We start from the raw sequence: 69,762 nt of genomic DNA, 5'->3' as shown, positions 1-69,762 counted from the left end.
AGCGTGGCCGTCCTGTTGGAGTGAAGATAGGCCAAGGCTCCGAGGACGCCCTCGAAGAACTGGGTCAGCTTGGTGTTGACGGTCCCGCTGCGCTCGGGGGCGTACCTCACGTTTGGCAACCCCATGGTGGCCAATTGCGAGGTAACCCTGCCGGCGACGACCTCCAGATGGCTGATCCACCTATTCTCACCCGCAACATATTCCTAGCGGGAGGCGGCTTCGTTCGCCCACAGCTGCTTCTCCTCCTCGAGGCTCCTGGTCAAGGTCTCCTCGAGCCCTACTCTCCGACAACATCTTCTCGAGATCCTCCAGCTTCAGCTTGAGGTCTCTGATGGAGTTCTGCGCGTCGGAGAGCTCCCCAGTCCTACTGATGACTGCTCCTTGCGCCTCCACCAAGGCGCGGTTGAGCGTGCTCTTCTCGCCGGACAGCTTGAAGGCCTGCTCCTTCAGCTCGTCCCGCTCTGCTTCTAGCTCCTCCACCTTGCCGTCATGGGCCAGAGCTTGGACATTGAGTGCCTCTTTGTGCCTCTGCTCCAGCTCGCGAGTCCGCTACGCGACAAGGGCCTTGAGCTCCTCATCCTTGCCGCGAAGCGTTGCGGCAAGCTTCGCTTCACGCGCAGAGAGGTCCTCTTCCTGGAAATCCAAGGTGGCTTGATGCTGGTTCCGGGCGGCCTCGGCCGCGGCAGCCAAGTTCGCCGCCTTTTCCTGGGCCTTCTCGATGTTGGCCATCTTCATGGTGAGCTCCACATCGCGCTCGGCCAATTTCTCCTGAAAGGCCCTCTGCTCCTCGCGAGTCTGGTGGAACCAGGTCTGCGTCTCGGCAACGCGCGCCTTGAAGTCCTCCGCGTTGTCCACCGTTGCCATCATGGACTTGACCTTGTCCAGGCGAGAATGGTAGAGCACTTGGAGCTTTCGGAAATTGGCCCCCATGGCACGAAAAAGCTGCTCTTCTGGAGAACCGTCGCCACCAACGCCCGGCTCATCAACCACCTCGAGCCCGGTGGCGGCAAGCACCTCGCCGTCAAAAACTTCCCCTTCGGCGGGCGCCTGGCTTGACGCCCCTGGGAGGTGGACGAAGAGATCGTCGCCCACCTTCAGATATCTGTCGGGGCCCGAGGTTGAGGAGGAGGGAGGCTGGTCACCCACCACCTCTTCCTCAGCGAAGGCCTTGCCGGCCTCAACGGCAGGTCCACCGCTGGCGCCCTCGGCAAAAGCCTCGCCGGTCGCCTTGGCGGCCCCCGCAGCGGCGGCCCCGGCGGCACCCTTGGCGGCTTCGTCGGCGGCGGCCTCGTCAGCGTCTTTGGCGGCCTCCTCGGCGGCAATCCTGCTGGCCTCCGCCACGGCCTCCTCAGCAATATCCCCAACAACAGTGTCCACGTCCTCCATGTCTGTTGAAGGAGGGCCTGGGCAGCAACGGGAAGCAACCCCACGCATGCCGCCCACGTCACACACGCCTCCCCACGCCGCGCCACGCGCGGGAAGCATGGGAAGCGCAACGCGCGAAGAGACTTACCGCGGTAAAAACCGCCCCGCCTGCCCGCGCACCGTTTTTGGGCCTAGCCCAACGACGCGATTGCGCTTACGTGTGGCCCAGGCCTGGGGGTTCCTGCCGGTGTACAAAAAGAGGGGTACGCTTTTTGTACCCCTATAACTGTGCACGGGCAGTCTGAGCCACGGGCACCACCACACTGAGCAAGGCAAGGGAGGTGAGCCAAGGTAAGGCCGAAGCTCAGGAGAAGCAGAACGACGCCAAGACCAAGACCACAAAGAGCAAAGGGGACGAAGCGGACCCCCCCGGCAAGGATCCTTGCCGTGGCAGCTTGCCCCACACCTACGGAGTGAGTCACCCTTGAGTCCACTGCCCCCATGGGGCAAGGATTCGGGAGACATCCCTGTGGTGGCATGCAGATCTTTGTGAAGACATTCAAGATCAGATACACCCTTTAGAAGATGATGATCCTTGTCGGGATCCCAGCCAAGGAGGACCACAAGGCCCCCGGCAAGAGCCTTGCCGGGGATGACAGCAGGCGCCACGGCAAGACCCTTGCCGGGGCCCCGGCAAGGCCCTTGCCAAGAACACCCGTAGGGCCACCATCAGGCCCACGCTAGTCAAACCTCCACCGCCGTTCGCATGCAGCTGCCGACCCAACCAGCTGGGCAGGCACCTGCGTGGCGGCATGCGGATATTCGTGGAGACCCACCACTGCGCCACCTCAGCTGCCTGCCTGCCTACATGGCACCGCGGGCACCGCTGGCCAGGGCACGTGTCGACACGAGAGGAAGCGGCGACGGACGAGACAGGGCTCTCCCCCGTCCCCGATAAAGCAAGGACACTTGGGCAAGACGCATTAAATGCGCCTTGTCATGTAATGCGAGGGATAACTTCACATCACTGTACCCTTTCCACCTCTTGTGTGCCACTGTGGCAACCCCTTTCCTATAAAAGGAGGCCCGAGGCGACCAGGAGGGGGATTCGGCTTTTTGGAGCTCCTCACGCCCCATAGCTAACTCAAGAACACAGATATACAATCCACTAAAGCAGGAGTAGGGTTTTACGCATCCTCGCGACCCGAACCTGAATAAACGAACCGTGTGCTATCTGTTTGATCCGCTCTTCTCACGACCCCGCGCCCCGCAACCGTAGTAGGGATTCTTGTGGTCCCGTAGGTGTCGTTCCCACTGACACGTGTTCTACTTCTCCTCGATGATGGTGGCGGACGCGGAGGCACCACCATCGACTCGTCGCTCTTCGCGCACCCGACTTCTGTCTCTGCCTGCATGGCGCGGTCACAGGCGCGGGCGGGGCGGTATGGCGTGACGTTGTCGAAGGCAGCGATGACGCCTGCGCTGCCGTCCTCCCCGCCATGTCAGCATGGAGCAATTCGCCACTACTAATCGTGTGGGTCTGGAGCGACGAGTTGCTGAACCACGCGTCGGCTTGGAGGGCCGACTTGCTCCGGCGGGTCGGGCATGGGAGGTGGAGCAGCGAGCTGCCTCGCACATATCCGGCCGGCTCGGCGGGCCACCCAGCCGACTTGTATGCTGGAGAACTACTCTTCGGAATCCATTAGAAGAGTGGTGAAGGAGGAGATGGGGGGAGCGGCGAAGGGGTGTGGTTTTTGCCCGACGTCTGGCCTCGTTTAAATAGAGGGCGAGCGAGAGGAGCTCGGCCGATGTTGCGTTTAATGTCGGCCCGCTTATGAACGGACATGTGGACAGAGTAGGTTTCTCGGCTTCCACGCGGGGTTAATGGAGGTGTATGAATCCGGCGAGGAGGCCTCTTCAGCCAGACATGCAGCGGGCGGCGCCCTTGACCGGTGAGCCGCTTCGATGGCGGAGGCAGTGAGACGTCGCGTCCGCCCTGAGCTGCCTTCAGTGCGGAGCGGCGCGCTCTATAGCAGCATGAATGCGGGCAGCTGGCAGCCTGGCACTGGGCGGGATGCGCGCATGGGAGGTGGAGGTGTTTTTGGTGGGCTAGGACGGTCAGAAACGGGCTTGGGATCGGTCCGGACTCCCGTAAACTTTCCCCACTTTTGTCTCAGGTTTGCGAGAAAAATCACGTCCGGACCACTGCGCCGACCGATACAGGTCGGTGTTGGATGGCTTCCATGGTACAGACAGCGCGGTCTAGACCGTTGCGAGAGGTTTACGGGTTGGCGTCGTAGATGCCCTTAGCTTGCATAGCAGTTAGCTATAAATATGCAATACTTGTTAATACATGACTCATGTTAGTATCTCGGGCGTAAATCACATACAAATTCATAAATTGAAGTATTGTTTAAAATAGACTTTTCGAATAAATTAAAGAGGTTCAACAATGTAGTACGTACGTACATGCTTGCATGCATGACACAGATATGGTACACATGGTACAAGCCTAACCACGCTTCCTCACTCGGTCACTCTAGCTTCCATTGACTCTCCTGCAGTTCCTCCGAACCTCCCCCTGCCCACCCGTGAGCGGCTTGATATTCCCCATGTTGATCATGGCCGCGGCAAAGCTCCTGAAGAAAGCCTTCTCGTCGCTCGCGAACTGGCCGACGATCGCCGCCGTTGTCGCGCCGGGCGCCGCGAGCAGCTCCTGGTCGGACTGGAGGAACCCGCGGTTGCCCTGGAGGTTGGTGAAGTAGTTCTTGTCGAAGGCGTCGGGCGTGGTCGGGTCGAGGTCGTTGAGCGCCGACCTGTTCCCGTGCCGCCGCGGGCAGCTCCCGGCGAGCAGCGCCCGGTAGCCCCCGTCCAGCGTCGGGTCCGGCATGCCCGTCTTGCTGAAGTTGTAGAGCCGGTCCGTCACGAACTGGCACTGCGCGCGCCCGAACGTGTGCGCGCCTGCAATCCACGACCCAAGAAGATCGTCAGAATCAATCACGGCGCCATGGAGAGCAGATGATGAGTCTGGGTGTTTGACTACGTACCTGAGAGGGCGACGAGGTCGGTGTCGCCGAGGCCGACGGCGGCGAACTTGCGCTGGAGCATGGTGAGGTTGTTGCGGGGGCTCGGGAGGAGGCTGTTGGCGGCGGTGAGGTTGGCCGTGGTGCCGTCGCGCCGGCCGAGCGGGACGCGCCACCGGGGGCCTCCGGACTGCATGCATGCGCATGGGAACAAACGCTCGTGAGCAACGAGGGGAACGTTCGTCGTGCATGTGACCATGCTTGTTGGATTAAAGAGAGGCACGAAGTGAAGGGCTGGTGTGATCGATCGACAGCCGGTGCGACGTGGACTTTGCTGTATCCCCACCTCGTACTAGCTAGGCTCTGTCTTTTACGGGTTTTGATTGACATGGAACCACGTGCCAGCCCGCTTTACAACTAGCAGCATACTTCAGGCAATGATGCTGTCGATCTCTCCAGTCTACGTAACCCATCGTTTGCATGCAGCTCAATTATTTTGCACCGACGGTTTCTGAATTATTGCCACAGGCTCGGGCATATATGAGCTAGGCTACACCTACTGCACCTTTTAGCCAGTACCTTCACATTGCCACATTGGCAGCTCCTGGCCCGTGAACCACGATGTTGCCTTTTTTCAATGATGAAGCTGATGAATGTGAGCAGTGAAAAGAACACATGCATGCACACGTACATCGCCGGCAGATTAGCACATGTATTCACGTACCAGTTCGACGGAGACCTCGGCGGCGATGGTGAGGAGGTCGGCGCAGGAGACGACGCCGGGGCAGGCCTTCTCGAGCGCCGCCTTGACGTCGTCCACCACCGTGAACCCGCGCACCGAGTTGTTGTTCGGCTTGGCGTACTTCTCCGACACGATGCTCGTGCTGTTGTCCAGCAGAATCGACCCGTCGCACCCCTGAAAACACGCGCGCGCGGCAAGACGTACGTGTCAAAACTCAAAACCTTGGACGGGGCACGACCCAGACGAACGCCGAAAGGTTTGCATGGAGCATGCAGCTGGTGGCGTACCTGGACGAAGCAGTCGTGAAAGTGAAGGCGCGTGAGGCTGGCGTAGATGCGGACGTCGGCCTTGTGCGCCTCCCTCAGGACCCGCCGCACGATCTTGTGCACGCCGGGGCACGACCGATCGTAGAACTTGTCGTCCAGCTGCGCCGCGCCGCCGCGGGCGCCGAGGCCGAGCGCGACGGCGGCGGCCAGGAGGACGGCGCACGCGCCGCCGTAATGGACGCCACGGACCATCTTTGCCTGCCTTGGTAGACTCTGTCTGCGAGCACGTCGTACGTGTTTGCTCTTTGCAGGTGCAGTGCAGGGGCTCACTTTGTGTGCAAGTGCCGACTAGGTGGTTCACGGCCGGTCTGAGGAGTCCCACGAGCTGAAGAGCACGGGCTTTATAGCCAGGCCTGGTGCTCGCGGACACGGAGAGGCCCTTTGCTTGGATCCGAAGGATGGCTCAACTCAATCATTTGCTGTTCATGGGAGTCCGTCAGGGCGTCGTTTTCAGAGGCCAACAAAAGCACTTTGCATGCATGCATGCATGCAGCAAGCCCGGTTTACTATCGACGCGCCTGAATTTTAACCGGCCAATGATACGGTGCCAGCAAAGGGAATGGCTACTGAATTTGGTTTTTGGGTCAGTCAAATTGATCCCATCCGTTGGATGAAAAAGTGTAACGGTGAGATCTCCTTCTTCTACTTCCCTCCCGAAGAAAACTGTTCATCATCTTCCTCCCCATGATGTGAACATATTCCTCCTTTGGCCGCCCTCCACCCCAGGCCGAACCGCCTGCCTCCTCCGCCTGCGGCCGGCGGCGGTCCCGCGATCGTCTCGCCGCCCCGTCCTCCCCACGAGCTCCCTCAACCAGGCTTGCGGTCGCCCGGGGCCATCCCTCTAAAGCCGACAAACTACCCGATTTCTCCGGCGAACCTACACCCCATGCATCCTAAGATAGACCAACTTTGCTACAGCTACTGGCAGTTTTCACGGAAAGTTGTTACGGAGATGAGGTGGAGACTTAGGATTTACCACGATTTGGGTCCCACAGCTTAATTCACGGGTTGAGCATCAATGAGATTACGACACCCCATCCCGTAACTACCATCCGTAGGCTGGTTTCCATAAGTCTAGCATTTTTGTAAGACAGACAAGGAGCCTTCTTGTTCCCTTGTGCCGTAAGATAGACCAGATCAATCCTGCTGCCAGCGTCCGGCTTTGGTGCTCTACAATTGCTGCTTCCTTTTCAACCGAATCGACTGATCCAAATTGTAAATTCAGGCGACTTACGTCCAGCAAAACTAGCCAACAAACTTGCCGGCCTTTGCACTTTTGAATAATACGGTGCCAACAAACCGGGCCCTGGATATAGTTTGTGGTAGGTGAATCTACAGTGCATGTGCGGACAAATAGGGAAAATCCTGGAGAAATGCTACACTTCACGGGTCGTCGCTAGCACAGCAAAGACAGTACGCAAACAAATAATTCAACGCCTACTCATCATCTCGTACGGCGTTCTTGTCAGTTACTCCTACAAGTTTAGTACTACTCTCTCCACCGGTGGTAACCACCAAAGTGACGAAGATACCGCTTTTCAATAAACACATTAGCTAAATGCCAGTCGACTGACTTCGCTTTGGGTCCGTCGATTTTGAGAGTTCACCTGTGGGAGTCCGGAACGAACGAAGGAGAAAGAAGGAGCTCATCAGAGGGCTACCCTATTATCTATCTTAGGATGGGGGATGGGGGCAGAAGAACGGCGGTGGTGGGGGCAGTGGTGGCGCGGTGGTGCAACTTCGCCACAGAAAATCTTGGCCGGCGCCGGGGCTAGAGGGATGGCCGGGGGCAGCGGCAAGACCGGCGTTGGGGGGCGGTTCCAGAGAGGACGGAGCGGCGAGGCTGTGTGGGAGCACCAGCAGCCGTGGGTGGTGGTCGCAGGCAGTTAGGCCGGCGGCAGCGGGGTGGTTCAACATGGAGAAGGGAGAAGGAAGCGGGAGGTCGAAGAAGAAAGCGGGGTCGTCGATTTCGCATCGTGCGGTTGAGAAAATCAACTAACCCCAATTTTTTTAGACGACTGGCATGTAGCCACGCCCTTGAATGAACACCGGACAACCTGAACTCTGAAGTACTCCACCTTGGCATCTGCCCGTCAAATTCAGCAGCAAGATGTTAACCGCCGCACGTACGGTCTTTTGCTCCCCAATCAGAGCGCCAGATCGCGTTCGGCACAGTACGGCAACGCTAATTGCCGCATCATGAGCCACGCGTAACCGGAAAGTTCGTTACAGTTGACGCAAGACCTGAAAGTCCTTGAAACTTAAGGAGCCGTTGGGCATTTAACTGAACTTGCTTGCTCAAGACTTCAAGTGCACATCATTCAGGGAGGTAGGGCACGATGCAGACTTCGTGCGGCTAGCTACAGATTCCATTATTCATTTTGCGCGCTACTATCACGCAGCCCTGATAGGTACTACCACTCACCCGTCAACCGACACACTGGCTGTCCCACTGCGATGCAACTGCAGGGTTCAGAGGACGAGCCAGCTTATTACTCCTAGCTGGAGAATCCTAGCTAGCTTGAACCCGAAGAAAGAAACGGTAGACAAGACGAGAGGACAACTTTCACACGAACGCACACGTACACATCCTGACCATGGTACACGTGCAAAGCACGACATGACTCTTCACCGGCTAGCTGGATGCGGTGGTGCGTGCCGGCTCAGTTGACGGCGCTGCATTTCTTGCGGATCTGGCCGGCGGAGCCGGTGAGGGGGGCGATGTTGCCCATCCGGACCATGGCGTCGCCGAAGTCGCAGAGGAAGCGCTGGCTGTTGTAGCTGTAGGCCTGCACGAGGGCCCTGGTGGCGGCGGCGCCGTCGGGGCTGGAGACGAGGCCCTGGTCGGAGGAGAGGAGGCCCTTCTTGGCCAGCAGGTTCTTGAAGTAGTGGTTGTCGAAGGCGTCGGCGGAGCCGGCGTCCAGCGCGGCCGTCTGGTTGCCGTCGCCGCCCCGGCACAGCTGCTGCAGGCTGGACGCCAGCGCCGGGTCCATGGTCGGGTCCACCGAGTTGGCCGCCGAGAAGTTGGCCAGCCGGCCGCTGAAGAGCACGCACCGCGACCGCCCGATCGTGTGGGCTCCTGCATGCGGTTCATGCATGGTTGGATTTGCTGGCTTTCGTTGCGTACAATACAACGTGTACTATAGACAGTAGTGCTCAGTCTAGTAGAGTACAGTACCTGATAAGATGACCACGTCTGTTGTGTTAAGGCCGACGTCCTTGAACCTCTGTATGATCACGGTGATGTTGTCGAACGGGCTTGGCAGATTGTTGTTGGCCAAGGTCTGGTTCGCCACCAGCCCGTCCCTTCTTCCCAGAAGAACATCGTAGTCAGGCCCTCCGCTCTGAACATGCCAACAAAATCAGTACGCGTACTACACTCGGTAAAGCAGTACTGGTAGTACGGTTCTCAAACAGTTCTTTCGGGTGCACGTTCAACTGAATTATTTGGTAGGTACTGTAGTTGGTTAGCTATGTTGGAGTGGTTGTGAATTCGATCGAGGGAAGGAAGGAAGGAACGTACGAGGAGTACGCCGTATTTGGCGGCGAGCGCGACGACGTCGGCGCAGGAGACGAGCCCCGGGCAGGCCTTCTCGAGGTCGGCCTTGATGGCGTCGATGACCTCGTACCCCCTCACCGAGTTGAGGTTCGGCGCCGCCAGCTTCTCGCTCTCCGCCCCGTCCAGCAGGATCGACCCGTCACACCCCTGCATGCATGCATGCCACAAGTACGTCCACGACGATGTTCACTTCAGAGCCTAAGAAAGCATGCGGTAATAACGATGCGTGTTACGGAGACGGACGTACGTTGACGAAGCAGTCGTGGAAGTGGAGCCGGAGCAGGGAGGCGCCCATCCGTAGCTCGGCCTTCATCGCGGCGGCCACGCGCGCCTGGACGATGCTCTCCAGCTTCGGGCAGCTGTCGTCGTAGAAGTCGTCGCTCAGCTGGCCACAAGCCGCGCCGCCCAGGCACAGCAGCACCATGATCATCATCGGCAAGCAGCTCGCGCCATGATCTCTGAGAGGCTCCATTTCTGATACGTTGATGGTACAAAATATCCCAGCACTGCCGCCGGATCAATGTCCGCACTCTGTACTACGTACGTGCCCGTTTGATCGATCTCTCCGTGCTTACCGCAAGGTTATATAGACAGCTTAAAGTGGTGAGTGATACTAGCTAGCAACAAGTTGGACTCGTATAAATATTCATATCGTTTGACTGTTCGTCGAGCAAATGGCAACGTGCCAATGTGTCGTCAGCATGCATAGTGCGTCGCCCATACAGTGGGAGTATTAGTTTACCGATGGATTACTGCGATTGTGCGTTTTTTACTGCACGCATGGCTCAACTGGCTGACTAAACGTGCACTGGCCGCACTTGCCGCTGCTAATTTTCTGTTCTGAAACCCAAGTGGTGCGTGCATAATGGAGCACCAACCAAATTAATTAGGCGCGGCCGCTGTATACGTTGCACGTTTCGGCGATGCAAGTCTACGATTAACGTGCGGTGCATGCATCTTGCTAGCTAGGTGCGGCAGCCGTACGGTGGAGCGTGACAGAGATGCGGCGTGCACGCGAGCACTGGTGTTGGTGTGTTAGGCAGAGAGGTGCACTAGTAAGTGAGTCAATTATGGGGCCTCAGCAAGATTGACATGAATGGGATCGGATTACGTTTGAGATGAGAGTTGGGGCCTGACCATCCCATTGTTAGAGTCTGAAGCAACATGAAGCCTTCTCAGGGCGTCATGATTTTGGGTCGTTGGATTGGCTGTCCAGACGTATCCTAGTCGTCAGATCTTAAGATGGAATGATCCTAGCCGTCGGATCTTCAGTGATGTGAAAACCAACGAATAGTGTCTGCCACCCCCCCCCCCCCCCGCCCCCCCCCCCCCCCCCCGGTCCACCACCCTCATACACATTGATAGGCGGGGCCCAGGCGAGGTGGGGCGAGGTCGTCAGCGACCGCGGGGGTAAGCTGCGCACAGTGCTGGTTCTTGTGTGCACGATGGGCGTGCCACCGCCTGTGATTTTCGGTGGCCGGCGAGGGCACTTTTGGTATTTCACGTGCTTGCCCTTGCAAGGCGCTCGCCTATGGCTGGCTTTTGGGGGTAAAAGCGAGGAGCCCGGTTGACTGAGCAAGAACCCTAGCCTTCCTCTTCGTTTCGCAATTATCCCCTTCCTCTCTTGCATTCGGGCGCCGTCATCTCGATGCCTCTCCCGCCGTCGATCCTCGGGTCTGGTCCACGTCTCCGCCTGTCATCTCTTGGTTAAGACGTGTGTGCCTGTCTTCTGATGCAGTGGTGTTGTTTGCAGCTTCAACTAACAACTAGGGTTGGATTTCTGTTGTGGACGATGCCTCTCGGTTCCTCACCCGGTTGATTGTCATGGATGAGGTAATTTGTCACGTTGTGCTCTGATTTACGCTCGATTCATAATATCATGTTGATTGCTTGAATTTGATTCCGACCGATGCGCAGGATTGGGGTTAGGTTTTGCTGAAATTTGACCCTTGGTCTTGGGTTGTCGTGTCGTTCTCGTCTTTGGCTTCCAAGGGATTGGATCTGGTGTGGGTGTTTGATATGTCTCCAACGTATCTATAATTTTTGATTGCTCCATGCTATATTATCTACTGTTTTGGACATTATTGTGCTTTATTATCCACTTTTATATTATTTTTGGGACTAACCTATTAACCGGAGGCCCAGCTCAGAATTGTTGTTTTTTTGCTTGTTTTAGGGTTTCGAAGAAAAGGAATATCAAACGGAGTCCAAACGGAATGAAACCTTCGGGAACGTGATTTTCTCAACGAACAAGACCCAGGAGACTTGGACCCTACGTCAAGACACAAAAGAGGAGGCCACGAGGTAGGGGGCGCGCCTACCCTCCCCCCCCCAGGCGCGCTCTCCACCCTCGTGGGGCCCCTGTTGCTCCACCGACGTACTCCTTCCTCCTATATATACCTACGTACCCCCAAACGATCAGATACGGAGCCAAAAACCTCATTCCACCGCCGCAACTTTTTGTATCCACGAGATCCCATCTTGGAGCCTGTTCCGGAGCTCCGACGGAGGGGGCATCGATCACGGAGGGCTTCTACATCAACACCATAGCCCCTCCGATGAAGTGTGAGTAGTTTACCTCAGACCTACGGGTCCATAGTTATTAGCTAGATGGCTTCTTCTCTCTTTTTGGATCTCAATACAATGTTCTTCCCCTCTTTTGTGGAGAACTATTCGATGTAATCTTCTTTTTGCGGTGTGTTTGTTGAGACCGATGAATTGTGGGTTTATAATCAAGTCTATCTATGAACAATATTTGAATCTTCTCTGAATTCTTTTATGTATGATTGGTTATCTTTGCAAGTCTCTTCGAAATATCAGTTTGGTTTGGCCTACTAGATTGATCTTTCTTGCAATGGGAGAAGTGCTTAGCTTTGGGTTCAATCTTGCGGTGTCCTTTCTCAATGACAGTAGGGGCAGCAAGGCACGTATTGTATTGTTGCCATCGAGGATAACAAGATGGGGTTTTCATCATATTGCATGAGTCTATCCCTCTACATCATGTCATCTTGCTTAAGGCGTTACTCTGTTTTTAACTTAATACTCTAGATACATGCTGGATAGCGGTCGATGAGTGGAGTAATAGTAGTAGATGCAGGTATGAGTCGGTCTACTTGTCTCGGACGTGATGCCTATATACATGATCATACCTAGATATTCTCATAGCTATGCTCAATTCTGTCAATTGCTCAACAGTAATTTGTTCACCCACCGTAGAATACTTATGCTCTCGAGAGAAGCCATTAGTGAAACCTATGGCCCCGGGTCTACCTTTATCATATTAATCTCCTACTACTTAGTTATTTTCTTTGCTTTTTTTACTTTGCCTTTATTTTTACTTTGCATCTTTATCACAAAAATACCAAAAATATTATCTTATCATATCTATCAGATCTCACTCTCGCAAGTGGCCGTGTAGGGATTGACAACCCCTATTCGCGTTGGTTAAGAGGATTTATTTGTTTTGTGCATATACGAGGGACTCGCGCGTAGCCTCCTACTGGATTGATACCTTGGTTCTCAAAAACTGAGGGAAATACTTATGCTACTTTGCTGCATCATCCCTTCCTCTTTGGGGAAAACCAACACAGTGCTCAAGAGGTAGCAAGAAGGATTTGTGGCGCCGTTGCCAGGGAGGTCTACGCAAAAGTCAACATACCAAGTACCCATCACATACCCTTATCTCCTGCATTACATTATTTGCCATTTGCCTCTCGTTTTCCTCTCCCCTACTTCACCCTTGTCGTTTTATTCGCCCTCTGTCTCTCTCTATCCTCCCTCTCTTTCTCTTTTTGCCTCTTTTTGCCCGCTTGCTTTTTTTTTTGCTTGTGTGTTAGTTCGTTTGCTTGTCGTTATGGCTAGTCCCTTATAGGTTCTCCGTTATCTCCCGAGAGTGAAATTCTAAATTTTAAGCAAAGGGAGGGAGAAAATCTAAAAGATGCTTGGTATAGAATTTGCAATGCTCAAAATAGATCTACCAGGAAGCAATCTACTTCTGTTCTTCTTCGCAATTTTTATGTAGGCATAACTCCCTGGCACAAATATATCCTTGATACTATTACCGGAGGGAACTTCTTGGGTAGCCATACTTTTGATTCTTATAATGCTATGATAGATTTGTTTGGCTCACCCCCTCTTTTGGTTAATGAAACTGTATTAACTTTGGAGCATGTAATGCAAAGGCTTGAAATTATTGAAAATAAGGTTGCCACCGTAGAGTTAATTGAAAATTTGGATAAAAAGATTCACATCCGAATCTCTCAATATGGATCTAAAGTAGGAGTCACTTTGAAAAAAATTAAAGAGAAGGAACCCATAGTTAATGAGAAAATAAATCACGATTCCACTAGAATTGATAAACTTGAGGACATTATTACCAACTTGGGAACCGCTTTTTCTTCCGTAAAGAACACTCCAAGTCCTCCCGCTAAAATTGCCAAGCTTATGTATGTTCCTAAGAATAAGGGTGAATCCTCTAGTAAGGAAACTGCGGATCTCAAATCTATAAGTGTTCATCCCAATCTTTTTGCTATCATTAAGGAACCATTTATTACAAATGATTTTTTTGATCTTGTGTCTAAAAATTTGATAATCAATAAAAAGGAAGAAATTCCTAAAGATGGTAGATGCCTCATTGAAGGATTGCCTACCAAAGATGGCAATACCTAGATCTATCCTTGCTTGTTATGCCTAGCTAGGGGCGTTAAACGATAGCGTTTTTTGGGAGGCAACCCAATTTTATTTTTATTCCTTGCTTTTTGATCCTGTTTAGTAATAAATAATTTATCTATCCTATGTTTTGGTTGTGTTTTTTGTGTTTAATTAGTGTTTGTGCCAAGTAGAACCGTTGGGAAGACTTGGGGAAAGTCTTGTTACACTTGCTGTAAAAAACAGAAACTTTAGAGCTCACGAGAACTGCTGTCATTTTTATTTGGAAAGTGATATTTAGTTAATTATTTTTGAAGATGACTAATAGATAAATTCCTCACGTCCAGCAATTTATTTTAGAATTTTTGGGGTTCCAGATCTTGCGCTAGCTACAGATTACTACAGACTGTTCTATTTTTGACAGTTTTTGTTTTTCGTGTGTTGTTTGCTTATTTTGATGAATCTATGGCTAGTAAAATAGTTTATAAACCATAAAAAAGTTGGAATACAGTAGGTATAACACCAATATAAATAAATAATGAGTTCATTACAGTACCTTGAAGTGGTCTTTTATTTTCTTTCGCTAACGGAGCTCACGAGATTTTCTACTTTAAGTTTTGTGTTGTGAAGTTTTCAAGTTTTGGGTAAAGATTTGATGGATTATGGAACAAGGAGTGGCAAGAGCCTAAGATTGGGGATGCCCATGGCACCCCCAAGATAATCTAAGGACACCTAAAAGCCAAAGCTTGAGGATGCGCCAGAAGGCATCCCCTCTTTCGTCTACTTCTATCGGTAACTTTACTTGGAGCTATATTTTTATTCGCCACATGATATGTGTTTTGCTTGGAGCGTCTTGTATGATTTGAGTCTTTCATTTTTAGTTTACCACAATCATCCTTGCTGTACACACCTTTTGAGAGAGCCATACATGATTTGGAATTTGTTAGAATACTCTATGTGCTTCGCTTATATCTTTTGAGTTATATAGTTTTGCTCTAGTACTCCACTTATATCTTTTAAAGCACGGTGGTTGATTTGTTTTATAGAAACTATTGATCTCTCATGCTTCACTTAGATTATTTTGAGAGTCTTAAGTAGAATGGTAATTGACTTAAAATCCTAATATGCTTGGTATACAAGATTAATAATAAAATTTTCTCATGAGTGTTTTGAATACTAAAAGAAGTTTGATGCTTGATGATTGTTTTGAGATATGGAAGTAATAATATCAAAGTTGTGCTAGTTGAGTAGTTGTGAAATTGAGAAATACTTGTGTTGAAGTTTGCAAGTCCCGTAGCATGCACGTATGGTAAACGTTATGTAACAAATTTGAAACATAAGGTGTTATTTGATTGTCTTCCTTATGAGTGGCGGTCGAGGATGAGCGATGGTCTTTTCCTACCAATCTATCCCCCTATGAGCATGCGCGTAGTGCCGAGGTTTTTGATGACTTGTAGATTTTTGCAATAAGTATGTGAGTTCTTTATGACTAATGTTGAGTACATGGATTATACGCACTATCACCCTTCCATCCTTGCTAGCCTCTTCGGTACCGTGCATTGCCCTTTCTCACATCGAGAGTTGACGCAAACTTCGCTGGTGCATCCAAATCCCGTGATATAATACGCTCTTTCACACATAAACCTCCTTATATCTTCCTTAAAACAGCCACCATACCTACCTATTATGGCATTTCCATAGCCATTCTGAGATATATTGCCATGCAACTTTCCACCATTCCGTTTATCATGACACATTCATCATTGTCATATTGCTTAGCATGATCATGTAGTTGACATAGTATTTGTGGCAAAGCCACCGTTCATAATTCTCTCATACATGTCACTCTTGGTCCATTGCATATCCCGGTACACCGCCGGAGGCATTCATATAGAGTCATCTTTTGTTCTAGTATCTAGTTGTAATCATTGAGTTGTAAATAAAATAGAAGTGTGATGATCATCATTTTTTAGAGCATTGTCCCAAGTGAGGAATATAAAAAAAAGGCCATTGTAACGCCCTCGATGTGGCTATATCTCCCACGTGTCGAAGCACGACTTAGAGGCATAACCGCATTGAAAGCAATGTCGCAAGTGAGGTAATCTTCACATAACCCATGTAATATATAAGGGAAGAGATCATAGTTAGCTTACAATCGCCACTTCACACAAATACATGAATAAAGCATTACATCACCTAGATACACTCAAGGTCCGAGTACGGAACCAAAATAAAAGAAGACTACCCCAAATGCTACACAGATCCCCGATCGTCCCAACTGGGCTCCACTACTGATCAACTGGAAACGGAACAACAAAATGAACACGAACTCCAACTGATCCCCGGCAAGCTGTCGCATTATGATAAGATGGATAAACTTCAGGGATCTATCAACTGTTTTGCTCGGGGCCTCAGAATTACTCCACATGTGCTCAAAGAGAGTCTCATCCTCCCTGAGTTCCTTCGGAGGCAGCAGAATTACGGTACCTGCCAATGGTTCCCCGATCTTGAGTTTCCCTGATGGTTCCAGTTCGGATACTGCAATCTCTGCTGATGAAACTCAAACTGGTTAGCCTTTTCATGATTTGCTCAGCGGCGACAGAGGTTCACAGATATTGATTCCTTCTTTCTCTTTGAATACGACAGCAGGTGTTCCTTTTAGTCTGTGCACTTATCCCCTGTTATGTTTTAGTAAGTACACTGTATGTTGGAAATTTCCATTACATGAATTGTGAACGAAATGCATGTGTTCGGAACATGATTTCGAATGGTTTGGGCATCATATCGGACGATATGCCTGCAAGTCATGATGGTTGTTATTGAACTTGTTTGTGATACGGATACCACTGCTATGTACTGTTTTCATTGTTGGATTTAGGGTATCATCATTATGCTCTGAAGTATTTTTTTAGTGGTTGCAGTTTGGTTGTAGATTTTGATCTGGAGCTGATGCTACTATGTTGTTTTTGTCCCATTGTCGAGGTGATTGTTCTATAAGCTGCTCCTAATTTTTGTCTACTGTTACTGTTACATTCAGAGAAAAGCAGAAATGCATATTCTTGATTACATGTTTGGTGATCCATCTTCTATATTTCTGAATTTATGTCTGCTGGGTTATCTTGCTGATGCTTGCATGAAAATTGTCTTGTATCAAAAGATTTTAGGCTTGTTTCCTACAATATGTAAATGAACATAATTATGGTAATATTTACTTACAGCTGAGAAGTGAGAACATAGTTTTATAGCATGTTCAATGACAGTAGCTTAGTGCTGGATTTGGAGAAAGGGCGCTATACATTTGGAAGAGATGCCCAACTATTGAACTTAAATTGTCGCTTACAAATACCATGCATCTTCACACCATTGATGAAGTTACTAGTTACTGTGGAGTGAAACTATGGCAGTGTTACTTACCATGACTAGTATTCATGCGCTGGAATATGGACTAGTATTCTGTGTTGTAGTGTTGTTAACTGTTGATTATTATTTTTGTCTTTAAATTCCCCCTCATGGATCAGTCGATCGATGAAAAAATATTTCTCAAGTGGATTTGAACCTTTTTAATGTGCTTTTCCCTCGATGAAAGATTTTAGGCATGTTGTCTGCAATAGGTAAAAAACATTAGTAGTAGTATTTACTTACAGCTGAGAACATAGTATTATATTATGTTCAATGATCAGTAGCTTAGTGCTGGATTTGGAGAAAGGTCGCTATACGCCTATACATTTGGAAGTGATGCCCGACTGTTGAACTTAAATTTGCTTACATAATGCCATGCATCTTCAGACCATTTATGTAGTTACTAGTTACAGTGGAGTGAAACTGTGGCAGTGTTACTTACCATGACTAGTATTCATACACCAGAAATATGAAGTTGTTATCTTAAACTATAACTCCTTGGACTCAAATCTGAACACATTTTTGGGAAATGATGATGATGACTTTTAGTATATTGCGCTTGTTTGTGATACCTGCAGGTTATGATGGTTGTTATTGAACTTGTTTGTGATACGGATACCATTGCTATGTACTGTTTTCACTGCTGGAATTTAGGGTATCATAATTATGCTCTGAAGTATTTTTTTAGTGGTTGCAGTTGTAGATTGTGATCTGGAGCCGATGCTACTATGTTGTTTTTGTACCATTGTTGAGGTGATTGTTCTATAAGCTGCTCCTAATTTTGTCTACTGTTAGAGTTACATTCAGAGAAAAGCAGATATGCATCTTCGTGATTACATGCTGGTGATTCATCTTCTATATTTCTGAATTTTTGTCTGGTGAGTTATCTTGCTGATGTTTGCACCAGATTCATTCATGCTTTGTTGGCATCGTAGGCGTTGTTGAAAACTGAACACTGTCATGCATGAAAATTGTGTTGTATGAAAAGATTTTAGGCATGTTGACTGCAATAGACAAAAGAACATTAGTTATGGTAGTATTTACTTACAGCTGAGAACATAGGAGTATTATATTGTGTTCAGTGATCAGCAACTTAGTGCTGGATTTCGAGAAAGATCGCTATACATTTGGAAGTGATGCCCAACTGTTGAACTTAAACTGTTGCTTACATAATGCCATGCATCTTCGCACCATTGATGTAGTTACTAGTTACAGTGGAGTGGAACTGTGGCAGTGTTACATAGTTAGTACAGTATAAAGTTGGGTCATCTATTTTGGAACGGAGGGAGTAGTACCATGAGTCCATGACTAGTATTCATGGACTGGAATATGGAGTTGTTATCTAAAACTATAACTCCTTGCACTCAAATCTGAACATGTTTTGGAAAATGATGATGGAGACTTTTAGTATAGTGTGCGTGTTTTAGAGTCGTTGAGTCGAAATACGGATTTGGCATGATTTAGAGTCGTTGAGTCGAAATATGGATTTGGCATGATTTAGAGTCGTTGAGTCGAAATACGGATTTGGCATGAGGGAAGCTAGAGGCCAACTCTGCCAGCACAGTGCCTGGATGATGTCGAGCTTGGGATTTTGATCTCATGGCTGTGAAGGAAAGCACGGTTGAATTTATATTCTTTTCAGGGGATTTGTGTCTTCAATGTGAGTTCGATTTGATGATTTGATCACATGCGGTCGCACGTCTGTGCTGCTAGTGTTTTTAACTCCTGATTATTTCTTTTGCCTTCATGTTCCCCCTCATGAATCAGTTGATCAATAATAAATATTTGTTCAATGGAGTTGAACCTTTTTACTGTGCTTTTCCCTCACAAAAAACCTTTTACTTCATGAGAATGGTGCTTTCACTTAAGAAATGAATATTCTTTTGATGATATGTATTGATAAATGGTTCTCAGGACCCATCTGTTAAAAGGATCAAATGGATGCCAATGTTAAGGTATATGTATGAAGAACTAGCGGCTGAAATTTGTTGATGGCAGATGCTAAGGTACAAGGAGATCTAGCTTACACGATGACGTAAGTCGAAACAGTGGTATATTCTCCTTCATGTGAGGTTAAGGGTTTATTTTGACCAAGGAATTTTATTCTCTTGTTTACATCCCCTTTGCCACATATGCCATGTGGTTGGAATTTCTTATCTAATTCGTGAACATGTGTGCTGGAATAGACTAGCCAACAAGGATGTGTTTCGTTCTAATAAAATATCGAGGATATATCTTTAGTTGTGACAACACGATTGAAAATGTTTTCTTGATAAATCCCTCTAGAGATCTTCTATTGTCCTGTAGTAACACATATGAAAGCATGTATTCAATTATGATATGTGACGCTGCATTAAAGTTTCACCAGTCGGAATAGAGTTTTTTGCTAGCCTTCATGCAAAGTTTTTGACCTTTGTTTCATAAATTTTGCCATTGTTTCTGAACCGCTGTTGTGTCCGACATGCTTCCACAATGCTCCAACAGGCATTCCTCTTCCGTTTCGTATCAACCAAACGACGGTAGGATGACCTAAACGAAAAAATGCCTGACCGCTCATAGTACCATGCCCACCCCAATCGCTAGATGTCATGGTACTGAGCGAAATATTCATAACAACGTCCACATCAATGGGATTCATATGCTGATAAACGGCAGCCTGGCTCCACTGTTTAGATGTATTGTCGATCTATTTCGTGACAAGAACAGGGGAGTTGTCCGAATTCCTTATTTTGATTCCAAACGTGTGTTGGTTCCCCATCTAGAGGGCCTGCATGAACAGTCCCCGTTTCAAAACTTCTAGGCCTGCATGAACAACTCACCACACTTGAGATGGTTGGGATCCAAGCTCCGATTCCAGCAAGTCAGAAGATGGGAAGTACTTTGCTTTGAGAATCCACGCACTCAACGATCTCGACTCATGAAGGATCCTCCAACCTTGCTTTTCGAACATGACAAGGTTCAAAATATCCGTATCCCGGAACCACAAACCCCCATGTGTACTTAGGCATGGTCAGATCATTCCAAGACACCCACGTCGTCTTTCTCTTTCCACCTTTACAGCCCCCAAATTTTTTCTTCCAAACCATGGTATTTAGTTGATTGCATAGCCCACGAGGTAGCAAACAACATGACATACAATAAGTCAGGATTGCCGGTGCAATAGACTCTCCTTCCAAGAAGAGGCGATACATCTTTCAATCCAACACTGAACTTTTGGCCAAAGCCTATCCAAATATCCGTTATTTACTCTTCTTCATATTTGACGGCAAGCCAATGTATCGTTTATTCAAGGATTTACTGGGGACAGTAAGAACAAATTTGATAGAATTCCTTCACGACTCCGAGCAGCCCTTATAAAAAAATTACAGAACTTTGACGGGTTAATTTTCTAGTCATAAGCATCACAACACTTTTGCACTGTGTCTCTAATGATTGTACCAGCTTCCTCATCTGCTTTGAACATAAGTAAAGCTATCATCCACAAACAAAGATATGATTAACCGGAAGTGCTGACGGAAAAAAATTGTTTTAGGATACTCTCATCGGTGTTTTTTTTTGTGACATGGATACTCTCATTGTTTTTTTAAGAGTACCCAATGGATGCTCTCATTGGGTGGAATCTGACCGTTGGTTGTAGTAGCTTTGACATGCTCTCGATCCAATTTGCAAAGTGGTCGTGGCCAGGCCCAGATGAAAAGGCCCAGAGAAAAAGAGAAAAAACCCAGAAGAGCAGGAACCCTCTAGAATCCCCAATCCGGCAATTCCCGCACGGCAGCGTTTCCATCCCCCCTTTCTTCTTCTTCCAACGGCCGAAAGGGTCGTTTCGCAAGTTCTTGAGCCGAGCGGGTCGAGTCCGCGGCCAGAGAGACCAACGGAAATCAAAGAACAGGTGAGTCCGCTCGCACCCGCCATTCCCGACTCGATTGCGGCTTCACGTACTGGGGTTCCAAGTTCCAACTATCCCTCGCTTGCTCATCCGGATCTGGGGAATTTTTGCAGGTTCGCGAACCCCTCCGACATCGCCCCCTCCCGTCCCGTCCCATGGCGACGGGGGAGACCGAGCGAGGCTCCTCCGACGGCCTCCCCGAGGACATGATCCCGGAGATCCTCGCCCGCCTGCCGCCCAAGCACCTCCTCCGCTCCCGCGCCGCCTGCAAGGCCTGGCGCGACCTCGCCACCGACCCCGCCTTCATCCGCAGGCACCACTCCTTCCAGCCACGGCAGGCCCTCGTCTTCACCTACGGCGTCGGCGGCTGCCTCCAGGCCGTCGACCTCGCCACCAACAAGCGCCGGACGGTCCTGCGGGTCATCCAGAGGGTGCCCCCGCCCCGCCCCTTCGCCGACGGCGCACTCATGGTCCACGGCTCGTGCGACGGCCTGCTCCTCCTCAGCTTCCACAGGTCCTTCTTCGTCTGCAACCCTGCCACGCGCCAAGGCGCCCGCCTGCCGCTGCTGCTTCAGGATGGCCGAGATGTCCTGGGGTTCTACCAGCACGCCGCTTCCGGGGAGTACCGGGTGCTGTACCACGAGGCTGGGGGCCTGGGCCTCCAGATGTCGCACACCTACTACGTCCTCACGGTGGGATCCCCGCAGGCCAGGAGCATCGACCTTCGCACGTCGTCGGCTGAAGTGGGCGCCGGGCTGATGGGAGGGCTGGAGCGCTCTTGCACATCGCCGCCCGTCCTTCTCCATGGCAGCCTGCACTGGTCGCCGCAACTGAGCCAAGGGGGCCACATACTGGTGTTCGACCAGGCTGCTGAGTCATTCAGGCGGATCTCTCCTCCCGCGCAGGCGATGCTGACCAAGGACGACCACACGCAGCTGTTTGAGATGGAGGGCAAGCTTGTCATGTTCTGCTCGCCCCAATTCGCAAAGAACTTGGCGGTTTGGTTCATGGATGACTACAAGGAGATGCGCTGGGTCTGGAAGTACTGGGTTAAGCTGTCCTTCAAGCTTGCTTATCAACCTATACCGTTGCCACCTTGTCCGATTGTCCTGTACCAGGAGGGGGATATGCTGGTGCCGGAGGAAGTCTCTGACAAGGTGTTGCATTGTGATAAGACGGGTAAATCGCTGGGGCCTGTTGACTGCTCTGCTGGGGGCACCAGAGTTACTCCACATATGCTCAAAGAAAGCCTTGTCCTCCATGACTTCCTTCAGATGCAGCGGAATGATGGTGCCTGTGAATGGTTCTCCGAGGTCGAGTTCGCTGATGGCTCGGATACTGCAATCGCTGGTGATGAAACCCAAACTGATTAGCTTCTTCTGATCAGTTTGACCTATTTGAACAGTTTGCCCCATTCATGATTCGCGCAGCGGTTACAGAGGTTCACAGATATTGATTCCTTCTTTCTCTTTTAATACGACAGCAGGGGTTTCTTGTAGTCTGTGCAATTATATCGTGTTATGTCTCAGTACAATGTATGTTGGATATTGCATGTTTTCCATAACATGGATTTTGAACGAATTGGATGTGTTCTGAACATGATTTCGAATGGCTTGGGCATCATATCGGATGATATACCTGCATGTCATGATTGTTGTTATCGAACTTGTTTGTGATACGGATACCGTTGCTATGTACTGTTTTCACTGCTGGAATTTAGGGTATCATAATTATGCTCTGAAGTATTTTTTTAGTGGTTGCAGTTGTAGATTTTGATCTGGAGCCGATGCTACTATGTTGTTTTTGTACTATTGTTGAGGTGATTGTTCTATAAGCTGCTCCTAATTGTGTCTACCGTTAGTGTTACATTCGGAGAAAAGCATATATGCACCTTGTTGATTAAATGGTGGTTATTCATCTTCTATATTTTTGAATTTTTGTCTGGTGAGTTATCTTGCTGATGTTTGCACCAGATTCATTCATGCTTTGTTGGCATCGTAGGCATTGTTGAAAACTGAACACTGTCATGCATGAAAATTGTGTTGTATGAAAAGATTTTAGGCATGTTGACTGCAATAGACAAAAGAACATTAGTTATGGTACTCCCTCCGTCCGGAAATACTTGTCATCAAAATGGATAAACGGAGATGTATCTAGACATATTTTAGTTCTAGATACATCCCTATTTATACATTTTGATGACAAGTATTTTCGGACGGAGGGAGTAGTATTTACTTACAGCTGAGAACATAGGAGTATTATATTGTGTTCAATGATCAGTAGCTTAGTGCTGGATTTGGAGAAAGATCGCTATACATTTGGAAGTGATGCCCAACTGTTGAACTTAAACTGTTGCTTACATAATGCCGTGCATCTTCGCACCATTGATGTAGTTACTAGTTACAGTGGAGTAGAACTGTGGCAGTGTTACATACCATGAGTCCATGACTAGTATTCATGAACTGGAATATGGGGTTGTTATCTTAAACTATAACTCCTTGGACTCAAATCTTAACACATTTTTGGGAAATGATGATGGTGAGTTCTATTATGCTTCAGTACACTATATGTTGGAAATTACAAAATTTCCATTGCATGAATTGTGAACGAATTGCATGTGGTCTGGACATGGTTTCGAAAGGCTTGTGCATCATATTGGATGGTTGCAGGCCATGATGGCTTTTATTGAACTTGTTTCTGGTATGAAAAGATTTTAGGCATGTTGACTGCAATATCCAAAAGAACATTAGTTATGGTAGTATTTACTTACAGCTGAGAACATAGTAAGTATTATATAATCATTATTGCTATGTACTGTTTTCGTTGCCGGAATTTAGGGTATCATCATTATGCTCTGAAGAAAAAAAAAACAGTCGTGCAGTTTTAGATTGTGATCTGGAGCTGATGCTACTATGTTGTTTTTGTCTCATTGTTGAGGTGATTGTCCTATAAGCTGCTCCTAATTTTGTGTACCGTTAGTGTTATATGCAGAGAAAGGCATATACGCTCCTTCTTGACCACATGTTGGTGATTCATCTTCTATAGTTTTGATTTTTTTTTGTATGCCGAGTTATCTTGCTGATGTTTGCACCAGATTCATTCATGCATTGTTGGCATCATAGGCATTGTTGAAAACTGAACACTGGCATGCATGAAAGTTGTCTTGTATGAAAAGATTTCAGGTATGTTGACTGCAGTTTGCAAAAGAACAATAGTAATGGTAGTATCTACTTACAGCTGAGAACATAGTACTCCCTCTGTATCAAAATATAAGACGTTTTTTGATACAAAGAGAGTATCAAAAAACGTTTTATATTTTGATACAAAGGGAGTATTATATTGTGTTCAATGATCAGTAGCTTAGTGCTGGATTTGGAGAAATGCCGCTATGCATTTGGAAGTGATGCCCTAACTGTTGAACTTAACTTGTTGCTTCCATAATGCCATGCATCTTCACACCATTGATGTACTCCGTAGTTACTAGTTACAGTGGAGTGAAATTGTGGCAGTGTTACTTACCATGACTAGTATTCATGCACTGGAATATCGAGTTGTTATCTTAAATTGTAACTCCTTGGACTCAAATCTGAACACATTTTCGGATATGTTGATGGAGACTATTAGTATATTGCGTGTGTTTCAGAGTCGTTTGAGTCAAAATACGAATTTGGCATGAGGGAAGCTAGAGGCCAACTCTGCCAGCACAGTGCCTGGACGATGTCGAGCTTTGGATTTTGATCTCATGGCTGTGAAGGAAAGCATGGTTGAATTTTTGTTCTTTTCAGAGGATTTTTGTCTGTAATGTGAGTTTGATTTGATGATTTGATCACATGCCGTAGCTTGTCTGTGCTGCTAGTGTTTTTAACTCTTGATTATTTTTTTGGTCTTCATGTTTTCCATGATGGATCAGTTGATCAATAAAAATATATTTCTACAATGGATTTAAACTTTCTTACTATGCTTTTTTCCCTTGCAAAAACTTTGTACTTCATGAGAATGGTGCTTTCACTTAAGAAATGAATATTCTTTTGCAATATGTAATGATATAAACGGTTGTGAGGGTCCATTTGTTAGAAAGATCAAATGGATGGCCGATGTTAAGGTACATGTATGAAGATCTTGCGGCTGAAATCTGTCGATGGCCTATGCTAAAGTACACGATGTCTATTGAGAACCGAAACAGTGGTACATTCTCCTTCCTGTGAGGTTAAGGGTTTTTCCTAACCAAGGGATTTCTTAACCGAAATAGTGGTAGGATTATTTTTTCTAATTCGTGAACATGTGTGTTGAAATAGATGAAACCAACAAGGATATGTTTAGTTCTAATAAAACAGTGACCATATATATATTTGAAAATGCTAAAAAACTGACGTTAGACTTTTGAGCATGGCAAACAAAATGTTTTTTATGATAAATTATGTGTCGCGAGCATTTTTAAGCATGGAAACTCAAACGTTTTTTAGGCGGATTACACTCAATTTGCCATAAAAAATGTTTGATTTGCCATGCTTAATAAGCTGACGTCCTTCATCCGTGCTTCGACGGTGCTTCGGTGGGCTGGCTTGGTGATTTAGCATGACTTAATTTCCATGCCAAAAGCTTATACGCCTAAATAATCCGAAGGAGGAGTACATTTCCCCTTTCCCTTTATATATTGACGGTTGTTGTGTGTTTGGATTGTGTCCTCGTTGAAAAATGCCTGGCCTGGAGCGTGCCTGAAAAGTGCCTGGCTTGTGTTTGGTTGCTACCCTGGAGAATTGTCTTTTTTAGGAAATTCGCTAGGTTGCTTAAGAAAACAAAGAACTACTCTCCCCACAGCTCCCATCCCTCGTTCCACCGGCCCCGACCTCGACCTCGACCACACTCTTCTGCTTCCCCAGGTCTTCCAATCCACCAGCCTCTCCGCCGCGAAACCCTAGCCCCCCTGAGCCACCCCCCGTCGAGGCCGCTGGCGGATGGCGAAGGCGTGACCGGCGCGGACAGCACCCCGTTCCCGCCCTCAGCCCCGCATCTGATGTTCCTCTCCCGCATCGTCCTGCGCGACCTGGACTCCATCGACTCCCCCGCCTCCATGGCGACCTCCAAGAAGGTGGTGACGCGCGACGAGTGGGAGCGCAAGCTCCGCGACGTCAAGATCCGCAAGGAGGACATGAACCGCCTCGTCATGAACTTCCTCGTCACCGAGGGCTTCGTCGACGCCGCCGACAAGTTCCGCGTCGAGTCCGGCACCCAACGTACCGTCCCACGAGTCGAGAATCATTCATCTCTCGTGATGCTCGGGGTATGTGGACACTGAATCGGCGTTTCTGCGGTTTTGTTTGCAGCGGACATCGACCTGGCCACCATCACGGATCGGATGGAGGTGAAAAAGGCGGTTCAGTCAGGGAATGTCCAGGAGGCAATCGAGAAGATCAACGATCTTAACCCCACGGTTCGGTTCTGTCGCCTCGCAATTTTAGTTTGGATTTGGAAATTGGACTGTCAGGAAAGTTAGGATGGATGAGGACGATAATGGTCCTGCTGTCCTGATATTTCGCTGTATATATGAGGACCTTGTGGTAGCTGACAATGCGAACAATATGGAAATATGCCAGGCAATTTGAATTAACTAATATATTTTGAACTAGAAACTTATTGCTCTTCAGATTACCAGTCTTTGTTTGGATTTTTGGATACAACTAATTGTACAAAGAAGAGAAGGGAGCTTCCAACTGAACGGATTGCACAATTTTCTCATATAACCCTAAAACTGTATGTCAGTTTCATGGTTGGAACTTAGAACCTGGTACTTTAACAACAACAACAACAACAACAACAACAAAGCCTTTAGTCCCAAACAAGTCGGGGTAGGCTAGAGGTGAAACCCACAAGATCTCGCAACCAACTCATGGCTCCGGCACATGGATATCAAGCTTCCACGCACCCCTGTCCATAGCTAGCTCTTTGGTGATACTCCAATCCTTTAGGTCTCTCTTAACGGACTCCTCCCATGTCAAATTCGGTCTACCCCGCCCCCTCTTGACACTTTCCGCACGTTTTAGCCGTCCGCTATGCATTGGAGCTTCTGGAGGCCTGCGCTGAATATGCCCAAACCATCTCAGACGATGTTGGACAAGCTTCTCTTCAATTGGTGCTACCCCAACTCTATCTCGTATATCATCATTCCGGACTCGATCCTTCCTCGTGTGGCCACACATCCATCTCAACATACACATCTCCGCCACACCTAACTGTTAAACATGTTGCCTTTTAGTCGGCTAACACTCAGCGCCAACATTGCGGGTCGAACCGCTGTCCTGTAGAAGTTGCCTTTTAGCTTTTGTGGCACTCTCTTGCCACAGAGAATGCCAGAAGCTTGGCGCCACTTCATCCATCCGGCTTTGATTCGATAGTTGACATCTTCATCAATACCCCCATCCTCCTGCAGCATTGACCCCAAATATCAAAAGGTGTCCTTCCGAGGTACCATCTGGCCATTAAGGCTAACCTCCTCCTCCTCACACCTACTAGTACTGAAACCGCACATCATGTACTTGGTTTTAGTTCTACTAAGCCTAAACCCTTTCAATTCCAAGGTTTGTCTCAATAACTCTAACTTCCTATTTACCCCCGTCCGACTATCGTCAACTAGCACCATATCATCCGCAAAGAGCATACACCATGGGATATCTCCTTGTATATCCCTTGTGACCTCATCCATCACCAATGCAAAAAGATAAGGGCTCAAAGCCGACCCCTGATGCAGTCCTATCTTAATCGGGAAGTCATCAGTGTCGACATCATTTGTTCGAACACTTGTCACAACATTATCGTACATGTCCTTATGAGAGTAATGTACTTTGCTAGGACTTTGTGTTTCTCCAAGGCCCACCACATGACATTCCGCGGTATCTTATCATAGGCCTTCTCCAAGTCAATGAACACCATATGCAAGTCCTTCTTTTGCTCCCTATATCTCTCCATAAGTAGTCGTACCAAGAAAATGGCTTCCATGGTCGACCTCCCAGGCATGAAACCAAATTGATTTTTGGTCACGGTTGTCATTCTTCTTAAGCGGTGCTCAATGACTCTCTCCCATAGCTTCATTGTATGGCTCATCAGCTTAATTCCATGGTAATTAGTACAACTCTGAACATCCTCCTTGTTCTTGAAGATTGGTACTAATATACTCCGTCTCCATTCTTCTGGCATCTTGTTTGCCCGAAAAATGAGGTTGAAAAGCTTGGTTAGCCATAGTATCGCTATGTCCCCAAGACCTTTCCACACCTCAATGGGGATACAATCAGGGCCCATCGCCTTGCCTCCTGTCATCCTTTTTAAAGCCTCCTTGACCTTAGACTCCTGGATTCGCCGCACAAAACACATGCTGGTCTCATCAAAGGAGTCGTCCAGTTCAATGGTAGAACTCTCATTCTCCCCATTGAACAACTTGTCAAAGTACTCCCGCCATCTATGCTTAATCTCCTCGTCCTTCACCAAGAGTTGGCCTGCTTCGTCCTTGATGCATTTGACTTGGCCAATATCCCTCGTCTTCCTCTCTCGGATCTTGGCCATCTTATAGATGTCCCTTTCGCCTTCCTTCGTGCCTAACCGTTGTAGAGGTCCTCATATGCCCGACCCCTTGCTTCACTAACAGCTCGCTTTGCGGCCTTCTTTGCCATCTTGTACTTCTCTATGTTGTCTGCACTCCTATCCAAGTATAGGCGTCTGAAGCAATCTTTCTTCTCTTTAATCGCCTTGTGGACATCATCATTCCACCACCAAGTATCCTTATCTTCGCTTCTCCTTCCCCTGGACACTCCAAACTCCTCCGAGGCCACCTTACGAATGCAAGTCGCCATCTTCATCCACACATTGTCTGCATCGCCTCCTTCCTCTCAAGGGCCCTCCTTAATGACCCTCTCCTTGAACGCCTGAGCTCCCCCCCCCCCCCCCCCCCCCCCCCCCCCCCCCCCCCCCTGACCCCCCGACCCCCCCCCCCCCCCCCCCCTTGAGCTTCCACCACTTCGTTCTAGCGACTTTGGCACGCTTATCCCGCTGGACACGAATCCGAAAGCGGAAGTCAGCAACCACCAACTTATGCTGGGGTACAACACTCTCTCCAGGTATCACCTTACAGTCTAGGCACACACGCCTATTTTCTCTTCTCGAGAGGATGAAATCAATCTGGCTAGAGTGTTGGCCACTACTAAAAGTCACCAGATGTGATTCTCTCTTTCTAAAGGGGGTGTTAGCTACAATCATGTCGTAGGCTAGAGCAAAGCTTAAGGCATCTTCTCCTTCTTGAGAGGATGAAATCAATCTGGCTAGAGTGTTGGCCACTACTAAAAGTCACTAGATGTGATTCTCTCTTTCTAAAGAGGGTGTTAGCTACAATCATGTCGTAGGCTAGAGCAAAGCTTAGAACCTGGTACTTTAAGCAGAACAATTGCAATCAGACTAGCATATGGCATGGCATTGATTAGTTGTAAACTTTGGGTTCACCATTGTTTAACCCAATTCTGGTGATTGATGAGGTGGCAGCTGATTTCTCATCTTCTCATAAATACCCTGTAGTACAGTGGAGCAGAGTGTTAACCCAATAATGTGTGAGTTATGAGGTTTCTCTTTGAACCATGTTTGTTTTTCTCATTAGAAGTTAGCTCTTTTGTACCAGAAATTAAATCTTTGGTTGGTAGCTAGAAGACCACTCCTGCTCTGTTTTTTTTTATCCAATAGGATGCTATCTTGTGTATACTTCTGAGGGAAGTTCTGTGGTAATATAAAACCGGTGTAGGTTTTTTTTTGAGAAAACCCAAATGGCCTTTGCGTTTCATTGCATTGGAAAGAAAGGGAATTTACATCCTCCTAGGAGGCAGGTTTACACAGTTGTCAGATGATCAGTGGACATCCCAGGATGATGGCAAAACGACCCTGAGCCCTTGAGCCCCGGCCTTTGCCCAACATCGGGCCTCGTCCTTGATCCTGTCGACAAGCTCATTGAGCGATGGGCTCACATGGTCAAAAACGCACGCGTTCCTATGCTTCCAGATCATCCACGGCACCAAAAGCGCCATGGATTTCAGCGCCTTGCGGAGCGCTGGCGGTGTAGGGTTTTTATTGTGCATTTTTCACAATTGGGTGTGGCCGCACCCATGTGTATATTTTGAAGTGATTACTCTATAAAGCTTGCCTTAATTAGATTTTGACTTCTTGTCCTGGTTTCAATTTTGATATGCAGATTCTGGATACAAATCCCGAATTATACTTCCATCTCCAGCAGCAAAAATTAATAGAGTTGATTCGTGCGGGGAAGATAAATGAAGCTTTGGAGTTTGCTCAAGAAGAACTTGCACCAAGAGGCGAAGAAAATGTGAGTTGTAGTGTCTCTATTACTTTAGTTAGGACTCAAGAGTTCAAACCAATCTATATTAATCACTACGCACTAATATTTCTTGGCAATACCACTGATATTAAGACCATGTCGTGACATTATTTTTCGTTATTGAAATGTTGCAGCAAACCTTTCTGGAGGAAATAGAGAAAACTGTAGCACTGTTGGTTTTTGAAGATGTAAAAAATTGCCCATATGGTGAACTGTTGGACGTTTCTCAACGCTTAAAGACGGCAAGTGAAGTTAACGCTGCCATTCTCACAAGCCAAAGTCACGAGAAAGGTCAGTAGCATGAGGATGTGAATGTTGTGTACTTGTGATGCCTAATATTTATCCGTTTGTCTATTTCATGATTTAGTGAGACTGAGGTGTACCTGCATCCATGTGACATATGAACAACTGATATCAAATATCTTATTTTAGAATATGCTGCCTTTTGGTAAAAGAATCTGAAACTAACAAATTGTCAGATGCTTGGGAATTAGGAGCGTTGGGAGTTGATCGTAGGTTGTAGCTGTGCTCTACGGGAGGACGAGGCTTGAAGCCTCGTCGCCCCGTGGCAGGGAAGAGGAGAGGCGCACAAGGCGCAGGGTAACCAAGTTGTGTTTTTTCTTGCTTGATTCGTTCCTCCACAGGGAGGCAATATAAATAGTCAAGTTACATGACGACTCCTAGTAGAAATAGAAACAGACTCCTACTTGTTTTAGGAACAGTAGGGAAAACCTTCTTTGGGACAAAAAACCCTTCCGTTTCCAAACCTGATACTGATTGATACTAATTTGGACACCCCCTGTCCGCTGGCCTCCTCTCTCTGGTTGTACGTCTCCTATACGTACGCCCCCACATGACATCTCCCCCTCCATTCTGAAACAGCTCGTCCTCGAGCTGGAAGCTTGGATAGCGTTCTTTGAAGGCTGGAACATCCTCCCATGAAGCATCAGACGCCGGTTGGCCCTCCCAATGGATGAGAACCTGTTGCATACCCCTGAACAGTCGTGCACGCAGCGCCTTGGTAGGTGTTGGCTGAACACGGCCTTGGAAGATGGCTGGCAGCACCGGTGGAGCATCTGGAGGAGGGCCTTGGTATTTCTTCAGAACACCCACATGGAAAACATCATGGATGCGGGCGCGGGGTGGAAGCTCCAAACGGTAGGCAACGGAATCAATTTTGGCGAGGACTTTGTAGGGACCAAAGTACTTAGGTGCGAGCTTTCCCTTGGCAGCAGATCCAAGGAACGCTGCTGGACGGCGCTGCAAACGCAACCAAGCCCATTCGCCGACCTCAAACGAAAGTTCCCGATGCTTGCCATCATAGTAATGCTTGTAATGTTGCACAGCCGTCAGATGCCAAATTGTCAGATGCTTGGGAATTAGGAGCGTTGGGAGTTGATCGTAGGTTGTAGCTGTGCTCTACGGGAGGACGAGGCTTGAAGCCTCGTCGCCCCGTGGCAGGGAAGAGGAGAGGCGCACAAGGCGCAGGGTAACCAAGTTGTGTTTTTTCTTGCTTGATTCGTTCCTCCACAGGGAGGCAATATAAATAGTCAAGTTACATGACGACTCCTAGTAGAAATAGAAACAGACTCCTACTTGTTTTAGGAACAGTAGGGAAAACCTTCTTCGGGACAAAAAACCCTTCCGTTTCCAAACCTGATACTAATTGATACTAATTTGGACACCCCCTGTCCGCTGGCCTCCTCTCTCTGGTTGTACGTCTCCTATACGTACGCCCCCACATGACACAAGTGTATACCCTATCTAGAACAATGGATAGAAACATGATGCATTTATTCTCATTTTGTACCTCAAAGCAAAGCTAATACTGAATTTTGCCAGAATGTCACATAACTACATATAAATATAAGCAGACATGGCCATGCTCAATACTGGTAACGCTTAAGCTGATCATATGTGATTGGTGATATAAGTAAGAAATACTGATAAGCATGAGTCAAATTATTGCATAGGGCTGCTGCTTGATAATCATTTTGAGAATGTGCCATTGAAAAAAACATGAATTTCAAGGTTAACAGAATGAAAGTTTTGCCTTTTGTGTCTGCTCTTTCAAACTTGCTTCAATCGAAAGTCCTTGATCCTTATGTTTGTTGCATATAACAGATCCAAAGCTCCCCAGTCTGTTGAAGATGTTGATTTGGACTCAAAACCAGCTGAACGAAAAGGCGGCATATCCTCGAATCAACAACTTATCCACCGCCGCACTGGAAGATCCAGCAATATGAGCTGCTGTCCAAAGTGTTGGAGTGTTGACTATGGAGCTTAGGCACCAGCAGCAGCCATGTCTGCATGTACACTATCTGTCGTAGGTCTGTTGTTCGTTTCATCAATGTTCTAGCTTAATGCAAAAAAAAAACACCAGATAGATGATCCTGCTCTCTCCTGTTGTATAGGTTGTTCTTGTCATTTTTTTTGAAAACAGAGATAAATGTTGCATTTGATTGTTGTTTACAAACTATGTGTTGTTGAATTATTGGCGATAATGTGTTGCACACCATTCATGTGTTCTGCTGGAATGATCCAAAGCAAGGCATCAAGTTCAGCTTGCCTACTGTACAGAAGAATGCTAGTGTTATTAATTTTACTGGTTTCATAGGAATACCATAAGTGAAAAATCATACTAATATTCGAATCTGTACCAAAAACCGTTGAAAGTCAGACGTCGCACATTTTCAAACCGAGGGAGTATCTTATTTGAAGGACCCTGATAAGTGTAACACGTGTGGCATGAAGAAATTTTGACCTGATGTTTTTTTATGACAAGTTTAGTTACCTGAGGATGACAACTTTAGTTGTGAAGCACGACAACTTTTGGTTTTGAATGCAAGTTTTAGTTTTTTTGATTTTTTTATGACAATTTTAATTCTAAAAACGTCACTCGTGCCACACTTGTGATCCTTATCATTTGGGTATATTTGAAACAAGTTTTGGATAGTTCGTAGGGCGCTGTGCCACACTTGTGACTCTTATCATTTATCATTTGGGTATATTTGAAACAAGTTTTGGACAGTTGGTAGGGCGCTGCGATCCTCACTGCCGTCCTCTACGGAGAGCTAGACGCAACTGCAGTGCAGTCTCGCTGCCGCCACCATGCATGCCGACGCCATTGCCACTACTCATCCATGAGGACCAAGCCCCCGACCTTCTCGGTCACCACCGCGTCGCAGCTCCACGACGCCATCGACCGCCTCCTCCCGCTGCTCCGCGCCGACGCCGCCCACGCCCCGGCCGCGCGCGCGCTCGCCGCGGCCGCCGCCTCGCTCCCGCCCTCCACGCTGCTCTCCAACCGCCTCCTCCACCTCCTCTCCTCCAACGCCGCCTCCCTCCCCGACGCCCTCGCCCTCCTCTCCTCCGCCCCGAGCCCCGACCGCTGCTCCTACAACACCCTCGTCGCCGCGCTCTGCCGCTCGCCGCGCCACCTCGCCTCCGCGCGCGCGCTGTTCGACCGAATGCCCCACAGGGACCAGTTCTCCTGGTCCGCCATCGTCTCCGCCTACTCCCGCCACGGCCGGCCCCTCGACGCGCTCGCGCTCTACCGCCGGATGCAGGGGGAGCCCGGGAGCGCCGACGCCGACAACCAGTTCACCGCGTCCAGCGCGCTCGCTGCCGCCACCGCCGCCCGGTGCGCCCGCGCGGGCAGGGAGCTGCACTGCCACGTGGCCAGGAGAGGGATCGGCGCGGGCGATGCCGTCATGTGGAGCGCGCTGGTGGACATGTACGCCAAGTGCGGCCGGTTGGACGATGCCAGGAGGGTGTTCGATGGGATGCTGGTCCGGGACGTCGTCTCCTGGACGGCGATGGTGGAGAGGTACTTTGACGCCGGGCGCGCCGGGGAAGGATTCAGGCTGTTCCTCCAGATGCTGAGAGCCAGAGGTGTTCGACCGAATGAGTTCACGTACGCGGGGGTTCTGCGTGCTTGCGCTGAGCTCGCCGTCGAGAGCCTCGGGAGGCAGGTGCATGGCCGAATGTCAAAGAGCAGCATCGGCGACTCGTGCTTTGCAGAGAGCGCGCTCCTGCACATGTACTCCAAGTGCGGGGACATGGCCAGTGTGGTGCTTGTATTCGAGGGGATGCCAAAGGCAGACCTGGTGTCGTGGACGGCAATGATCTCTGGCTATGCGCAGAATGGTCAGCCAGAGGAGGCGTTTCGCTACTTCGACATGTTCTTGAGGTCAGGAATTAGGCCTGATCATGTCACGTTCGTTGGTGTTCTCTCTGCTTGTGCTCATGCTGGTCTGGTCGACAAAGGTCTGGAGGTCTTCCATTTTATAAAGGATACGTATGGCATTGCACACACCGCTGATCATTATGCTTGCGTGATCGATCTACTCAGCCGATCAGGTCAGTTTGAACGGGCAGAGGAGATGATCAACAAGATGGCTGTCAAGCCTAACAAGTTCCTGTGGGCATCCTTGCTTGGTGGCTGCAGGATTCACAAGAATGTCCGCTTAGCTAGGCGGGCAGCGGAAGCATTGTTCGAAATAGAACCTGAAAATCCTGCGACCTATGTTACTCTAGCTAATACTTATGCATCGGTCGGTCTGTTTGATGAAGTTGAGGGTGTAAGAAAGATCATGGATGCAAAGGGCATAACGAAAATGCCGGCGTCAAGTTGGATTGAAGTTGGAAGAAGGGTGCACGTATTTCTGGTCGGTGATAAGTCACATCCTCGAACTGAAGAAATCTATGCCCTTCTGAAAAAGCTTTATGGGAAAATGAGGGAAGAAGGGTATGTAGCGGACACCGGATTTGTTCTCCATGATGTTGAAGATGAGCAGAAGGAGCATGACATTGGCTACCACAGCGAACGACTTGCTGTTGCATTTGGGATCATTGCCACTCCTGAGGGTTCCCCTATCAAGGTTTTCAAGAATCTGCGGATATGTGGGGACTGTCACACTGCTATTAAGCTCATATCGCAGATTGCTCAGAGAGAGATCATCGTAAGGGACTCGAATATATTTCATCACTTCAAGAACGGGGTTTGTTCTTGCAGAGACTATTGGTAATCTATGCTGCATATGTGGGTAGGTTTGACTTCTGATATATGGGCAACTATTATCCATTTTTTCATGGCTAAAGTCGATGTGCATCATCTATTGATTTAGCAGCTGGTGTCACATGAGGTTATTTTTTCGAGAAAACCCAAATGGCCTTTACGTTTCATTGCATTGGAAAGAGAGGGAATTTACATCCTCCTAGGAGGCAGGTTTACCTCCTAGGCTCATGAGACTTCTGGTGTCACATGAGGTTATTGCAATCCAGGCTCCAAGACTCCTTATGAAGCTGCTATTAGGAAAATGGCCTCCAAAGTTTGTAGCTCCGATACCTTGGACAATTTTTCTGCTCTGTTCAAAGGCTAAGTTATATACGTACATGTTTGCTTTCTTGTATTATAACATATCTTGTAAAGATGAGCATTTTGTACAACTGGTTTGCTAGAAATGATCAACCAACAATAACCCTGTCTTTGTTTGGCAAATCAGAAGGAAATTATACTTCATAAAGTTGGGTTTAATTTCAGAATTGTGGATGCTCTAAATTTCCGATATGCAAAGTTTCCCTCTTACATGAGCACGCTACCCACAATTATCAGTACATCTGTGAATAACGTGATGCTTTGAAAGGTATAACTCTCATGGTACTCATTTCATACAAAACCGAACCACCAAAGTATAAAAAAATCACTAGAAGAATTGCAAGAGAAACCCAATTGTAAGTCTTTTCTTGAAAACTTGCTGAGGAGGGTAGCTCTCAGTTTAGTCTATACAATGCATTGCCTCCATGAATATGGAATCTGAAAGTGCAGAAAGCTGATTTTTACAGTAACTATAACCATCACGAATTCTTATATTTGTATCTCATTGCGCAACCAATGTAAACCAGCAAATTTACAAAGCTGATCCCTGCCATCAACCAAAAGAACCGGTCAAGATGGCCTTCGTTCAAATTATCCGGGATCCATCCTGCATCTCCTCCTTGAGTTGTAAGGTATGACACCAAGGTCAATATGATTGAGCTTAAATAGCTTCCCACCGTGACCGTAACAAGTGCTAATGCAGCACATAAGCTCCTCATGGCATCTGGGGCCTGACTGTAGAAGAACTCGACTTGACCTATAGCGGTGAAAATCTCGGCAGCACCAGCAAAGCAATACTGTGGTATTTGCCAAAGAATGCTCATTGGAACAGCAACATTCTCATGGATGAGACCCTCAGTCCTGGCAATCTCTAAGCGCTTCAACTCAACAAGAGCTGCAGATACCATTGTCGCAATGGACAGGGCTAATCCAATGCCCATTCGCTGTAGCTCAGAGAAACCCTTTTCCCTTCCAGTGAACTTTCTAGCTATGGGTATGAGGACGCGGTCATAAATTGCAATCCAGATCATGACACTGATTCCATTGAAAGTAAATAGGGATGCCGGAGGAATATCGAAAGATCCAACCCGTTTGTCAAGAACCATTCCCTGCTCCACGAATACGGAGCTCTGAGCAAATACCGCGCTGAATATGATAGTAGTAGCCCAAACCGGGAACATTCTTACAAGGATCTTCAGTTCTTCCACTTGGGTGACAGTGCATAGCCTCCATGGGTTTGCAGAAAAGTCACTCTTGGCATCAGTAGATGAGATGATGGCAGCCTTGTCAAGGAATCTGTACAAAAGGGAAATCGATGGAATTTTTTAACAGTCATACAGCAAAGTAGTTTTGCACTAACACGAAATCTACCTACAAAAGTAATACACCGGGAGAAAGACAAGTATCACATTGAAAAGCAATAGTCCATCCTTATCCTGAAGTTATATCAGATTGAGCCCTACCACACCAGTAGCACTCATTATACTCCTATTGTATTATGTACCCAGTACCCACCATGAACTAAGGCCATACATTTTGGCATGGACGCCCCCTATCCATATTCCTTTTGTTGCATTTAGGTATTCATTTTCTGCAAACCTCAAATTGAAACCTTACTAAAGGTTGTGTCATACTTCAGTGTCTACATTGGTAGTGTAAGTAACCTGTGTTGTTTCATAAATACATCGACAGATGACACTAAAAGTAAAGCAAAGATGCAGGATAAGGATCATTACTCAAGTTCACTTGTGTGCTCCAGCTTCCGGCTTCCCTCTATTGCTGAATTTTGACTATCAACCTCATACAGAAGAGATGCATCGAGTGGCAACTCGATATGCCACTTACGGAATGCTGCGACAACAACCTGGCACACTCTTGTAATTGGACTCCCACCGGGTTTCTGAAATCTGTACATATTTGAGGCTGAAAAGAAGCTTGCAATAGCCAATGCCATAAATACAGTAGGAATGGCAAATCCTATTCCCCAACCTGAGTTATCTTGTATCCAAACAATAACAGTGCCTGATAAGAGTGCACCGACATTTATGCAGAAATAGAACCAGTTGAAGAAGGAACCCTGCTTTACTCTCTCTGTCGGATCACTGTCATCAAATTGATCCGCTCCAAAGGATGACACACAAGGTTTAATGCCTCCAGTTCCTAGGGCAATCATATAGAGACCCAGGAAAAATGTGCCATTCTGAAGTAGGCTTGGTTCTGGACAGACAGATCCTAAACATGAAGGTGGTTGAAGTGCTGGAAGTGATGCTGAAATCGTTAAACCAGCCAGACCCTTCAGCAAAAAGGGCGACACATGATTAAAATGGATGATTGAAGATATTGAGATGGACGGATAGATGGATCATTAGAATAAACCTGAATATAACAAAACCCACATGCTCATTATAGTTGTTCAAAAGTAAAAGATCTTTTGATTCAAGTACATGGATTCATATACCAGGATGGAGCATTATGGAACAAAGGAAGAAGAGAAAAGTTTGGGTTGCTTTATCTTATACTTACAATGAAATAAATCGATGAGAAAACAGCAATAGTCCAGTACTTTCCCCAATAAGAATCTGCTAGGATGGCTCCAACGAGGGTAGTCAGATAGCATGTCCCTTGCCAAGTGATAACATTTCTTGCAGCTTCAAGATTGCCTTGATGAAGCTTTATTTTCAGATAAGTAACTAGGTTTGTTGCAATTCCATAGTAGGCCAGACGCTCACAACACTCAGTTCCTGTCACCAGACTAGCATCATTGGAAATTGCCAAACATCATGCACAAAAGCCTCAAAAATGTTTTATGCCATATGATCAATAGTTTTTAGGCTAGTTAAAATTGTCTGGTACCATTTAGCTCTAAATAAAGGCTTCTTGAAGCTGCAAGATATAAACTGGCATACTATTATTACTAACAAGCAGTACCCAATAGGTCAAATGTTTAACCATTCATTAAAAATGGATTGAGGGATGTGCTAACTAAGCAAAATAGCTCACCACTACAGTAATGATCTGCTATGAGACTGCAAGGAGCTCTTGAGCAAAATTTGGCGCGATATGGCACTCAATTTGGCACAGAGAAGCATAATTTGGCACTCAATTTGATTTTTTTCTGCAAAACTTTTTGCAAGAATGCAGCTATGGCCAGCCAGTGCCAGCCGAATTGGATGAACCAGCACAAACCGTGTACAGAGGCTCCTATATTGTGTCACCCAATTACGTACCTAGGATGAAGAAGCAGGCTCGCCAGTTGCCCGTGGCGCGCCTCGTCGCAGGACGGCCTTTGATGTCGACGGATCCATCCCCTGTGTAAACACTTGCATCCTGCTAATCAAGAAATGGCAGCACTCAGACCAGACCACCCAAGGACATACCGGGTTGCATCCCATAATTTCTCCAACATGTACAGATAGTAGTATCACTGCTGGGCAGTGCCGCGCGTCAGCCTGTCTCCGGTTTCAGTTTGAACCCAGGAGGGTGGAGGATTTGTCAACTTGCTCTCCTCTCATTCCAGAGAAAAGAAGAGGGTGGGTGACCAGCAGGATAGAACTGGCTAGGATGAAGCTGTGGTCTTCCTGTGGCTCTGCGTAACGAAAATTCAGAGAAGAAGAGGAAAAAAGCAGTGGATTTTATACTACCTGGGAAGGAAGGAGGAGCGGCTCGTGATCCCCGTCCCCTTGGACCAGCAGTCTCCTCTCCTCTGCCGCGTCCATGGAGACGGCGGGTCGCCGTCGCGGAGATCGAATCGGCAGGAGCAAATCAGGAAACTGGGTAGAGGGAGGGCAGTATTGTATTTGCCTATTTGGGCTGGGTTTGACCTCCGAGTCCTGCCTGACTCCTCGAGTGCTTGAGGTTAGAGCTACTACTTTTTTTCTTCTGTGAGGGAGCTTAGAGCTACTAGTAGTTTTTGTTTAGATGTTTTTTAGTTTTTTTAGACTATTTTTTAGAATCATTTAGTTTTTTTTTAATTTTTTGAGACATATTTTGTTTTTTAGTTTTTTTAGACTTTTTTTAGTGAGGTGCCTGGCCTGGCCCTGAACCTGGTACGTTGGTGTTTGTCATGAACCAAGCCAGTAGCTCACCCGAAAAGATTGCCCTTGCATAAAAAGATAACCCAGAGAGATTGTCCTTCTCGTGCTGTTATTAGGGAAATGCCCTCCAAATTTGTACTAGCTGCTATTATTACCTTTGCACAATGTATCTGCTCTTTTGAAAGATTAAATTGTGTGCACGTGTCTTTTCTAGTATTACCATATTACAGAGAGTTTGCAAGAAATGGTAAAGCAACAGCAATAGAGAATTTATACTGTACTAGTATATCTTTGATTTTGGTTCTAGAGCTTCTCGATTTCTCAGTTGCAGTGTTAGCACTTACATGCATGTGCAACGCATAAATTTCAGAAAACAAATCTTTACGGGTCGCTTTAAGGAATAACAGGATGCTTTTGAACAGGAAAGTATTAAATGTGCATGTACAAAATTGTCTTTGTATAACTCTGGTGTTACAAACTTCATACAAAACACACTCACCAAAGTAATAATTTGTCTAAAATATACATCACTAGAAGAATTGAAGTCCTTTTCTTGAGGACTTTCTGAGAAGGGCAGCTCATGTGATGTCTTGGTCTATACAATGAACTGCTCCCATGAATATGGAATCTGAAATCACAAGAACTTATTCCACAGTAGGTATGCCCATCACACATTTTTTTGGAGAAACCATCACACATTCTTATATTTGTATTTCATCGCACAACTGATGTAAACCAGCAAATTCACAAAGCTGATCCCTGCAATCAACCAGAAGAACCGGTCAAGATGGCCTTCATTCAGGTTATCCGGGATCCATCCAGGATCTCCACCTCGAGTTGTAACATACGACACCATGGTCAGTATGAACGAGCTTAAATAGCTCCCCGCTGAGACCGTGACGAGCGCAAATGCAGCACATAAACTCCTCATGGCATCTGGGGCCTGATCATAGAAGAACTCAAGCTGACCTATATTAGTGAAAACCTCGGCAGCACCAACAAAGAAATACTGCGGTATTTGCCAAAGAATGCTCATCGGAACCACAGCCTTCTCATGGATAAGACCTTCAGACGCGGCAATCTCCAAGCGCTTCAACTCAACAAAAGCTGCAGACACCATTGCAATAATGGACAGCACCAATCCAATGCCAATCCGTTGTAGTTCCGAGAAACCCTTTTCTCTTCCAGTGAACTTTCTGGCTATAGGTATGAGAACACGGTCATAAAGTGGAACCCAGATCATGACACTGATCACGTCAAAGCTCGAGAGGGACGCAGGAGGAACATTAAAAGACCCGACCCGCTTGTCGAGAACCATTCCCTGCTCTAGGAACATGGAGGAGTTCTGAGCGTACACCGCATTGAATATGATAGTAGTTGCCCAGACCGGGAACATTCTTACTAGGATCTTCAGTTCTTCCACTTGGGTGACTGTGCATAGCCTCCATGGGTTTGTAAAGAGGTCACTCTTGGCATCAGTAGATGAGATGATGGCAGCCTTGTCAAGGAATCTATACAAGACAGATTGATGAAATGTTATAACAGTCATTATACAACAAAGATAAGAGTTGCCTACAGAAATAATACACTGGATAAAAAAAAGTGACAGTCCAGCCCTATCCTGAAATCTTAGTTATATAACGTTAACATTTTTATACTTGTAAATAAAATATCCGGGAAGGACTTATGAACATGTGTTGCACACATTATTGATACCAGCAGTAATAACTCTGCTTCTATTGTATTATGTACCTAGTACCCACGCGGGAACTACTGTGATGCATATAGTATGATTGCTTGGCTCTACTCATACCATTTTTATTGCATATATTTAGTTTGCACAAGCATCAAATTGAAACCTTACTGAAGGACCTTTTCGAAAATAAGTCTTACTGAAGGCTGTGTCGCAATTCAGTGCCTTCATTAATACCGCAAGTACCTTTTGTTGTTGTATTAATACATTGACATAAAAGTAAGGCAATGATGCAGCATAAGGAAGATAATTACTCAAGTTCACTTGTGTGCTCCAGCTTTCTGCTTCCCTCTATTGCTGAATTTTGACCATCAACTTCATATAAAAGAGCAGTGTCATGTGGCAATTCAACATGCCACTTACGGAATGCTGAGACAACGACCTGACACACTCTTGTGAGTGGACTCCCACCAGGTTTCTGAAATCTATACATATCTGAAGCTGAAAAGAAGCTTGCAATAGCCAATGCCATAAATACAGTAGGAATGGCAAATCCTATTCCCCAACCCGAGTTATCTTGTATCCAAACAATAACAGTGCCTGATACGAGTGCACCGATATTTATGCAGAAATAGAACCAGTTGAAGAAGGAACCCTGCTTTACTCTCTCTGTTGGATCACTGTCATCAAATTGATCAGCCCCAAAGGATGACACACATGGTTTAATACCTCCAGTCCCTAGGGCAATCATATAGAGACCTAGGAAAAATGTGCCATTCTGAAGTAAGCTTGCTTCTGGACAAACAGTTCCTAAACATGAAGGTGGTTGAAGTGCTGGAAGTGATGCTGAAAGCATTAAAACAGCCAGGCCCTTCAGGGAAAAAAGGAATACATGATTAATATGGGTGATCGAAGACATTGAGATACACGGATCGATGGTTCACTAAAATCAAACTGTATATAACAAGGCCGACATGTTCATTATATTTACTTAAAAGTAAAAATATTTTGGCTTCAAATGTTAAACTACTCAGAAATTACCAAGTTGAATGTGCAACATTGTTCTATGCCAGGATGGAGCCTTATGGAATAAAGGAGGTAGACAAAAGTTTGGTTAACTTTATCTTGTACTTACGATGAAATAAATTGATGAGAAAACAGCAATAGTCCAGTACTTTCCCCAATAAGAATCTGCTAGGATGGCCCCAATGAGGGGAGAGAGATAGCATGTCCCTTGCCAAGTGGTAACATTTCTTGCAGCTTCAAGATTGCCTTGATGAAGCTTTACTTTGAGATAAGTGACTAGGTTTTTTGCAATTCCATAGTAGGCCAGACGCTCACAACACTCATTTCCTGTCACCAGACTAGTATCATTGGAACTTGCCAAAGCTCATTGCTGTATATACAAAATATGCACAAGAGTCCCCAAATGCTTTGTACCACATGGCTAATAGTGTGCTAGGCAAGCTAAAACAGATTCGTACCATATATCTCTAAATAAAGGATCTTCTAATTCCGATAAAATTCAAATTTTTAGAAGCCGGCATACTATTATACTAACTTACAGGCAGCACCAAATACTTCAAATGTTTAATCGTCCAGAAAAGAACATGTATTGGGGATGTGCATACTAAGGAAAATAGCCCGCTGGTGCAGTAATTATTTGTTATGAAAAAGTAAGGAGTTTCGTCAGTGAACAACTACTTTGCCAAAATTTGTGTGAGACGTCATTCAACATGGATTTTAGCAAACCATGTAAAAGGCCGACATAAGGAAGCAATTTGGCACTCAATTTGATTATTCTTCAAAACTTTTGTAAAACTGCAACTATGGTCAGTGCTAGCTGAAATGGATCAAACAGTCCAAACCGTGTATGAACACCCCTGTATATATATTACCTAGGATGAAGACGCATGCTCGCCAATTGCCTGTGTCGCACCTTGTTGCGGGACGGCCTTTGATGTCAACGGACCCATCACCTGTGTAAAGACTTGCATCCTGCTAATTAAGAAATAGCAGCACTCAGACTCAGTCTTAACCACCTAAGGACATACTGAAAAGGGGGCACCAAGCTGCATCCCTTGATTTACCTAACATGGACAAATAGAAGGGATTATATAGCAATTTCGTACTAAATTCCTGTGAGAAACATTAACTCCAACTAAGGAGTAAAATATTACTACTATGCATACGAAAAAGTACTGTGCATCAGTCAAATTTTCAGCATCAATGAAGCAGAGGTCAGGAGATAGCATCCAATCCCATCTTGCTGTCTCCAGTTTCAGTTTGGACCCAACCCAAGAGGAGGAAGGATTGATCAGCTCACTCTTAGTCTCTCAAGCAAAAAGAAGGGGCGACCAGATACATACATAGAAGAAAAGTTGAATTCTACAGGCTACAAGCCTACAACTGCCTTAGGATGAACTGTTGTATGCAGTTTGTGCAGTGGAATTTCAGAAAAGAAGAAGAAAAAAGCAGTAAACTTTTCCTGATCCCCATCCTCTTGGAGCAGCAATCTCGTCTCTTGTGCTGCGTCCATGGAGATGGAGGGTCTCCGTCGCGGAGACCGAATCAGCTATTCAACAAGTATTGTGCTGGGTTGACCGGAGGTGGAGAAGTGAGTGCTTATTGTGGTCTTTCGCTGTCAGGCCCTTGTATTTATTTATTTATTTATGTATCACCGTAGTGGGCGTAGAACACTGGAATGTCTCTGTCAGGTAGTACAGCTACAGCACGCCATCCCCTTCCGCTGCTCCATCTCTGTCCTGTTCTGTAAGGGAGTATCTCAAACGGCTAATTTGACAAATCTGACCTATAGACGAAATCAAATCACGGAATGAACTGCCCGTGAAACTATTTCACACGCCTGACCCTTTTGTGTAGCACCCGCCACGACGGCGCCACACTACACTGTGCAACGCCTCACAAATAGACGCTACACGGCCAGCGTCATACCCGAAAATTACTAAAGCAGTGTGCAGCGCCTGAGAGCTAGGCGCCACACTATACAGTGCAGCGCCTAGCTCCCGGGCGTTGCACTAGTGCAGCGCCTGAGAGCTAGGCGTCACGGGTCAGCTGCGTGAAATAGTTTGACGGACAGTTCATTCTGTGATTTGATTTCGTCTATAGGTCAAATTTGTCAAATTTACCGTCTCAAACTTTGAGGTGTTAACTGAAAGAAATAACCGAGGTTTGTCCAATGCAAAGCAGTAGCATTGTGATAGATACATTTGTACACTCTCAAACTTTGTATTAGTAGTACTCCCTCTGTTGCTAAATATAAGGCTCTGAAGAGATTTCATTATGAACCACATACGAAGTAAAATGAGTGAATCTATACTATAAAATGCATCTAGATACATTCGTATGTGATCTATAGTGAAATCTCTACAAAGATTTATATTCAGAAAGGGAGGGAGTATATCTGATGCATGAATGCTGAAAGCCTACTGTTATTATATGCTTTAATCTATTTGATTTGATCGATTGATGAAACCGGGTTCTTTACTTTGTGCCTGCTAACTGAGGCATGTCAATGTCTTCCAATGCATCATTTGCTCATATCTACAATTTGTCCAGTAAGCACAGGTCTACCACTAATGCAAAGCAGTGGCAGCATTGTGATAGTTGTACAATTCATTCTTTTTAGAAAAGGAGGATGACCCTCGGCTTCTGCATCTGGACGATGCATACGACCACTTTATTAATTATTCTCACAAAATCTTACAAAGTAATACAACAGTAAGCCTAAAGCCGCCGTCTAAGCAACTCTATCCAATTTATGAAGGGGCGCAGAAAGCCTGGGCCTAATACCAAACAAACATCGCAGCCAAACCTAACATCTAAGACCTGAGGTCCCATCCAGGATGCCTGCTGGGCATGGGTCTCACCGGTCTGGCGTGCACTCAGAGGCCGCCGCCGCCAACTGCCATCGCTCCATCTTCAGAACTGTACTGATGCATCAACCTTGCTTGGTCCAGCTATCGTCGACGCCACCACGGCGCCCAACGGCACCTCCTCCCTGCGCGCAAACAGCTGAGCACGTCGCGGTCGCCACTGATACACCTCAGCACCATGCTGCCAAATACCACCAGCCGACACAGCTTGAAGTCTTTGAAGATCTGTTGTGCGTAGCACCTGCCGACCAGGCATGACAAGGCGTAGCACCTGTCGGTCAGGCATGACTTGACATCTCCACCGAAGCTCCGTGCAAGATGAAGCCGCTCCACCTCCAGCCTCTCTGAACGGGAAGGGAGCACCCCAGGAAGACACGGCGAAGAGTTGAGCACCAAAGTCACCACGAGAGCCGGACCAGCCGACTGCCATGGCGAAGCGACACCACTAAAGGGAACTGCCGCCATCAGGAACGCCAAGAACGCGTTGCAGCCGTCCCACCTTCCCGCGGACCCAAAGCGGCGCCTTCAAGAAGATGACGGAGCCGGGCACCGCCGCCGCCCAACCAAAGTTGTGGGTTTTCACCCGAGTGCAGGGGAAGGACAAGGGAGAGGGAGCTAGATCTCGAAGCCGTCTTCAAGAAGGAAACAACGCCTGGAGCGCCGCCGGCGTCGTGGCCGCCGCAGCCGGCCAAGAAATTACTCAGATCCAGAGCTCCCAACCCCACATCCCGCAGTCCGCCACCGGATCCGGCCGGACCGATGAGGAGGAAGCAGCAGCACGGGGGCGCCGTCTTCAGATCTGGCGAAGGAGAGCAGCAGGGGATCCCTCCACGCGGCGCCCGCGTCCACCACCAACTCGCCGCCCGCGCGGCCGAGTAGACGCGACCCTCAACTCCGGCGAGCGCCGCCCGCCGCCAGGGCGACGCCGCCCTCACCAGCAGAGGCCGCCGCCTCAAACCCTAGGCCCGAGCCCAAGCGGCGTCGCGGCCGAGGGCCTCGCCGCCACCCTCATCGGCGTCCGCGCGGGGGACCCGGCGCCCGTCTTCGGCGGTGGCGAGGACAGGAATCGAGAAGGGGAGGAGGCGGACGGGGGGTTGGTCGCCCCCGAGTCGCCCTCGAGAGGGCGATGCGAGGGGAGATTAGTTGTACAATTCATAGTACATAGCGGCAGTGCAATCGTCCAACACTTTGCCTGCCTGCCTGCCTGCCTTCTTGCCAAGGCCCACTTACTTGGCCGCCAGACGAGTCAGGCGGTGCTTCAGTCCATCGCCATCATTCGACTCCTTGATGTTCAGCAGCTCGTCGCAGATGATCCACGGGAAGCTCCAGAACCGCTTCTTCTCCCACCGCCGGTGGTCAGGGTGATAGGTCACGCGGTACCACGCCAACGCCCTCCTCGACGCCTCTGCCTTCGGGCGAGACATGAACCAACCCCGCGCCTCCTTGTGCAGGCCCTCGACCGAGTCGATGATGCGGTCCTTCATTTGCCGGATGTTGCCTGCTCCAAGGAGATTTTTTAAGACCAGAAGACAACTTGGAAGCCAAGGGAGCATCAGAGGGGAAGCCCATAGGGCCCACAACACACCAGGGCGAGGCAGAGGCCCCTGGCACGCCCTAATGGGTTGTGGGGCCCACGGGGGTCTCCTCCACTGCCTCTCAGCTCTATAAATATCCAAATATTCTAGAAACCCTAGGGGAGTCGACGAAGCACAATTCCAGCCGCCGCTAGTTCTAGAACCACAAGATCCAATCTAGAGCCCTATCCCGGCACTCTGCCGAAGGGGAACACAATTATGGAGGGGTTCATCATCCTCATAGTTGCTCCTCCGATGATGCGTGAGTAGTTCATCATAGACCTCTGGGTCCGTAGGCAGTAGCTAGATGGCTTCTTCTCTCTTTTTGATTCTCAATACAATGTTCTCCTTGTTGTTATTAGAGATCTATTTGATGTAGTGATTTTTTGCGGTGTGTTTGTTGGGATCTGATGAAGATTGAGTTTATGATCAGATATATATCCATGAATGTTATTTGAGTTTTCTTTAGTCTCTTATATGCATGGTTATTTATAGCCTTGTATTTCTTCTCTGAATCTTTGGTTTAGTTAGGACTACTAGATCGATTTTTCTTGCAATGAGAAGAGGTGCTCTGTGATTGGTTCGATCTTGCGATGTCCTCACCCAGTGACAGAAGGGATAGCGAGTCACGTATGTATCGTTGCTAATAAGGATAAAAAGTTGGGTATATTCCTACATGAATAGATCTTGTCTACATCATGTCATCGTTCTTATTGCATTACTACGTTTACCCATGAACATAATACACTAGATGCATGCTGGATAGCGGTTGATACGTCTCCAACGTATCTATAATTTTTTATTGCTCCATGCTATATTATCTATTGTTTTAGACATTACTGGGCTTTATTTTCCACTTTTATATTATTTTTGGGACTAACCTATTAACCGGAGGCCTAGCCCAGAATTGCTGTTTTTTGTCTGTTTTAGGGTTTCGAAGAAAAGGAATATCAAACAGAGTCCAAAGGGAACGAAACCTTCGGAAACGTGATTTTCTCATCAGATAAGATCCAGGAGACTTGGACCCCCCGTCAAGAAAGCCACGAGGCGCTCATGAGGGTAGGGGCGCGCCCCCCTAGGGCACGCCCCCTGCCTCGTGGGCCCCTCGAAGCTCCACCGACGTACTTCTTCCTCCTATATATATCCACGTACCCCCAAACGATCGGGGACGGAGCCAAAAACCTAATTCCACCGCCGCAACTTTCTGTATCCACGAGATCCCATCTTGGGGCCTGTTCCGGAGCTCCGCCGGAGGAGGCATCGATCACGGAGGGCTTCTACATCATCATCCAAGCCCCTCCGATGAAGTGTGAGTAGTTTACTTCAGATCTACGGGTCCATAGCTAGTAGCTAGATGGCTTCTTCTCTCTTTTTGGATCTCAATACAATGTTCTCCCCCTCTCTCGTAGAGATCTATTCGATGTAATCTTTTTTTTGCGGTGTGTTTGTTGAGACCGATGAATTGTTGGTTTATGATCAAGTCTATCTATGAATAATATTTGAATCTTCTCTGAATTCTTTTATGTATGATTGGTTATCTTTGCAAGTCTCTTCGAATTATCAATTTGGTTTGGCCTACTAGATTGGTTGTTCTTGCCATGGGAGAAGTGCTTAGCTTTGGGTTCAATCTTGCGGTGTCCTTTCCCAGTGACAGAAGGGGCAGCAAGGCACATATTGTATTGTTGCCATCGAGGATAACAAGATGGTTTTTTTTATCATATTGCATGAAACTATCCCTCTACATCATGTCATCTTGCTTAAGGCGTTACTCTGTTTTTAACTTAATACTCTAGATGCATGCTGGATAGCGGTCGATGAGAGGAGTAATAGTAGTAGACGCAGAATCGTTTTGGTCTACTTGCCTCGGACGTGATGCCTATATACATGATCATACCTAGATATTCTCATAACTATGCTTAATTTTGTCAATTGCTCAACAGTAATTTGTTCACCCACCGTAGAATACTTATGCTCTTGAGAGAAGCCACTAGTGAAACCTATGGCCCCCGGGTCTCTTTCGCATCATATCAATCTCCATCACTTTAATATTGCTTTGCTTTTACTTTATTTACTTTGCATCTCTATACCAAAAATACCAAAAAAAAATATTTATCATCTCTATCAGATCTCACTTCCATAAGTGACCGTGAGGGGATTGACAACCCCTAAGAGCGTTGGTTGCGTTGAGCTATTGTTTTTCTGTAGGTACGAGGGACTCGAGCGTAGCATCCTACTGGATTGATACCTTGGTTCTCAAAAACTGAGGGAAATACTTACGCTACTTTGCTGCATAACCCCTTCCTCTTCGGGGAAATCCAACGCAGTGCTCAAGAGGTAGCAAGAAGAATTTCTGGCGCAAGTACCCATCACAATCCCTAAGTATTTTCCTCCCGCTAAGATCATCTCTCTTAGAAACGATATTATGAATTTTAAACAACTTGATCATGAACATGTTGCACATGTTTGGGAGAGAATGAAATTAATGATACGTAATTTCCCTACTCATGGTTTGAATTTGTGGATGATTATACAAATTTTTTATGCCGGATTGAATTTTGCTTCTAGAAATCTTTTAGATTCGGCCGCGGGAGGCGCTTTTATGGAAATCACTTTAGGAGAATCTACTAAACTTCTAGATAATATTATGGTTAATTATTCTCAATGGCATACTGAAAGATCTACTAAAAAGGTGCATGCGATAGAAGAAATTAATGTTTTGAGTGGAAAGATGGATGAACTTATGAAATTATTTGCTAATAAGAGTGTTTCTTCTGATCCTAATGATGTGCCCTTGTCTACTTTGATTGATAATAATAATGAATCTATGGATGTGAATTTTGTTGGTAGGAACAATTTTGGTAACAACGCGTATAGAGGAAATTTCAATCCTAGGCCTTACCCTAGTAACCCCTCTAATAATTATGGTAATTCCTACAACAATTCTTATGGAAATTATAATAAGATGCCCTCTGATTTTGAATCTAATATTAAAGAATTTATTTCTTCGCAAAAGAATTTTAATACTATGATTGAAGAAAAAATACTTAAGATTGATGATTTGGCTAGGAACGTTGATAGAATTGCTCTTGATGTTGATTCTTTGAAACTTAGATCTATTCCACCTAACCATGATATCAATGAGTCTCTCAAAGCCATGAAAATTTCCATTGAGTGCAAAGAAAGAACCGCTAGGATGCGTGCTAAGAAAGATGCCTTTATAAAAGCGTGTTCTTCTAGTTCCTATGAAAATAATGGTGAAGATCTAAAAGTTATTAATGTGTCCCCTATTAAATCTTTGTTTTGCAATATGAATCTTGATAATTATGGGACTTAATATGATCCACCTTTACCTAGAAGGCGTTCTAAGAATTCGGAATTTATTGATCTTGATGCTAAATTTGATAAAAGTGGGATTGAAGAAATTAAAACCCTAGATGTTGCTAAACCCACTATTATGGATTTCAAGGAATTTAACTATGAAAATTGCTCTTTGATTGATTATATTTCCTTGTTGCAATCCGTGCTAAAATCTCCTCACGCTTATAGTCAAAATAAAACGTTTACTAAACATATCGTTGATGCCTTGATGCAATCTTATGAAGAAAAACTTGAATTGGAAGTTTCTATCCCTAGAAAACTTCTTGGTGAGTGGGAACCAACTATTAAAATTAAAATTAAAAATTATAAGTTTTATGCTTTGTGTGATTTGGGTGCTAGTGTCTCTACTATTCCCAAAACTTTGTGTGATTTACTAGATTTTCGTAATTTTGATGATTGCTCTCTAAACTTGCATCTTGCGGATTCAACTATTAAGAAACCTATTGGAATAATTAATGATGTTCTTATTGTTGCAAATAGGAATTATGTGCCCGTAGATTTTATCGTTCTTGATATAGATTGCAATCCTTCTTGCCCTATTATTCTTGGTAGACCTTTCCTTAGAACGGTTGGTGCAATTATTGATATGAAGGAAGGGAATATTAGATTTCAATTTCCATTAAAAAAGGTCATGGAACACTTCCCTAGAAAGAAAATAAAATTACCATATGAATCTATCATGAGAGCCACTTATGGATTGCCTACCAAAGATGGCAATACCTAGATCTATTCTTGCTTGTTATGCCTAGCTAGGGGCGTTAAACGATAGCGCTTGTTGGGAGGCAACCCAATTTTATTTTTATTCCTTGCTTTTTGCTCCTGTTTAGTAATAAATAAATTATCTAGCCTCTGTTTTGGTTGTGTTTTTTGTGTTTAATTAGTGTTTGTGCCAAGTAGAACCGTTGGGAAGACTTGGGGAAAGTCTTGTTGAACTTGCTGTAAAAAATAGAAACTTTAGCGCTCATGAGAACTGCTGTCATTTTTATTTGGAAAGTGCTATTTATTTAATTCATTTTTAATATGATTAACATATAAATTCCTCACGTCCAGCAAATTATTTTAGAATTTTAAGGGTTCCAGATCTTGCTCTAGCTACAGATTACTACAGACTGTTCTGTTTTTGACAGATTCTGTTTTTTCGTGTGTTGTTTGCTTATTTTGATGAATCTATGGCTAGTAAAATAGTTTATAATCCATAGAGAAGTTGGAATACAGTAGGTTTAACACCCATATAAATAAAGAATGAGTACATTATAGTACCTTGAAGTGGTCTTTTGTTTTCTTTCGCTAACAGAGCTCATGAGTTTTCTACCTTAAGTTTTGTGTTGTGAAGTTTTCAAGTTTTGGGTAAAGATTTGATGGATTATGGAACAAGGAGTGGCAAGAGCCTAAGATTGGGGATGACCATGGCACCCCCAAGATAATCTAAGGACACCTAAAAGCCAAAGCTTGGGGATGCCCCGGAAGGCATCCCCTCTTTTGTCTACTTCTATCGGTAACTTTACTTGGAGCTATATTTTTATTCACCACATGATATGTGTTTTGCTTGGAGCGTCTTTTATGATTTGAGTCTTTGCTTATTAGTTTACCACAATAATCCTTGCTGTACACACCTTTTGAGAGAGCCATACATGATTTGGAATTTGATAGAATACTCTATGTACTTCACTTATATCTTTTGAGCTTTATAGTTTTGCTCTAGTGCTTCACTTATATCTTTTAGAGCATGGTGGTGGATTTGTTTTATAGAAACTATTGATCTCTCATGCTTCACTTATATTATTTTGAGAGTCTTAATAACATGGTAATTTGCTTAAAATCCTAATATGCTTGGTATGCCAGATTAATAATAAAATTTTCATATGAGTGTGTTGAATACTAAGAAGAAATTGATGCTTGATAATTGTTTTGAGATATGAGGATGGTGATATTAGAGTCATGCTAGTTGAGTAGTTGTGAATTTGAGAAATGCTTGTGTTAAAGTTTGTGATTCCCGTAGCATGCATGTATGGTGAACCGTTATGTGATGAAGTCGGAGCATGATTTATTTATTGATTGTCTTCCTTATGAGTGGCGGTCGGGGATGAGCGATGGTCTTTTCCTATCAATCTATCCCCCTAGGAGCATGCGCGTAATACTTTGCTTTGATAACTTCTAGATTTTTGCAATAAGTATATGAGTTCTTTATGACTAATGTTGAGTCCATGGATTATACACACTTTCCTTCCTTCCACCATTGCTAGCCTCTCTAATACCGCACACTTTTCGTCGGTATTATACACCCACCAAATACCTTCCTAAAAACAGCCACCATACCTACCTATCATGGCATTTCCATAGCCATTCCGAGATATATTGCCATGCAACTTTCCACCGTTCCGTTCATTATGACACTGTGATGACTAAAGCCGGGTTGGCTCGAGGAGTACCCGTGGTTGATTCACGAATTGGGGGCTGGAAGGACATACTTTCCTGATAGCCCTCTATGTGGATCTTTGTGGCGAAGCGACAGGGCAGGTTGATACCACCTAGGAGAGAGGTGGGCCTGGCCCTGGTCGACGTTCGCGGTTATTTCAAGATAACACATTTAACGAGATCTTGGTATTTGATCTGAGTCTGGCCATTGGCCTATATGCACTAACCATCTACGCCGGGACAGTTATGGGCACTCGACGTTGTGGTATCAGCCGAAGCCTTCGTGACCTCAGCAACTGAGCGGCGCGCGCCAGCTTGGACTGGAACGCCTGCTAGGCTAGGTCTACTTCCGGCCGCGTTCGCAACATGCAGGTGTGCAAAGGGCGATGGGCCCAGACCCCTGTGCCATAGGATTTAGACCGGCGTGCTGACCTCTCTGTTGTGCCTAGGTAGGGCTGCGACGTGTTGATCTTCCGAGGCCGGGCATGATCCAGAAAAGTGTGTCCGGCCAAATGGGATCGAGCGTGTTGGGTTATGTGGTGCACCCCTGCAGGGAAGTTAATCTATTCGAATAGCCGTGATTTTCGATAACAAGACGACTTGGAGTTGTACCTTGACCTTATGACAACTAGAACCAGATACTTAATAAAATACACCCTTACAAGTGCCAGATACAACCGGTGATCGCTCTCTCACAGGGCAACGAGGGGAGGATCATCAGTTAGGATTATGCTACACGATGTTACTTGGTGAACTTACCATTTACTCTTTTCTCCTGCTGCAAGATGGAGGTTACCAGAAGCGTAGTCATCGAAAGGATTAGCTATCCCCCTTATTCCGGCATTCTGCAGTTCAGTCCACATATGATACCCTTATTCCATTTGATACCAATGCATACATATGTAGTGTAGCTCCTTGCTTGTGAGTACTTTGGATGAGTACTCACGGTTGCTTTGCTCCCTCTTTTCCCCCTTTCTATACCCGATTGCTGTGACCAAACATTAGAGCCTAGGAGCCAGATGCCACTGTCGATGACGACTACTACTACTCGGGAGGTGCTGATGACCCACAAGTATAGGGGATCTATCGTAGTCCTTTCGATAAGTAAGAGTGTCGAACCCAACGAGGAGCAGAAGGAAATGATAAGCGGTTTTCAACAAGGTATTCTCTGCAAGTACTGAAATAAGTGGTAACAGATAGTTTTGTGATGGGATAAATTGTAACGAGCAACAAGTAACAAAAGTAAATAAGGTGCAGCAAGGTGGCCCAATCCTTTTTGTAGCAAAGGACAAGCCGGAACAAACTCTTATAATAGGAAAAGTGCTCCCAAGGACACATGGGAATATCGTTAAGCTAGTTTCCATCACGTTCATATGATTCGCGTTCGATACTTTGATAATTTGATATGTGGGTGGACCGGTGCTTGGGTGCTGTTCTTACTTGAACAAGCATCTCACTTATGATTAACCTCTATTGCAAGCATCCGCAACTACAACAAAAGTATTAAGGTAAACCTAACCATAGCATGAAACATATGGATCCAAATCAGCCCCTTACGAAGCAACGCATAAACTAGGGTTTAAGCTTCTGTCACTCTAGCAACCCATCATCTACTTATTACTTCCCAATGCCTTCCTCTAGGCCCAAATAATAGTGAAGTGTTATGTAGTCGACGTTCACATAACACCACTAGAGGCTAGACAACATACATCTTATCCAAGTGTTCCACTGGAAAGATGAGATGAATTCGCTTGAAAACGATATAAAGAACGCCGGAATCGGAGTTACGGTTTGGAAATGGCAAGCGATTCAAAAATGACACCGGTCTGCGATTTACAGCAAGTAGGCATCTAAATGCAATGAGATGAACATGCTACAGCACCCAAACAAGACAAAAAATTACATGGCAGGGATGCTCACAAGATGCTTAACAAAAGTCTAGCACTGGGCTATGGCCAATTCATCCATTAACAGATTCAAACAAGCATGGCAAAAATGCATATGACAAATAGATCTCAGACTTAGTGAAATCAACACTTGTGTGGAATTTCAGATCAGGTAGCCCTCTTCGGAGCAACAAAACTACATGCTACAGGATCTGAACAAGGCAAAGTAAAGCATGGCATGGAGCTACTCAAAGAGCTTAACAAAAGTCCCTTAGTGACCTTGAGCCAAAAGGGATCGGGAAATACAATTGCAATCATGTGAACATAGCAAAAACATAATCAGTTTTCAGACTTAGTGAAAACTGACACATGCTGAAATATAACTCAAGTAGGCATGTTTACGAGCTCGATGCACTCACTACGGTGCAAGTCATGGCAAGACAAGCATACACCCATCAATAAGGCACAAAATGCAAGCTAGACATGGCAAGAACAATAGCATAGCATGCACGGATCAACTACAACATCACCGGAAAAATTGCAAACAAGTTGACAATCTGCCCAGATTGACAAAGTAGCAAAAGTAGAGCTTGATTAACTCAAGCTAGGGTGCTCCATAAATGCAAAAAAAGACATGGATGGATAGAGCACTACAATATTAACAAAACTCCCTTACTGATCATCCTCAAAAGAGGCACGGATCACTAGGAAACAACATGAACATATGGCATCATGAGATAAACAGCTCCATGACTTAGTGAAATTACTAAGTCCCTGAAAACAGAATTAGCAAGTGCACCACTTTGCAAGCTTGCACTAGTCACCACACACATCCTAAAAATACATGGGTTGCACCTCTGGAGAGATGACAAAACCCTTAACAAAACACATGTAGAGCATCAGGGCATATCATGCACACATTAATCATGGCAAAAATGACAAAAAGCTAAACGGAGTAGCAGATCTGACAATTAACTCAAGTAGCCCTCTTCTAACAGCATTTCGGGCATCAAGATGAGCTCAAATGAAAATGATGCAATGGAACAAAATGATGAACTCTCTCAGATGAACCTTTTGATATGCTATATGCATGAATCGGAGCTACGGATGAAAAGTTACGGAGCTGCGAACATGAGCACTTGAACTGAAAAATCTTCGGGACTTAGTGAAAAATGCAACCTCCGGATTAGGGTTTACTGTTCACGCCAGATCTGGATCGGGGCACGGAAATCGAGGAACGCCAGAAACTTCGCCGAAGCTCGTCGGAGAGGGAGAAGACGGCCGGGGGTGGCCGGATCCGTACGAGAGGCGAGGCCGGGAGGAGGCGGAGGAGCTGGCCGGCCTCGGCGGAGCTCGGCTCCGGCCAGCTAGGCGCGAGGCGGCGGGGAGGCATGCGGTGGCCGGCTTCGGTCGCCGGCGAGGTGGCGGCACCGGCGTGGAGGCGGCTCGAGGCGGCGGGGCGGAGAAGAGGCGGGGAGGCGGCGTCCGGTGGCGGCCGAGCACGCGGGCGGCGGCGGGCGACGCGCGGGCCGCGCGGGCCGGCTGCGGGCCCCGTGGGCCGGCGGCGGGGTGCGGAGGAGAGAGAGGGAGGATGGCGCTGAGGTGGCGAGCCACGGTTGGTCGAGCGGAGCGGTGGAGCTGAGGTGGCGGGCTCCTATTGGGGGGAGTGAGGTGGCCGGCGAGATGGACACGTCCGGCGCGGCGTGGACGCGTCCGGCGGCACGCGGGGAGGAATTTTAGGGTTTGGACTGCGGGATTTCGGAGGGTTGCACATATTTATAGGTAGAGAGAGCTAGAAGAGTCCAAATGAGGTGCGGTTTTCGGCCACGCGATCGTGATCGAACGCTCTAGGTGATGGAGCAGAGTTAGGTGGGTTTTGGGCCAAATTGGAGGGGTGTTGGGCTGCGACACACATGAGGCCTTTTCGGTCCCTCGGTTAACCGTTGGAGTATCAAAGGAAGTCCAAATGGTACGAAACTTGACAGGCGGTCTACCGGTAGTAAACCAAGGCCGCTTGGCAAGTCTCGGTCCAATCCGGAAATGTTTAATCCCCACACACGAAAGAAAGGTAGAAAAGACCACCGGAGGAGAACGAAGCACCGGAATGCAAAACGGACAACAGGGAAAATGCTCGAATGCATGAGATGAACACGTATGCAAATGCAATGCACATGATGACATGATATGAGATGCATGACAATGACAACAACACACGGAGACAAAAACCCGAACCCGAGAAAATAAAATAACTTAACGCCAGAAACGGCAAGAGTTGGAGTACAAATTGGGAAAGTTACATCCGGGGTGTTACAGCCCACGAGGTAGGGGGGCGCGACCTAGGGGGGGCGCCCCCACCCTCGTGAGCAGGGTGTGGGCCCCCTGGCCTTCATCTTTGGCGAGGATTTTTCTTTATTTATTTTAAGATGTTCCATGGAGTTTCAGGACTTTTGGAGTTGCACAGAATAGGTCTCTAATATTTGCTCCTTTTCCAGCCCAGAATTCCAGCTGCCGGCATTCTCCCTCCTTATGTAAACCTTGTAAAATAAGAGAGAATAGCCATAAGTATTGTGACATAAAGTGAAATAATAGTCCATAATGCAATAAATATCGATATAAAAGCATGATGCAAAATGGACGTATCAACTCCCCCAAGCTTAGACCTCGCTTGTCCTCAAGCGAAAAGCCGATAACAATAAATATGTCCTCATGTTTAGAGGTAGAGGCGTCGATAAAAATAAAATACGGACATGAAGGCATCATGATTATTCTCATAACAGCAACATATATAGATTTTGTCATATGATTACTTATGTTCAAGTGATGATCTATTCACAATGCAAAAGTATAAATCATAAACCTTATTGGGCTCCAACAAACTATAATCTCAGTCATTGAAGCAATTGCAATTTATCATAACATCCGAAAGAGTCTATGTCAGAGCTAAAAAGCAAGTCCACATACTCAACTATCATTTAGTCCTCCATAATTGCTAACACACACGCAATACTTGTGGTTACAGAGTTTTAATCAGACATAGAGAAAGATAGGGGCTTATAGTTTTGCCCCACAACCTTTTACCTCAAGGGTAATGTCAACAATAATGGTTCATGCTCCCCTACATCCAATTATATATATATATCATGTTCTTTCCAACATGCTGAGCTTGCCAAAGGATAAAATGAAAAAGAAAAGGTGAAGATCACCATGACTCTTGCATAAGGTAGAAGATAATAATAAAGGATAGGCCCTTCGCAGAGGGAAGCAGAGGTTGCCATGCGCTTTTATGGTTGGATGCATAAAATCTCAATGCGAAAGAACGTCACTTTATATTGCCCCTTGTGATATGAACGTTTATTATGCAGTCCGTCACTTTTATTACTTCCACATCACAAGATCGTATAAAGCTTATTTCTCCCACACCAATCAATCATACATATTTAGAGCATTTTTATTGCTTTGCACCGATGACAACTTACTTGAAGGATCTTACTCAATCCATAGGTAGATATGGTGGACTCTCATGGCAAAACTGGTTTAAGGGTATTTGGAAGCACAAGTAGTATTTCTACTTGGTGCTGAGAATTTGGCTAGCATGAGGGGGAAAGGCAAGCTCAACAAGTTAGAGGATCCATGACAACATACTTTATCTCAGATATAAGAAAGACATAACTCATTACGTTGTCTTCCTTGTCCAACATCAACTCTTTGGCATGTCATATTTTAATGAGTGCTCCCAATCATAAAAGATGTCAATGATAATATATCTATATGTGAGAACCTCTCTTCCCTTATTACTTCCTATTAATTGCAACAATGACCAAAGCTATGTCTGCCAACTCCCAACAACTTTTAATCATCATACTCTTCCTATGTGAAGTCATTACTCTCAATAAGATCAATATGAACTTTTTGTTTCTTTTTATTCTTTTCTTCTTTCTTTTATTCATCCAAGATCATGGCAAAATAATCAAGCCCTTGACTCAACACTAATCTTTATTATATATAGCTCACGGACTCGAGTACAAAGAGAGATCATAAAGCTAAACTCAAAACTAGATCATGCCATAAACTTTATTCTACTAGATCAAGACACTACTAATAGGATCGAACTAAGAAAAACGGTAAAGATAGGAGTTGTGATTGTGATACGATACCGGGGCACCTCCCCCAAGCTTGGCAGTTGCCAAGGGGAGTGCCCATACCCATGTGATTATATCTCCTTCTTTGTTGTCGGTGTAATATTCTTGGCGATGATTCCCCTCAGGATGCGGTTCTCCTCCTCGAGCTTATCGACTTGCTGTTTGAGGTCCATTATTTCCTTACGAAGCTTTCCTGTGACAGCTAAAGCTCCTTGCACCCAAGGGTGTTGCATAGCTGCGGGAGAACAAGTGACACTCCTCTTCATATTTTCATAAGAAAGAAATCTAACATTAGAAGGGATAACCGAGTTTGGAATAGCTGAGCTCTATAGTTCCCCCATCGTGAACCCAGCTCGGAGGCGAGATGTGACTTTTTGATCCTCCATGGCATCTACTCTCATCAAGTCAGCCTCCATCTCTTCCTCCGTTGCTGGCCCAAAGTGGTCAGCGTCGCTGTTTGCCCTTGGTTCCGGTGCCGGATTAGATACTCGGCTCTCCCCGATTGATTCTTGAGAAGACATCTTGCTCTAATCTGCAGCAGCAATAGCTCGAAAACAAAAACAGAGGAGACTTGTGTGATACGGGAGTCAAAACCTTCGGGAGAATATATAATGAATTTTTACCGACCAAAATACGTATCGTGTAAGAAAACGGAGTCCGGAAGGCACACGAGGTGCTCACGAGGTAGGGGGCGCGCCCAGGGGGTAGGGCGCGCCCACCACCCTCGTGGGGCCCTCGTGTCCTTCCTGGACTGCTACTTATTTTTTTATTTTTCTAAATATTCCAAAATGGAGAAATATTGCCTTAAAAATTGTTTTGGAGTTGGTTTACATACCGTACCACATACCTATTCCTTTTCGGAGTCTGAAACGTTCCGGAAAGTGTCCTTTGTGTATTCCTCCGGGGTTACGGTTTCAATAATATTGGTTTCAACATTTATGGGATTACCTGAGATATAATGTTTAATTCTTTGACCATTTACCACCTTCGGATTTGTGCCCTCGAAGTTGTTGATTTTTATGGCACCGGAACGATAGACCTCTTCGATAACATAAGGGCCTTCCTATTTAGAGAGAAGTTTCCTTGCAAAAAATCTTAAATGAGAGTTGTATAGCAATACATAATCACCTACATTAAACTCACGCTTTTGTATCCTTTTGTCATGCCATCTTTTAACTTTTTCTTTAAACAACTTGGCATTTTCATATGCTTGGGTTCTCCATTCATCGAGTGAGCCAATATCAAATAACCTCTTCTCACCGGCAAGTTTAAAATCATAGTTGAGCTCTTTAATAGCCCAATACGCCTTATGTTCTAGTTCGAGAGGTAAGTGACATGCTTTTCCATAAACCATTTTATACGGAGACATACCCATAGGATTTTTGTATGCAGTTCTATAAGCCCATAATGCATCATCAAGTTTCTTGGACCAATTCTTTCTAGACCTATTAACAGTCTTTTGCAAAATTAATTTGAGCTCTCTATTGCTCAACTCTACTTGACCACTAAACTGTGGGTGATAAGGAGATGCAATTCTATGATTAACATCATATTTAGCAAGCATTTTACGGAAAGCACCATGAATAAAGTGTGAACCACCATCAGTCATTAAATATCTAGGGACTCCAAACCTCAGGAAAATAACTTCCTTAAGCATTTTAATAGAAGTGTTATGATCAGCACTACTAGTTGGAATAGCTTCTACCCACTTAGTAACGTAATCAACACTACTAGGCCGGGAAATTTTTGAAAAGTCCTTAATGAACCTTCTATAAAATCCAGCGTGACCAAGGAAACTTCTTATACCTTTGATGTCCTTGGGACATGGCATCTTTTCAATAGCATCAACCTTGGCTTTATCAACTTCAATACCTCTTTCAGAAACTTTATGCCCCAAGACAATACCTTCATTAACCATAAAGTGGCACTTTTCCCAATTCAAGACAAGATTAGTTTCTTCACATCTCTGCGAAACTCGATCAAGATTGCTCAAGCAATCATCAAAATAAGAACCATAGACGGAAAAGTCGTCCATGAAAACCTCACAAATCTTTTCACAAAAGTCAGAGAATATAGCCCTCATGCATCTTTGAAAGGTAGCAGGTGCATTACATAAACCAAAAGGCATACGTCTATAAGCAAAAGTACCAAAAGGGCATGTAAAAGTAGTCTTTGATTGATCTCTAGCCGACACAGGTATTTGAGAGAAACTAGAATAACCATCTAGAAAGCAATAGTGTGTATGTTTGCATAATCTTTCTAGCATTTGATCAATAAAAGGTAAGGGGTAATGATCTTTCTTAGTAGCTTTATTTAATTTGCGGAAATCAATTACCATCCTATAACCTGTGATAATTCTTTGTGGAATCAATTCATCTTTATCATTAGGAACAATAGTAATACCTCCCTTCTTAGGGACACAATGGACAGGACTTACCCACTCACTATCAGCAACGGGATAGATTATACCTGCCTCCAGAAGCTTGAGTATTTCTTTTCTTACCACTTCTTTCATTTTAGGATTCAGACGTCGTTGAGGATCACAAACTGGTTTGGCATCTGCTTCCAAATTTATTTTATGTTGACATAGAGTGGGACTAATGCCCTTAAGATCATCAAGTGTATATCCAATAGCAGCACAGTGCTTCTTCAGAGTTTTCAATAATCTTTCTTCTTCATGCTTTGAAAGGTTAGCACTAATAATAACAGGATATATCTTCTTTTCATCAAGATAAGCATATTTAAGATTATCAGGCAAATGTTTAAGCTCAAACACGGGATCACCCTTGGGTGGAGGAGGATCCCCTAAAATTTCAACAGGCAAATTATGTTGCAGAATAGGTTCCTGTTTAAAGAATACTTCATATATTTCCCTTCTTTCATTCATGAACATATCATTTTCATGGTCTAGCAAATAGTGTTCTAAAGGATCACTAGGAGGTACGGCAATAGAAGCAAGACCAATAATTTCATCCTTACTAGGTAATTCTTCCTCACAATGTTGTTTGCTAAATTTAGAGAAATTAAACTCATGAACCATATCATCCAAGCCAACAGTAACACCATTCTTTGTGCAATCTATGGTAGCATTGACAGTATTTAAGAAGGGTCTACCAAATATAATGGTACAAAAGCTATCTTGTGGGGAACCAAGAACAAGAAAATCAGCAGGATATTTAGTTTTCCCACACAAGACTTCAACATCTCTAACAATTCCCATTGGTGAAATAGTATCTTTATTAGCAAGTTTAATAGTAACATCAATTTCTTCTAACTCAACCGGTGCAATGCCATGCATAATTTCTTTGTATAAGTCAATATGTATTGCACTAGCACTAGCACTCATATCACATAAGCCATGATAACAATGATCTCCTATTTTAATAGAAATAACAGGCACGCCTACCATAGGTCTATATTTATCTTTATCACAAGGTTTAGCAATTCTAGCAGTTTCACCTTTGAACTGAATAACATGCCCATCAATATTATCAGACAAGAGATATTTAACAATAGCAATATTAGGTTCTACTTTAACTTGCTCAGTAGGTGTATAAGTTCTAATATTGCTTTTACGAACAACAGTTGAAGCTTTAGCATGATCCTTTATTATAACAGGGAAATGTGGTTTCTCAACATAAGAAGTAGGAACAATAGGATCATTATAAGTGACAGTCTTTTCTTCAACTTTAATAGGTGCAGCTACTTTTACTTCTATGGGAGGATGATATTTAAACCACTTCTCCTTAGGGAGATCAACATAAGTAGCAAAAGATTCACAGAAAGAAGCTACTATCTCAGAGTCAAGTCCATATTTAGTGCTAAACTTACGGAAAATATCGGTATCCATAAAAGATTTAACACAATCAAACTTAGGTGTCATACCTGACTCCTTACCTTCGTCGAGGTCCCAATCTTCAGAGTTGCGTTTAATTCTATCCAATAAATTCCATCTGAATTCAATAGTCTTCATCATAAAAGAGCCAGCACAAGAAGTATCGAGCATGGTGCGATTTGATACGTCTCCATCGTATCTACTTTTCCAAACACTTTTGCCCTTGTTTTGGACTCTAACTTGTATGATTTGAATGGAACTAACCCGGACTGACGCTATTTTCAGCAGAATTGCCATGGTGTTGTTTTATGTGCAGAAAACAAATACTCTCGGAATGACCTGAAACTCCACGGAACATCTTAGAAAAAACAATAAAAAATCCTCACCAAAGATGAATACCAGGGGGCCCACACCCTTCTCACGAGGGTGGGGGGCGCGCCCCCTACCTCGTGGGCCCCTGGAGACCCTCCGACGCCAACTCCAACTCTATATATTAGCTTTCGGAGAGAAAAAAATAGGAGAGAAGAAATCATCGCGTTTTACAATACGGAGCCGCCGCCAAGCCCTAAAACCTCTCGGGAGGGCTGATCTGGAGTCCGTTCGGGGCTCTGGAGAGGGGGATTCGTCACCGTCGTCATCATCAACCATCCTCCATCACCAATTTCATGATGCTCACCACCGTGCGTGAATAATTGCATCATAGGCTTGCTGGACGGTGATGGGTTGGATGAGATTTATCATGTAATCGAGTTAGTTTTGTTAGGGTTTGATCCCTAGTATCCATTATGTTCTGAGATTGATGTTGCTATGACTTTGCTATGCTTAATGCTTGTCACTAGGGCCCGAGTGCCATGATTTCAGATCTGAACCTATTATGTTTTCATGAATATATGTGAGTTCTTGATCCTATCTTGCAAGTCTATAGTCACCTACTATGTGTTATGATCCGGCAACCCCGAAGTGACAATAATCGGGACCACTCCCGGTGATGACCATAGTTTGAGGAGTTCATGTATTCACTATGTGTTAATGCTTTGTTCCGGTTCTCTATTAAAAGGAGGCCTTAATATCCCTTAGTTTCCAATAGGACCTCGCTGCCACGGGAGGGTAGGACAAAAGATGTCATGCAAGTTCTTTTCCATAAGCACGTATGACTATATACGGAATACATGCCTACATTACATTGATGAATTGGAGCTAGTTCTGTGTCACCCTATGTTATGACTGTTACATGATGAACCGCATCTGGCATAATTATCCATCACTGATCCGGTGCCTACGAGTTTTCCATATACTGGTTCTCGCTTATTTACTTTTCCGCTGCTACTGTTACAATCACTAGAAAATACCAAAAACATTACTTTCGCTGTCTTTACTTTTGTTGCTGCTATCACCACTATCATATTACTTTGCTACTAAACACTTCGCTGCAGATACTAAGTTTCCAGGTGTGGTTGAATTGACAACTCAGCTGCTAATAATTGAGAATATTCTTTGGCTCCCCTTGTGTCGAATCAATAAATTTGGGTTGAATACTCTACCCTCGAAAGCTGTTGCGATCCCCTATACTTGTGGGTTATCAAGACTAATTTCTGGCGCCGTTGCCAGGGAGCATAGCTCTATTCTTTGAGTCACTTGGGATTTATATCTACTGGACACTATGAAGAACTTGAGAGATCCAAAAACCAAGATCTATCCCTCAACTACGAGGGGAGGTAAGGAACTGCCATCTAGCTCTGCACTTGATTCACCTTCTGTTATGAGTAAGTTTGCGACACCTACGCCTGCTTCTGCTATTCGTTCTGATATGTCGCATGTTATTGATGATGCCACTTCTGCTATGCATGATACTTATGATGAAACTGCTTCTATGCCTGATACCACTGTGCCCCTTGGTGAATTTCTTGATGAAAAAATTGCTAGGGCTAGAGAAAAAGAAATTATTGAATCTGAATACGATGATGATAGTGATGATGAAAATATGCCTGTTATTCCTGTGGGTTATCTTTTTGATATGGAATCTTCTTCCGCTATTTTAGCTTGCAAGGATAGATATGAGCTTAAGAGGTTATTAATTAAATGGAACAAAGAATCACTTAGAGATAAAATGAAACCTGACACTGCTTTTGCTACTTCACCTATATGCGTTCCTGATAAGGATTATGAATTCTCCGTTGATCCTGATATAATATCTTTGGTTGAATCTAATCCGTTTTATGGCTATGAATCTGAAACTGTTGTGGCACATCTTACTAAGTTAAATGATATAGCTGCCCTGTTCACTAATGTGAGAGATCGCGTTACTTCTATATACTCAAAATATTTCCGTTCTCATTAAAGGGTGATGCTAAGATATGGTTTAATTCTCTTGATCCTGGTTGTGTGCATAGTCCCAAGGATATGATTTATTACTTCTCTGCTAAATATTTCCCTGCTCATAAGAAACAAGCTGCTTTGAGGGAAATATACAACTTCGTGCAAATTAAAGAAGAGAGTCTCCCACAAGCTTGGGGGAGGCTTCTCAAGTTACTTAATGCTTTGCCTGATCATCCTCTTAAGAAACCCGAAATACTTGATATCTTTTATAATGGACTAACCGATGCTTCCAGAATTTACCTGGATAGTTGTGCTGGTTCTCTTTTCAGGGAATGAACACCGGATGAAGCTGAAATCCTATTGAATAATATGTTGACAAATCAAAATAATTGGGCACCTCCTGAGCCAGCTCCTGCTCCAATTATTGAGCCTATTCCTAAACCAACTCCGAAGAAGAGAGGTATTCTATTTCTCAGTCCCGAAGATATGCAAGAGGCAAAGAAATATATGAAAGAAAAAGGTATTAAAGCTGAAGATGTTAAGAATTTACCTCCTATTGAAGAAATACATAGTCTTAATTCACCGCCTGTTGAAGAAACATATGATCTCAATTCTTTATTTACTGAAGAACCTCCTGATCCCGATATCCCGACACAGGTAGTAAAGGTAAATTCTCTCTATAGATATGATAAAGCTGAAATTCCTCCTACTAAAATTGCTAGTCGGTGCTTGGATGAGTTTGATAACTTTATGTTTAAGCAAGACGACTTCAATGCTTATTTTGGTAGACAATTAAAAGAAAATGCTTATATGATTAGACGCTTGGGTGATTTATGGCTAATATTAAAGGTGAACTTAAACTTGTTAGCAAACATGCTTCTATGGTTACCACTCAAGTAGAACAAGTACTTAAGGCTAAAAAAGAAGTGCTTGATGAAATGAATAGTAAGGAAAATGATTATGCTGTTAGAGTGGCTACTAGAACTGGTAGAATGACTCAGGAACCTTTGTATCCTGAAGGCCACCCTAAGAGAATCGAGCAAGATTCTCAAAGAAATAATATTGATGTTCCTAGTTCTTCTAAAAAGAAGAAGAAGAAAAATGATAGAACTGTGCAAACTTCTAGTGAACCTATTGCTGAACCACCTGATAATCCAAATGATATATCTATGTATGATGCTGAAACACAATCTGGTAATGAACATGAACCTAATGAAAATATTAATGATGATGTTCATGATGATGCTCAACCTAGTAATGACAATGATGTAGAAATCGAACCTGCTGTTGATCTTGATAACCCACAATCAAAGAATCAACGTTATGATAAAATAGACTTTGTTGCTACGAAACATGGTAAAGAAAGGGAACCTTGGGTTCAGAAACCCATGCCTTTTCCTCCGAAACCATCCAAGAAAAAGGATGATGAGGATTTTGAGCGCTTTGCTGAAATGATTAGGCCTGTCTTTTTGCGTATGCGATTAACTGATGTGCTTAAAACAAATCCTTATGCTAAATATATGAAGGATATCATTACTAATAAAAGAAAGATACCGGAAGCTGAAATTTCCACCATGCTTGCTAATTATACTTATAAGGGTGGAATACCAAAGAAACTTGGAGACCCCGGAGTACCTACTATACCTTGCTCCATTAAAAGAAATTATATTAAAACTGCTTTATGTGATCTTGGAGCCGGTGTTAGTGTTATGCCTCTCTCTTTATATCATAGACTTGACTTGAATAAGTTGACACCTACTAAAATATATCTTTGCAAATGGCTGATAAATCAACTGCTATATCTGTCAGTATCTGTGAGGATGTGCCTGTTGTGGTTGCAAACGTTACTATTTTAACGGACTTTGTTATTCTTGATATTCCCGAGGACGATAGTATGTCTATTATTCTTGCAAGACCTTATCTTAATACTGCAGGGACTGTTATTGATTGCAACAAAGGCAATGTCACTTTTCATGTTAATGGTAATGAGCATACGGTACGCTTTCCGAGGAAACAACCTCAAGTTCATAGTATCAACTCTATTGGAAAAATTCCATCGATTATATTTGGAGGTTTTGAATTTCCTCTCCCTACTGTCAAGAAAAAATATGATATACTTATTATTGGGGATGTGCATATCCCCGTTGAGGTAACTTAGTGTTATTCGAAATTTCTCCGGTTTCATGATTATTGGAACGAGTTTGTTAACAATACTTGATCAACCTTGTTAGTGGATTCTTTTTGATGAGCATGAGATGGATGAAACTAGAAGCACAAACTTCTGTACCCCACTTTTACTTTCTGTTATTTATATTAAATAAAGTAAAAATAGTATTTTTCTGTCTGTTTCCTGACTTATCCGTGCAACATAAAAATATCCCGAAAATAAAAGTCCTCAGAATGACATGCCAATTTAATATGATTTTTTCGGGAATATTTGAGGATTTACTGTGCAAAAATTACCGCGGGAGGAGCTGCCACCTGGTCACGGGGGTGGTGGGCGCTCCCCCCTAGGGCGCGCCCCCTGCCTTGTGGGCCCACGGTGGCCCTCCTCCACTTATCCGAGCACCAATCTTCTTCCTCTATCTCACACAAACCCGAAAAACCAACTCAGGCACGAGTTCCAGCCACTTTTGCTGTGATTTTCGATCTCCTTGCTCAAAGCACCTCTTGCAAAACTGTTTGGGGAGATTGTTCCTTGGTATGTGACTCCTCCATTGGTCCAATTAGTTTTTGTTCTAGTGCTTTATTCTTTGCAAATTTGTGTTGCATAGGTGACCATGTTCTTGAGCTTGCATGTCAAATTTATATGGTTCTAAGTAGTTCTAATGCTTGATTTAGGCTCTAGGCACTTGTAGGAGTAGTTACTATCAGTTTTATTGAAGTTGGTTTACTTTTATTTTGAAGTTACTAAAAATTTCAGAATTTTTCAGAGGAAAACAATATTCTTAGGAAGATGTTCCAAGGTGGTTCCTCTAAGAAGCAAGGACCCAGGATTGCTATGCGCGATGCCGACGAGGATCCACCAAGAGACGCTCCAGTACGACCTTGCGAATGGCCGTCGGAAATTTTTATGGACCGTGCGGGAATTAAAGAAGAATTCAAAGTGTATTTGCGCAATGCCGGTCTTGAGGATTTTGAGGCTAACAAATGCCCCCAGTATCATGATCTCACAAGTTCATTTGTGAGGAGGTTTGAGTATTCATCTTCACGTAATTCTCCTTCAGTCATGTTTGATCTTTATGACAAATATTATACCATGGACCTAGAGGATTTCACTCTTGCATGCAAACTTCCATCTTGGGGCAGTATTAGGGATCCCCCTAAATCTGAATTTAGAAACTTTCTTGCTAGTATAACTGTGGGGGAATCTAGAGATATAATGCAGGCTACCATAGGGAGCATTCACTTTCCTGCTATACATTATTTTTCTCTCTTCATCGGTAGATGCATAAATGCTAAGGATGAAGCATGTCACATGAAGGAAATATGCCCTAGAGGCAATAATAATGTTATTATTTTATTTCCTTATATCATGATAAATGTTTATTATTCATGCTAGAATTGTATTATCCGGAAACATAATACTTGTGTGAATACATAGACAAACCAAACGTCACTAGTATGCCTCTACTTGACTAGCTCATTAATCAAAGATGGTTATGTTTCCTAACCATAGACATGTGTTGTCATTTGATTAACGGGATCACATTATTAGGAGAATGATGTGATTGACATGACCCATTCCATTAGCTTAGCACCCGATCGTTTAGTATGTTGCTATTGCTTTCTTCATGACTTATACATGTTCCTATGACTATGAGATTATGCAACTCCCGTTTGCCGGAGGAACACTTTGTGTGCTACCAAACGTCACAACGCAACTGGGTGATTATAAAGGAGCTCTACAGGTGTCTCCAAAGATACATGTTGGGTTGGCGTATTTCGAGATTAGGATTTGTCACTCCGTCGGAGAGGTATCTCTGGGCCCTCTCGGTAATGCACATCACATAAGCCTTGCAAGCATTTCAACTAATGAGTTAGTTGCGAGATGATGTATTACGAAACGAGTAAAGAGACTTGCCGGTAACGAGATTGAACTAGGTATTGAGATACCGACGATCGAATCTCGGGCAAGTAAAATACCGATGACAAAGGGAACAACGTATGTTGTTATGCGGTCTGACCGATAAAGATCTTCGTAGAATATGTAGGAGCCAATATGAGCATCCAGGTTCCGCTATTGGTTATTGACCGGAGACGTGTCTCGGTCATGTCTACATTGTTCTCGAACCCGTAGGGTCCGCACGCTTAAGGTTTCGATGACAGTTATATTATGAGTTTATGAGTTTTGATGTACCGAAGTTAGTTCGGAGTCCCGTATGTGATCGCGGACATAACGAGGAGTCTCGAAATGGTCGAGACATAAAGATTGATATATTAGACAGCTATATTCGGACACCGGAAGTGTTTCGGGTGATTTCGGAGAAAACCGGAGAGCCGGAGGGTTACCGGAACCCTACCAGGAGAAGTAATGGGCCATATGGGCCTTAGTGGAGAGAGAGAGGGGCAGCCAGGGTGGGCCGCGCACCTCCTCCCCCCCTGGTCCGAATTGGACTAGGAGAGGGGGGGCGGCTCCCCCCTTTCCTTCTCCCTCCCCACTTCCTTCCCCCTCCTAGTAGGAGTCCTACTCCTACTAGGAGGAGGACTCCTCCTGGCGCGCCAATAGGGGCCGGCCGGCCTCCTCCCCTTGCTCCTTTATATACGGGGGCAGGGGGCACCCCTAGACACACAAGTTGATCCACGTAATCATATTCTTAGCCGTGTGCGGTGCCCCCTTCCACCATAATCCTCGATAATATTGTAGCGGTGCTTAGGCGAAGCCCTGCGACGGTAGTACATCAA

General features: G+C 45.4%; 7 protein-coding genes across 9 annotated transcripts; 3 read left to right on the top strand and 4 right to left on the bottom strand.

Annotated features, from left to right (window-relative positions):
* Positions 1–3,772: 3,772 nt before the first annotated feature.
* Positions 3,773–5,776, bottom strand: LOC125554042 (peroxidase A2-like). The gene is made up of 4 exons (XM_048717667.1): positions 5,418–5,776; positions 5,113–5,304; positions 4,413–4,578; positions 3,773–4,326 (listed from the first exon to the last, which is right to left on the bottom strand). Exons 1-4 carry the CDS (start codon positions 5,646–5,648, stop codon positions 3,905–3,907), a joined length of 1,011 nt encoding a protein of 336 aa, XP_048573624.1. The 5' UTR covers positions 5,649–5,776; the 3' UTR covers positions 3,773–3,904.
* Positions 5,777–7,710: 1,934 nt separating this feature from the next.
* On the bottom strand, positions 7,711–9,590 carry LOC125554041 (peroxidase N-like). The gene is made up of 4 exons (XM_048717666.1): positions 9,263–9,590; positions 8,980–9,162; positions 8,635–8,800; positions 7,711–8,535 (listed from the first exon to the last, which is right to left on the bottom strand). Exons 1-4 carry the CDS (start codon positions 9,485–9,487, stop codon positions 8,120–8,122), a joined length of 990 nt encoding a protein of 329 aa, XP_048573623.1. The 5' UTR covers positions 9,488–9,590; the 3' UTR covers positions 7,711–8,119.
* Positions 9,591–20,789: 11,199 nt separating this feature from the next.
* LOC125552392 (F-box/LRR-repeat protein At2g43260-like) lies at positions 20,790–22,528 on the top strand. The gene is made up of 2 exons (XM_048715929.1): positions 20,790–20,950; positions 21,061–22,528. The coding sequence occupies exon 2, from the start codon at positions 21,103–21,105 to the stop codon at positions 22,318–22,320; it is 1,218 nt and encodes a 405-aa protein (XP_048571886.1). The 5' UTR covers positions 20,790–20,950; positions 21,061–21,102; the 3' UTR covers positions 22,321–22,528.
* Positions 22,529–25,741: 3,213 nt separating this feature from the next.
* LOC125552393 (protein GID8 homolog) lies at positions 25,742–32,829 on the top strand. Its single transcript, XM_048715930.1, has 5 exons — positions 25,742–26,181; positions 26,272–26,378; positions 30,168–30,299; positions 30,446–30,602; positions 32,436–32,829. The coding sequence occupies exons 1-5, from the start codon at positions 25,962–25,964 to the stop codon at positions 32,555–32,557; spliced, it is 738 nt and encodes a 245-aa protein (XP_048571887.1). The 5' UTR covers positions 25,742–25,961; the 3' UTR covers positions 32,558–32,829.
* Positions 32,830–32,971: 142 nt separating this feature from the next.
* Positions 32,972–35,875, top strand: LOC125552390 (pentatricopeptide repeat-containing protein At4g37170-like). Its single transcript, XM_048715924.1, has one exon. It carries the CDS (start codon positions 33,455–33,457, stop codon positions 35,339–35,341), a length of 1,887 nt encoding a protein of 628 aa, XP_048571881.1. The 5' UTR covers positions 32,972–33,454; the 3' UTR covers positions 35,342–35,875.
* Positions 35,876–36,028: 153 nt separating this feature from the next.
* On the bottom strand, positions 36,029–39,527 carry LOC125552391 (protein NRT1/ PTR FAMILY 8.3-like). Of its 3 annotated transcripts, XM_048715928.1 has the most exons (6): positions 39,333–39,527; positions 38,919–39,018; positions 38,215–38,432; positions 37,438–37,984; positions 37,203–37,282; positions 36,029–36,974 (listed from the first exon to the last, which is right to left on the bottom strand). In XM_048715928.1, exons 1-6 carry the CDS (start codon positions 39,405–39,407, stop codon positions 36,171–36,173), a joined length of 1,824 nt encoding a protein of 607 aa, XP_048571885.1. In that variant the 5' UTR covers positions 39,408–39,527; the 3' UTR covers positions 36,029–36,170. The 3 variants fall into 3 exon arrangements, with proteins under 3 accessions (XP_048571885.1, XP_048571882.1, XP_048571884.1); XM_048715925.1 differs by lacking the exon at positions 37,203–37,282 and having other exon boundaries at positions 36,029–36,987; positions 37,428–37,984; positions 38,919–39,021; positions 39,333–39,523; XM_048715927.1 differs by lacking the exon at positions 37,203–37,282 and having other exon boundaries at positions 36,029–36,987; positions 37,428–37,984; positions 39,333–39,523.
* A 591-nt stretch (positions 39,528–40,118) lies between these two features.
* LOC125552389 (protein NRT1/ PTR FAMILY 8.3-like) lies at positions 40,119–44,082 on the bottom strand. Its single transcript, XM_048715923.1, has 5 exons — positions 43,907–44,082; positions 43,317–43,416; positions 42,554–42,771; positions 41,733–42,289; positions 40,119–41,236 (listed from the first exon to the last, which is right to left on the bottom strand). Exons 1-5 carry the CDS (start codon positions 43,955–43,957, stop codon positions 40,417–40,419), a joined length of 1,746 nt encoding a protein of 581 aa, XP_048571880.1. The 5' UTR covers positions 43,958–44,082; the 3' UTR covers positions 40,119–40,416.
* Between the last annotated feature and the right edge of the window lie 25,680 nt (positions 44,083–69,762).

Source organism: Triticum urartu, chromosome 4 (assembly GCF_003073215.2).
Source record: "Triticum urartu cultivar G1812 chromosome 4, Tu2.1, whole genome shotgun sequence".
NCBI lineage: Eukaryota > Viridiplantae > Streptophyta > Magnoliopsida > Poales > Poaceae > Triticum > Triticum urartu.
The sequence above is the reverse complement of the archived record's forward strand: the minus strand, read 5'-3'. Positions and strand labels throughout refer to the sequence as shown.

Coding starts and splice junctions, on each gene's coding strand:
- LOC125554042 (XM_048717667.1), bottom strand. CDS start 5,648: ATGGTCCGTGGCGTCCATTACGGCGGCGCGTGCGCCGTCCTCCTGGCC. Junction 5,305..5,417: donor TTCACGACTGCTTCGTCCAG/GTACGCCACCAG, acceptor GCGTGTTTTCAG/GGGTGCGACGGGTCGATTCT. Junction 4,579..5,112: donor CCGAGGTCTCCGTCGAACTG/GTACGTGAATAC, acceptor GCATGCATGCAG/TCCGGAGGCCCCCGGTGGCG.
- LOC125552391 (XM_048715928.1), bottom strand. CDS start 39,407: ATGGACGCGGCAGAGGAGAGGAGACTGCTGGTCCAAGGGGACGGGGAT. Junction 39,019..39,332: donor CGCTCCTCCTTCCTTCCCAG/GTAGTATAAAAT, acceptor CTTGATTAGCAG/GATGCAAGTGTTTACACAGG. Junction 37,985..38,214: donor TCTCATCGATTTATTTCATT/GTAAGTATAAGA, acceptor TTTTTGCTGAAG/GGTCTGGCTGGTTTAACGAT.
- LOC125554041 (XM_048717666.1), bottom strand. CDS start 9,487: ATGGAGCCTCTCAGAGATCATGGCGCGAGCTGCTTGCCGATGATGATC. Junction 9,163..9,262: donor TCCACGACTGCTTCGTCAAC/GTACGTCCGTCT, acceptor GCATGCATGCAG/GGGTGTGACGGGTCGATCCT. Junction 8,801..8,979: donor CCAAATACGGCGTACTCCTC/GTACGTTCCTTC, acceptor TGGCATGTTCAG/AGCGGAGGGCCTGACTACGA.
- LOC125552390 (XM_048715924.1), top strand. CDS start 33,455: ATGAGGACCAAGCCCCCGACCTTCTCGGTCACCACCGCGTCGCAGCTC.
- LOC125552392 (XM_048715929.1), top strand. CDS start 21,103: ATGGCGACGGGGGAGACCGAGCGAGGCTCCTCCGACGGCCTCCCCGAG.
- LOC125552389 (XM_048715923.1), bottom strand. CDS start 43,957: ATGGACGCAGCACAAGAGACGAGATTGCTGCTCCAAGAGGATGGGGAT. Junction 43,417..43,906: donor TCCAAGAGGATGGGGATCAG/GAAAAGTTTACT, acceptor CTTAATTAGCAG/GATGCAAGTCTTTACACAGG. Junction 42,290..42,553: donor TCTCATCAATTTATTTCATC/GTAAGTACAAGA, acceptor TTTTCCCTGAAG/GGCCTGGCTGTTTTAATGCT.
- LOC125552393 (XM_048715930.1), top strand. CDS start 25,962: ATGTTCCTCTCCCGCATCGTCCTGCGCGACCTGGACTCCATCGACTCC. Junction 26,379..30,167: donor TCAACGATCTTAACCCCACG/GTTCGGTTCTGT, acceptor TTTGATATGCAG/ATTCTGGATACAAATCCCGA. Junction 30,603..32,435: donor AAGCCAAAGTCACGAGAAAG/GTCAGTAGCATG, acceptor TGCATATAACAG/ATCCAAAGCTCCCCAGTCTG.